General features: G+C 40.4%; 1 protein-coding gene across 1 annotated transcript; it reads left to right on the top strand.

Moving 5' to 3' along the window:
• Positions 1–31642: 31642 nt before the first annotated feature.
• On the top strand, positions 31643–68950 carry LOC131899011 (cytochrome b-245 heavy chain). The gene is made up of 13 exons (XM_059250344.1): positions 31643–31740; positions 33642–33737; positions 35462–35572; positions 45622–45706; positions 47228–47373; positions 49318–49508; positions 52560–52689; positions 55186–55278; positions 58619–58872; positions 60398–60560; positions 62483–62629; positions 65293–65417; positions 66604–68950. The coding sequence occupies exons 1-13, from the start codon at positions 31696–31698 to the stop codon at positions 66728–66730; spliced, it is 1713 nt and encodes a 570-aa protein (XP_059106327.1). The 5' UTR covers positions 31643–31695; the 3' UTR covers positions 66731–68950.
• Positions 68951–72089: the final 3139 nt, after the last annotated feature.

Below are 72089 nucleotides of genomic sequence, written 5' to 3'. Positions count from 1 at the left end.
ACCAGGTCCATTTGGTTAAAAACAGGCCTTTCTGAATGACTTCCCAGTCCTGCTTTCACTGAGAAGACAGCCACCATGAATACCGAAGACATTGTGACCACACAGCAGAGAACAACTAAATACTCTTGGGCAGGGAAGTTCAAGTTCTCCCTCCCTCCCTCCCTCTCTCTCTCACACAAATATACACACATATTTTCTCTTCCCTCCCCCTGCCCCTCCCCTTTTCCCTCTCTCTTCTCCCTCCCTCCTTCCCTCTCTCTCACACACAAATATACACACATATTTTCTCTTCCCTCCCTCCTCCTTTCCCTCTCTCTCTTTCTCTCTTACACACAAATATATACACGCATATTCCCTCTTCCTCCCCTCCCCCTGCCCCTCCCCTTTTCCCTCTCTGTTCTCCATTCCTCCTTCCTTCCCTCCCTCCAACTCCTGCTGGCAGCTGGTCCTAAAGTCAGCCACTGGTGAGGCCTCACTGATCTGCTTTCTTAGTCTTATCTCATTTGCTTTGTGTAGACCATGGTGCTGGCCATCCCCTCTTCTGGCCCATGGACTCATCTCCTCCCAGAAGAGGGTACCACAAAAGATTTTCAGCCTGCAGCGTTACATCCTATCCTCCCCAGGTAATACTGAGCTTCAGGATCCCATGTGGTCCCACCAAAGGGCTGGTTTACCTTCCTTCATGAAAATTTAGGATCTGGAGGGGGCAGAGAAGCATTTATTAGAGAGTCACTATTAGAAGGGTACAATTGGATGTCCTTCTGTATGCTATGAATGTGTGTCTCTCATTGGTTGATAATAAAGCAGTTTTTGTCAATGGCAAGGCAAGATAAGGTTTGGTGGTACAATCAAACTGAGGGCAGAGATGAAGAAGGGTGGAGTTAGGGCAGATGCAAGCGAGCCAGCCAGCCATGAGAAAGCAAGACATGTAGAAAATGAGGTAACAAGCCACGAAACACATGGCAAAGCATAGATAAGAAATATGGGTTAATTTAAATGCAAGAGTTAGCTAGTAATAAGTCTGAGCCATCAGCCAAGCATTTATAATTAATATAAGCTTCTGAGTGATTATTTAAAAGCTACTATGGGATGGAGCAGGACAGAGAAAAGCCTCCATTTACAGAAGGGGACACAAAATCCCCTAAATTAGATACTGTCTGAGTCAATTTAATAGGCCTCATCTCAAACACAGTTTTGGGAGAGGCCATTTAGACACAGAGGCCTTTCCATCAACCTTGCTATTTTAGTCTTCTTTCATTCCAAATCATTTTTCTTATTTATTTAATTAAGTTTTTAAAATGTAACATCTTGACAATTTCTTACATGCACTATGATCATATCTGCTCCCCATTCCCCCTTTTTCATCCTCTTCCTTCTACTACTGACCACCTTTTCTACTAGTCCCCTTCCTACTTCCATGACCTTATTCCACTGGGGGAACTTCATTCGAGTTCCTTGTATCAGCATGCATAGGGGGGTTATTTACAAAACCATGAATAACTTACCGGTGATGACAACATGGGAAAATGAAACCCCTTCCCTAGGCAATCACTAACTTTCAGTAGGTCCCTTAGGGAAGGGTGGCACCTCATATGCCAAACACACATGCATGCCAACCTGTCCTCCCTCACCTTCTCCTCCCTCTAGGTGGGACAGACCCCAGGTCCTAGGCCTCTGATGCTGGAAGAGAGGAGTATTCTCCCTCACTGGGAAGCATGGTGGCTTCAGTTCTAGATGGTTGACTTTTGATGGGTGAAGCCAGAGCCAAGGGAAGCTGGATAAGGGTTCTGTTCACAACAAAGCTTGAATGTCAAGATCATGACTTCTACTTGGAAAATGATGTTTTTTTCCAAGTCTGGATGGAAGGGAACATTTAACTTTCTTTTAACTATCCCAGCTCCAATTACTTCTTTTCATTCCCCAATTCCAGGTCGATGATAACTTAAGGTGACTAAGAGACAGGACCAAACAATGAAAAAAAGAAAAGTTCATTCAAGTGTATCATAAGATAGGATTATTGCCCTCAGTATAACTATATAGAAACAGGTCACTGACCCCAAGGCTCTGTTCCATAGGCATCACAGGATTCAGCCATCTTAATCCTGAATACAATGTAATGAGAAAGTAGGAACAGTGAAGTTAAGTAACTTGCCCAAAGACACACAGCTGCTAAATGCCAACCAGGGCCATCACTATAGCCTGGCTCCAGGAACTGTGCTCTAATCTACTGAGCTCCTCTCTAGTCCTTTGTACTCTAGAGTGACACAAAATGAAGAGCTGCAGGAACAATCTTTAGACATGGGAGGCTCAAGAGATTCACTCCCAATATGTTGCTTGGAAGGTAATGGAGTATCCTATTCATAAGTCAAACGCACATGTAGGGAGACTATGTTAATTGGTTATCCAGCAGTAAAGCACCTCTTCCCCATGTACTCTTTAACCTGCTATTGTGAAGTGCTAATTCTTGCCTTCAGGCCCTGTGGAATTCCAGACTCTTCCATTTACCTTGTGTTGCTTCTGGTAAAAGGCTCCACAGTCTAGAACACCAATCCTTGCTACCTGGGAACATCCTCTGCTTGTCACCTACCCTGCCCTACACAAATAACCTCATGGTTCTGTGCACTGTTATGGTGCGTTCAGATGCTACCTCAGCTGTCTGATGCCCTCGACTAGACTCAGACCTCCTGGAAGACCAGGACCATATCCTCTATCAAGTTGCAGGTCCACGTTCCCTAACCCAGTATGGAGCACACAGAGGAGCTGCTCAGTGTGGGAAGATGAAATCGTTTTCATGTGCTCTATTAATTTCTCTCATTGCCCTACCTGCTTATTCTCTTTACCTCTGATAATTGCATCCGATCTCTTGCTTCTTTTATATTTCACATACATCCTTTGTGCTTGGAACTACACTCCATGGGTTGATATTTGATACATATAGCTCCCTGCAGATTGACTTTGGCTCGGGCTAGTCATACATTCATCGTGTGTGTGTATTTGCACAAATGTAAAACGTAGTGAATAAGATATGACCAACAGTCAGACTAGTGACGCGCCCGGTGGCAATATTTACTACTTGTCATCTACTAAAAATTAGAATGTGTTTGCTGGATGCAGTGGCACATACTTGTGGCCCAAATTTCCCTCAGAAGCTGAGGTGTGAGAATCATTCTGTAAATGGAGTTTAAGGCCAGCCTGGACAAAGTAACCAGACCCAGTCTTAAACAATCACCACTACAAAAAAAATGAATGCACACTCAAAAATTATCTGTTAATCCCATTGCCTCTGCTGTATGGTTTTGGTATACAAACCACAAGTTTGCACATGCATGGTAAAACACTATGTCTTAAGTATTTTCTTCTTTTCCTCTTCATTCACCCCAGTTCTATAATGTTTTTCAAGTGTGTGGTTTTGCAAATGATCCCTTAGCGGTTGTATTTCCCATGGCCAGCAGGTGGCAGTGTTTGCTCATCCAGGCCTAGGCCCTCTCCTGGCCTTAGCGCTCTGGCCACCGGTGAGGTGATTCATGTTGTTTTGGAAGTTGCCTGGGTTCTAACGTTCTTGTCCATTTTCTTTCTCTGTGACTGGCTATTGATTTCCCTCCACTTCTCATCACCACCATTGCTTCATTTACCTCTAAAAATCCATCTAACCACACCCCAAAATGTGTACTTTCTACACTGCAGCCTTCCACAAAGGGGTTGGAGGGTGATCCACCCACCCACTAAGGTACTAACAAGAAATAAGGCTTTAATGTGAACCAGTTTGTCAAACATGAAAAGTTAAATATTATATTCTGAAAGACCAGGAAAGGTGAAGTCCCTGCTAGCCTGCCAACACTCACCCTCTGCAAATCCAGTGTAGGCTGTGGTGGTCAGAGTTGATGCTCTGTCACTACATTGGGACTTGTCCTGACTACAGGGTCCTTTTTAGCAAAGTTATCCCAGAAGCATGTGACCAGTATGCAACAAGACAAAATGTATTGGCTTGCCCAGGAAGGGCATGTCATGTGTCTGGGTTAGTGTAGTCTCAGATGGTCCGTGATGCATTTAGCTGCCCTTCAGAAGGCACTGTCTTGTTACCAGCCCCTCTCCCCAACTTTGGGAGCAATAACAATGCTTTAACAGCAGTAGCTACCATTAGAGCTCATGCTACGTGTTGGGCAGCTACACATTCATATGCATCGTTCATTTACTCCTCAGAGTAGGCCAATATTTTATATGTGGCAACCACAGTTTGGTTTAAAAACTGTCATGCACTCAAAGATCCAGGATTACATCCAGACCCTCTTTCAACATCATGCCTTTAGCCTCCCACTCCTTGGAGGTCCTCCAGGCTATCACAAGTTCTGACTTCAGATCTTCAACTACAATGATGCTATCACTGCCTTATGCCTGAACTCCCACAACTTCCAGATGCTATTACTTCTTGCCACTACAAGCTCACAGTTCTGTGGAGAAATCAGGCCTGCCTACTTGATCTGGCATCCCAGAAAGGCTGAGGTACTTTACTTCAGGTCCATCTGCAGTAACATGGAAAAGAGGCCTAACAATACCCAGACAGTCACCTCAACCCAGGGGCAAATGGCCAAAGAAATAGACACTATCTCCAAGGCAGCACGAGGCTGAGTGGTTTTGATGTACATGGAGAAACAGGAAGGGAGCTTAGTGGGCCTGGTTTCCTGGTTCGGAGCTAGGGTGTGTCTCCTCTGAGTCCTTAGTCCTTCTCTTCACTCCCAGGAAGAGACAACTCTGTGAAGGATCCATGGGGAAACACGTTGTGGTATTAATGGCTGTGGAGATGGAGAAAGGAGCTAGTGCTCCTGTAGCTGTGGAGATGGATGAGGACAAGCTTTGTCTCCAATGTGAAGTTGTTCATACGCTGGCCTTGTTTTCCTGTGGAGCGCCATAGCCAACTGTCTCCTTCCTCTTGCTCCCACTGAGCTACATTCCCAAGTTCTGAGGAAGAGACGGGAGCAGCCTGTGGGGAGAGTTCTACCTCACTGTGTGGTTGATTGCACAAGCAAGGTGGCATAACTGCTGTTAAACTGATATAATTATAATTATATAATGTAAATATAAAACAATGTAATCTCCCAGTGGCTTTGTGTTGAGTAATTACTCAATATGAAGCCAAAGCACAAGAAACAAAAGCAAAACCCGACAAATGTGACTACATCAAACAAAAACCTCTGAATACAAAAGGAAACCAAAAAATGTTAAATGGCAAACTACATGCTATAGTTTGTATCCATGCAGTCCTCCAAGGGCTCATGTGTTATGAGATTGCTCTCCAGTGTAGAGTTGTTGGGAAATGGAGAACAATTTACCTGATGGATCCTAGTGAGATATCTTATGTCAGTTAAGGGGGTATCCTCAAAAGGGATTGCGGGACCTTGGTCTCAATTCATTCTCTTCATATTCTCTTCTTCTTCTTCTTCTTCTTCTTCTTCTTCTTCTCCTCCTCCTCCTCCTCCTCCTCCTCCTCCTCCTCCTCCTTCTCCTTCTCCTCCTCTTCTCCCTCCCCCTCTTCCTTCTCCTCTTCCTCCTCCTCCTCTTCTTCCTTCCTCCTCCTTTCTTCTTTTTCTTTCTTCTTTTCTCCATCTCCATCTCCTCTGTCTCCATCATCTCTGCCTCTGTTGTCTCTGTCTCTGTCATCTCCATCATCTCTGTCATCCCCATCCCCTCTGTCATCTCTGTCTCCATCTCCGTCTCTGTCATCTCCATCATCTCCATCTCTGTCTTCATCTCTGTCTCCATCGTCTCTGTCTCCATCATCTCTGTCTTCATCTTCATCATCTCTGTCTCCATCATCTCCATTGTCTCCACCATCTCCATCTCTGTCTTCATCTCTGTCTCCATCGTCTCTGTCATCTCTGTCTCCATCATCTTTGTCTTCATCTCCATCATCTCCTTCATCTCTGTCTTCATCTCCATATCTCTGTCTCCATCATCTCTGTCTTCATCATCTCTGTCTTCATCTCTGTCTTTATCTCTGTCTCCGTCATCTGTCTCCATCATCTCATCATCTCTGTCTCCATCATCTCTGTCTCCATCATCTCTGTCTTCATCTCCATATCTCTGTCTCCATCATCACTGTCTCCATCATCTCATCATCTCTGTCTCCATCATCTCTGTCTCCATCATCTCTGTCTTCATCTGTCTTCATCTCTGTCTCTGTCATCTCTGTCTCCATCATCTCATTATCTCTGTCTCCATCATCTCTGTCTCCATCATCACTGACTCCATCATCTCTGTCTCCATCATCTCTGTCTTCATCTCATTATCTCTGTCTTCATCTCTGTCTCCATCATCTCTGTCTTCATCATCTCTGTCTCCATCTCCATCATCTCCGTCTCCATCATCTCCGTCTCCATCATCTCCGTCTCCATCTCCATCATCTCCGTCTCCATCATCTCTGTCTCCATCTCCATCATCTCCGTCTCCATCATCTCTGTCTCCATCTCCATCATCTCCGTCTCCATCATCTCCGTCTCCATCATCTCCATCTCCATCATCTCCGTCTCCATCATCTCTTGTCTCCATCTCCATCATCTCCGTCTCCATCATCTCCGTCTCCATCATCTCTGTCTCCATCATCTCTGTCTCCATCTCCATCATCTCCGTCTCCATCATCTCCGTCTCCATCATCTCTTGTCTCCATCATCTCTGTCTCCATCATCTCTGTCTCCGTCTCCATCATCTCCGTCTCCATCATCTCTTGTCTCCATCATCTCCATCATCTCCATCATCTCCGTCTCCATCTCCATCATCTCTGTCTCCATCATCTCTGTCGCCATCATCTCTGTCTTCATCTCCATCATCTCTGTCTCCATCATCTCCGTCTCCATCATCTCTGTCTCCATCATCTCCGTCTCCATCATCTCTGTCTCCATCTCCATCATCTCCGTCTCCATCATCTCTTTCTCCATCATCTCTGTCTTCATCTCCATCATCTCTGTCCCCATCATCACTGTCTCCATCATCTCATCATCTCTGTCTCCATCATCTCTGTCTTCATCTCCATCATCTCTGTCTCCATCATCACTGTCTCCATCATCTCATCATCTCTGTCTCCATCATCACTGTCTCCATCATCTCTGTCTTCATCTCCATCATCTCTGACTCCATCGTCTCTGTCTTCATCTCCATCATCTCTGTTCCATCTCTATCTCTATCATCCCTGTCTCCATCTCTATCTCCATCATCTCTGTCTCCATCATCTCCATCACCTCTGTCTTCATCATCTTGATCATCTCCATCATCTCCATCTCTGTCTCTGTCTCCATCGTCTCTGTCTCCACCGTCTCTGTCTTAATCTTCATCTCCATCATCTTCATCATCTCTGTCTCCATTGTCTCCATCTCTGTTGTCCTTGTCATCTCCATCATTCTCTTCATCTCGATCATCTCTGTCATCTCTGTCTCCATCTCCACCTCTGTCTCCATCTCTGTTGTCTCTGTCTCCCCCTCCCCCTCTCCCTCTCCTCCTCCTCCTTCTCTTCCTTCTCCTCTTTCTTCTCCTTCGTGCACTAAAGTTACCATTTCCTTTATCACACATTCCCACAATAATGTGTCATGTAACCATGTGCCAAGAAGCAATGGGACCAACCAACCAAGGGCTAACACTTCCATAATGATGAGGCAAAACAAAGTTCTCTTTTTCTGAATTGATTTTTTTGTTTCACCTTAATTACAATAATGAGAAATTGACTAACACAGACAATATGAAATGGAAGAAACTGATGAGCAGTTAATGTCTAAAATCTATAAGGAACTCCTATAAGTCAATAGCAAAAAAGTATAAGAGATGAGAGTGTGGAACACTTGCTTACCAAATGCAAGGTCCTAGATTCAATCATCCAGCACTGAAAAACATCAAACTAGTCAAGCTGTATAAATTTTACAACTCAATAGTTTAAAAAGCCCTCTGATTAAAGAATGAAAAAGAGATGACATTTCTCAAAGATGGCATTCAAACGGCCAAATAGATGAGTAGATGCTGAACACTTGTTAGAGTGGCTGTAACTGAAAAAGAAAAAAAAAAACAAATGATAATATGTGATATCGAAAATGGGGAGAATTAAGGAAATCAGTACACTGTTGATGACATGTAAAATAATATAGCCACTGTGGTAAATAGTAGCATGGCTCCTCAAAAGATTAAAATTAGAATTACAATATGGTACAATTTTACTTTAGGGTATTTATGCAAAACTATTGGCCTTGTGATCTTGAAGAGATAACTACACTCCTATGTTCACTGGATATCAGATGAGATACAGAAAAAAACCTACCAAAATATCCATTAACAGATAACAGAACAAAGAAAATATGACATACATAGACATAGCTATATAGATGTACATACACAATGGAATATTATTTGCCTTAAAATGAAGGAAATGCTGTTTGTACAATATGGTGAACCTGGAGTACATTATAGTAACTAGAGTAAGCCAGGCACAGAAGGGCAAACACTGATTTCACTTATATGAGAGACCATAAGTAATAAAAGTCACAGAAACAGAGGGTAGGCTGCTGATTGCTAGGGCCTGGGGTGAGTGGGAGAAATGACCGTTACTGTTCAACAGATACAAAGTTTTAGTGATATAAAAAAAAGGAAGCACCAGAGACATGTTACACAACATATTGCCTGGTGTTAACAATGATATATTGTGTACTTAAAAATTTCTTGAGGCTGCCTCTCATAGTAAATGTTATTACTACAATAAAAAGGTAAGACTTTAAAACCTAACTAAGCAGGCGTGTTGGAGAATGCACTTGGGAGGCTTAGGCAGGAACAGTATAAGTTTAAAGCTGCCCTGGGCTACATGGCAAGACTTTGATTAAAAACATTGAAAAGGACGAAAAGAAAAAGAAAAAGATCTCATTAAGAGTATGAGTATAAGCTGTGGAGCAAGAGAATACACATGCTCAACAATAATTTCTACTCCAAATTGGTTGAAGCCGACTTAGTATGAATTGTAAAATTCCAGCTCTCCATCTTCTTTGGCTGCTGCAAAACATCTCATCAATGAAAACCACAAAGATATGATTACACAATTTAAGGATGTCAAGATCACTTAGTTCTAGATCAATACAACTTTTAGCGATATGGCAATGTTTTATATGCATCCAGTATAGGAGCTATTATTCACGTGCAGTAACTGAGCATTTGAAATGCACCCACTGCAACTGAAGAACTAAAATTTCGATTGTATTTTGTCGTGTGTGTGTGTGTGTGTGTGTGTGTGTGTGTGTGTGTGTGTACTCATCTTTGTGTGTGAGATTGTGGGGGTGTGTACCATGGCATGACTGTGGAGGTCAGAGAAAAACATAAAGTGTTGGTTGTTGCCTTTCACCTTATTTTGAGGCTAGGATCTCTTTATTGTGCACTATAAAGCAGGATATCTGGCACTTGGCCTTCTGGAGATTTTCCAGTTGCTGTTTCTCATCTCCCCATAGGAGCACTGGATTATAGACATATCTGGCTTTACCCTGTAGTTGGGTTCCAACTCTCGTCCTCATACTTTCATGATAAATGCTTTTACCCACTGAGCAATATCCCCAGCCCAGTATTTTTATCTTGATTAATTTAAATGTAGAGAATCATTTATACCTAATGAATACCATATTGGGCAATACTGGTTGAAGACTATTTGGAATGTATAATCAAAAGTACCAAATTTAGACAAACCTAAATTTGAAGCCTGCTTCTATCTCTACTTCTCTGAAACTTTAGATGTGTTACTTGATTTTTATGAACACATTCCTCTGTAATGGGGAATGAGAGGGGATATATCTTAATCTTGAGTAAATACATATATTAAAATTAATGAACAGAAAGAAACTATCATAGCATTGACTAGTAGTTAATGTTCAAAGAACAGCTTTTCTGTTCCATATAGTAACTGTTCAACTTGAAAGTGTTTCTACTTCAAATAAGGACTGGTGAGAATTCTGATGATTTTCTGTAGTCTCTTCAACATGTCTAAGAGAACATCCATATGCATACCCGAAGGGGAGGGACCTGCAGCACCTTGTCGTACTTGAACAGAGACTTTTCCAGAAATAAAACCCCAAAATACACTTATGCTCATGTTTCCATGGGAAACACATGCTCGCAAACCATCCTAGCTCAGAAATAAAGACCATCCTCTACATTGGGGGTGTTTATTATTTTTTGTTATTTGCTTACTTATCTTCTTCTGCTCTTTAGAATCAACAGTTTGCATTTTAAAAATTAGTAAAGAGGTCGAATAGTTTACTTACCTCTACACTCAGTGAATAATCCTCAGAGATTTTTTTCCTTTGCTGTAAAGAGAGCCGATCCCTTATTATGTATTACTGGAGCACGATGTGTATTCTCTTCAGCTTCCAAACGTTTCTAATGTGTGTTACATTGTGAGAAATAGATGAGCTCTAGTCCAATATGGCTGCTGTCTTGATAAGGAAAAAAGTTTGGGACAGGAAAAATACCATGGGAAAACAAAAGATCACCATCAAACAACCAAAGAGAGAGGCCTCAGAATGGAATCACGTCTGTTAAAGCCCCGATCTTGGACTTTTACCAATGAGACCTATGAAAAACTAAGTTTCTGTATTTAAGCCCCAAAGCCTGAGATACTTTGGTATGGCATCCTGCAAAGTTAATACACTAACCCCACCATGAAGCTTTTTAATTTACATACACTTGACAAAACAGATATTTTCATCAATGACTACAACACATTGCTGTGGGTTAAATAAAAAGTTTGGTAGCTGTAGTTGATTGCACACTTCTGTATGAGCCAATCAAGTGAGGCAAGTCTTAGTATGGTAGCACAATTGGTGTGGGATTTCACCATTGACTTGTGCTTTCCACAACACAGGATGTCAAGATTTCACTTCGGTACTGACCAGTCAGATCATACCTAGAAACTTGTCTTACTTCTAAGCTTCCCATCAATCCAGGAAGGTTTACATTAACCACATTTTTCAGATAAGGAGACTAAAAGAAGGAGATGAAAAGAGGTTTGTTCAAGGTCACAGAACGGGTAAGTGCAGGGATCAGGATTCAACCAAATTCTGTGTAACGTCATATGATGGTTAAGATTGATTCTACTTGACAGGCCCTAGACTCACATAAGAAAACGAACCTCTGGGCATGACTATGATGGAGTTTTCAGATTGTATTAATTGAGAGAGGAAGATCCACTCTGACTGTGGGCACCATCATCCATCATTCCATGGGATAGGGTTCTAGAGTAAATGAGAGAGGGGGCACCAGAGCACTAGAATCCCTCCCACCTCCTTCCTGACTCTGACGCACTGCCATCAGCTGCCTTAAGCTCCTGCTGCTGTGCCTTTCCTGTTATGATGGACTGTATCTTGTGGAACTGTAAGCCAAATGTAATAATAATAATAATAATAATAACAATAAAAATACTTTTGGCCTTAAATTGATTTTTTCATGTGTTTTGCCACAGCAATGAGAAAACTAATATACTTTACCAACTTCACCACTAAAATAGGATAAACAGACCAGGAAGGCATTTGGCTATTGGAGTCATCTGGGAACACAATGCTAGCAATCTGTTCAATCTGAATAAAAAGGACAAAGATACCATGAAAATATGTTTAGGGGACTCCTGGGGTAAAGATAGAATATGGTTGAGTGTACATATCATTTCTTCTCCATCTCCTAATGCATCTGTGCAACCACCTGGGCTCCATGGCTCTCTGGCTTCCCAACCCTCCAAAGCTTTCCAAGGTATACCTATCTGGAATTCTTAGCCCATGATGCAAAATTAAGCTGGAGCTCTTTGTAAATCTCCACAGTGCAGACAGACAACTCAGCTACAGGAATGGATTCACCCACAGGCAATGGCTATAAGAGTGGAAACTGGGATTGCAATTTGCTAGGTATTGCCCTAGCAAACTCAGAAATCTGCCGCTCAGTGCTGGAATTAAAGGTGTGCACCACCACTCCCAGCTCTTGTATGTATCTTTAATTCCTTCATGCTGGGTCCTTCTGAATAACTTGTCAGGTGAAACTCAACTGGTATCTACTCATCTTTCTTCACTGACATTTGCATGTAGATACCTTTGATTTCTGATCTATAGGCTCAAGTGGGCTGTTAAGTCAGCCTGCAAATCATTTTGTGTTTCTACAGTCAAATCTCCCTTTTCTGAGCTGCAGCTATAGTATTGGAAGCTATCATCTACTTTTGGAAAGATCTCTTCACCACTTGACTTTCGACAGATGGCCCTGCCTTTTCTTTCACAAAGGAAATGGGGACCACAAAGAGGAAGAGTCTTGCTTTCCTGCCACCGGCCCTGGAAATCTGCCTGTGTCTGTACCTTCTTTCCCTGCTCTCACCAAACAGGTACCAACTACTATAGAAGACTTTCCATTTCCTTCTTTTCCTGTGCTTAGAAACATCACTCTATGCAAGCTCTTCTATGTCCAGCCTCCCCCTTTTGTCTGTGTTCCAACTACATAAAATTTACAACTTCATATTTTTTAAAAATTAAATCCTTCTGGTGTGCACACTTCTTCTTCATGCCAGCCAAGCTCTCTCTTCCCTATCACAGTCTTGGCCACCTTGAGGTGACTCAGCTCTCCACTTCCATCCATATACAACATCTTGGTCCCCTCATGCTAGCTAATGAAATCCTTACTGAGGTCTAATAACTTCCTGTTGCTAATCCCAGGTATCAGTTGCTAACCTGTTTCATACTTAACTCTTGGCATGAAATAACTGTTTTTTGAGTCTTCCATGGATGCCAGGCCCTGTAGCTCCGGGCCTATGTACTCTTTTCTGACAGCTTTCCTCTTCTTTATTTCAAAGTCTGCCCTCTTGTTCCTCAACCTCGAAAGTCCAAGAATGTTCCTTTCTGGAGATCCCTCCTTTCTTATTATGGAATTCTCCTATCTCACCATAATAAAACACTATAGACAATGTGGCTTAAAAATGTATTTCTTACAGTTCTAGAAGCTAGGAGTTCAGAATGCCAATATAAACTATAGTTCAACATTACTATGTTTTGCTAGTAGTTTCCATGACCTCTGGGATGGCTTCTCTAGGAATGTGCTTGGATGTAATTTCCTATGTAATAGGTGGATTGATTGCATTAATGATCTCAATTCTTTGCTTCTTCAGTATACGAATACCCTTTGCTATAATGACTTTATAGCTCCTCCCATCAAGTGGCAGAATATTTTTTCCTGGCCTTTGAAATTAATCCCAGCAATGTGACATGCTTTGGCTAATGGGGGGTAGGAGATACAGTGCTGGTATAGCTTGAGGGGATGCTTATGTGCGTTCCCTATTGTATGTCTTCCATCTTTGTTATAAAGATGTGCTCATATTTGTCTTCCCAGAAAGAAGGTAAAATAATGTGTAGAGCCCTTCCCAGGCAAGCCTGATCCAAATCACCGGGCTCTCAGTTTACTGTAGGTGCCTAGGAAGAAACGGTTTAGAATAATCATCTATCTTAACTACTCTACAACCCCCAGAGAAGTAATTTTTGGATGTTGTTTCAATCCACTAAGCTTTGGATCTTTTCTCAAATAATAATAATGAACTTACATATTCACCCAGATGAATTTGATCACTTCCTAGCTTTTTTTCTCATCCAACAAATCCGTCTTCAATCTATTTCTTTCTTTTTAAATGTGTGTGTGGTGCGCATATACATGTATATGTCCATATTCTCATGTGTGGGGCTGCACATTTGTGCAGGTCCACTGGGATGCAGGTATGTGTGCAGGCCCAAGGTTGACACTGGAGGTCTACTTCTGCACCTACACCTAATTCCTTGAGGCAGAGTCTCCCAGTTGAACCCAGAGCTCACTGATGCAGGCTAGTCTAGCTAGTCACCTTGCTGCACGGATTCCCATTTTTTCCCTTTCCAAGCACTGGAATTATAGGTGGGCAGCCACACCCACTTGGCACTTATGGCATTTATGTGGTTGCTTTGGGTCCAAATTCCAGTCCTCATACTTGCCCAGCAAGCATTTTATGATCTGAATTGTCCTCCCAGATCCACATAATCTATTTTTAGTGAAACACAGCACCCTTCTATGACGCAAAATTGACCGTTCCATCATTTATTTACCTTCTTAAATTACTCAAAGAACTTTATCGTTATTCTAAATGATAACTCCTACATAATCTAGCTCCTTCTTGTTCTTCTGAGCAGCTTCATTTCTTGGCATCACCTGCCTCTGTCTCTCCTGACTTCACAAATGAGTTGTTTGCTTCCTCTGATTGAGCTGTTTCTCTCTCTCTCTCTCTCTCTCTCTCTCTCTCTCTCTCTCTCTCTCTCTCTCTCTCTCTCTCTCTCTCACACACACACACACACACACACACACACACACACATTGCACAGCTCTGAACATGTTATTTTCCTCACCACAGAGGCAAAGTACTTTCTTCTGGCTCTTTCACCAAAGTATCAAAACCTGGGTGGTTTTAAATCACAGAAATTAGTGGTTCCAATTTCTAGAGGATAGAAGTCTGGACTCAAGGTGTCATCAGGGCCATATTTGCTCTGAAACAAGCACTCATCCTTCCTTCTTTCTACTTTCTAGAAATTTCTAGTAACCCTGGCTTTGTAGCAGGAACACTTCAACCACAGCCGTCTTGTGCAGTTCTCTTCTTGGGCTTTCACATCCACATCTTATAAGGACATCAAGATTAAGGCTTCTTCTGACTCCAGTGTGACATGAACTTAATGAATTACTTCTACAGCTCCATTAGTCAGAAATAAGTTCATGTTCTGAGGTATTGGTGTTTAGGACATCAACCTATCTTTCGGGGAAACACAATTCAATTCAGAGCAGCATTCATTTTTAATTGCCTGTTTCTGGCTGCTAATCCTAGTCATTTATCAGATGTCACTCTTGTTATCAATTCTCTTAGGAAGTCTTTCCTTATCTCCTAGACCTATTTAAAGGCCACTGTATCGTATAAACAAGATACTTACAGAAAAATTACTTGATAAACTTTGATTCTGTAGCTTTCAAATGAATGGGATTTGCTTTTGTGGTAAATGTAATTGTAATACACCCACCAAGATGTGATATTGCCTATCGATTTGTTGCTAAGGCCAGTTCTGAAAACACACTGGACTAAAAGTTAAAACAATTCATGACTTCCTCTCAGTTTCTCATATCTATTTCTCTCTGAACATCAGTAATATTTGTTTTTCCAGGCGCAATCAGTATTTCTTTGTTCCTTATCACTTACAAACTTATGACCATGGAATTACCTTCAAGTTTAGATATCATTGGTTCAGCCAGTCTACAAGAACAAGATATTTTTTTTCCAAATATCCAGGAGGAAATAATCTAGTTGGCACAGCTTTGGTTAGTGTTAAACTACTGACTAATTGGCCTACCATAGGGGTTCTGTATTTCAGGCATACATTTAAGGGCACGTTTCTGTGAATATGTGAATGACACTGTCTCTTGAAAGATGTAGCTTTTCCTACTAATACTAAAAATATTGAGACAAAAACCTTAAAGCTTATCAACATACTAGGGAAATATGCTTGATTATTTGCCATGTACCATATTGAGCTCTGAATCATCGTCCCAATAATACTTTAAGTAAGAGTTTCTCTCCATTCCTTCTTAGTGCATCTTCATAAGCTATATAGAAGGAATGTGTAAATAAGTACTGTAGAGTCCAAGAATAGACTAAATTAGAGTCCAAAGACTAAAATCCCATGATAGACCTGAGGCCACTAGGGACAGGAAATGTATCTTGTTTATCTTCTTCTTCTTTTGCCTTCTGAGAAAATAAAACATTCATGGTTCATATGAAGATTTCAATGAATTGCATGAAAATCATCTCGACCCGACCTTATTTTTTATTATAGACAAAGACTTGAGTTGTTTGAAGGCGATGTGTAACAAAGTGCTTTAAGTTGGTGAATATGAAACATGTGCATTGCAGCTCTATCAATTGTGGCACTGTGTATTAGCAGTATAATTTTTGTAGTGCTTCAGATTGAACTCAGGGCATGCAAGAGCTCTACCACTGAGCTCTATCACTAGTCTTTAGCATACTGTATATTAAAACAATTATACATTCTCCACTTACAGTATAAGTTCTATGAAGAATGGGAGGACCATACTTGCCATGTTCCTTTGATTTCCAAGATACCTAGTTTGGTAGCTCAACTGCATTTGTTGTACCCATTAATGCATCCTTCCATCTACATATTTTGCCTGTAACTTCATAGCACTCATTCTAAGTCACTGTCCAGGTGATTTGCTTTGCCTGATGAAATGTTAATAAATATGAAGTGAATTGAGAAGTTCTTATGTGCTTACACTTGCTATTTGGTGAGACTAGACTCTTTACCTTTGCCTAGCCAATGAATTATGACTAGGTTAGCTTGCTGGAAAGAAATTCATGGAGAAGAAATAAAAGTATTTAGATCAGCCAAGCTCCACATGTCTTTGAAAGATATAAAGGAGTTAGCCAGCATCAACTGAGCCATTCACTTTCCCCAGATGATCAATAGTACAAAAATGAGTCAATGGAAGATCAGGAAAAACACTACCAAGATAAGTCACTCATCCAAAAATTATAACATAATTAATATTTTAAGATACAATTATCTGGAGTAATTTTATGCAATATTTTATAGTAATACAAGATATAGATAGAATAGATAGACTGATAGATATCTCCACAATTTATACTGGTGTTTGTTTAAAAAAGAACCTTTTAAAATAAATTCTCTCAACTAAAATGGTGACTTCATTACTTCTGTTTATTTTCATGATATTCCCTCCCCTCACTTATTTTATGTTACATTTGTTTTGGTTTTGAGGCAGGATCTTGCCACATAGTCTAAGCTAGCCTAGAATTTGCTATGTAGCTCAGGTTGGTCTCAGACTCATGATGCTCCTGCTTCAGACTCTTGAGTAGTGATTTAACAAGCATGTACTTCCAAGATCTTTGGCCTGCCTTCTTTCTCAGAATTCCTTAGAACTGTTCAGAGTATGGGCCTTAAAATTCTGGCTGTTTAATCTTCTTTCATTCTTACTAATTTCTTAAGTGTCTCTCTTTTGCCTTTTTCAAGGTAATAAATATGCTCTTTTTTATTTTTCTTTTCACACATACCTTTTACCAGCTGTATTTGTCATCTTAAATCTTGGGCCTTATCTTGCTCTTACACATTCAGTGTTTATGCAAAATCCACCTTGCACTGGCTTTTTAATAAAAGACAATTATTAAATTTCAGAAATTTTATGAGCAGAATATTAAATATGACTGTCCTTGAAATCAGCCATGGTGGGAATATATACATCACAGAAACTGATAAATGTAGGGTGGTTTATACCTGTAATCCCAGAACTTGAGAGGCTATAGAAAGAGGATTGTCAAAAATTCATGGATAGTCGAGGCTATATGAGTTCCAGACAAGCATGAGCTATAGTGAGACCTAGTCTTAAAAACAATAAAGGGCCAGGAAAGGTGCCAAATGTCTTTAATCCCAGCACTTGAAAGTTAGAGGCAGGTGGATCTTGGATCTCTGTGAGTTCAAGGCCAGCCAGGGCTACATAATAATAGCCTCTCTCAAAAAAAAAAAACAAAAACAAAAACAAAAAACCTCAAAAAACAAGCAAACAAATAAATCAACAATAAAACCTCAAAAACAAAGAAAGAAAGAAATTGACAATGCTACAAATCGAGAGTGCATGCCCATGCACAGAGTGAGAATTGTTAAACATGTATTAGTGCCTGATTTGTCTTAGTTACTGTTCTATTGCTGTGAGGAGACACCATGACCAAGGCAACATTAATAAATGAAAGCATTTAATTGGGGGCTTGCTTATAGTTATAATCATCATGGCAAGAATCAAACAGGCATGGTGCTGGAGCAGTAGTTGAGAGCTCTACATCCTGATCCACAGGCTACTAGCAGGCAGAGTGGTGGGGGATGATTGGGCCTGGCATGGGCTTTTGAAACTTCAAACTCACCCCAATGATACACTTCCTCCAACAAGACCACACCTACTTGAACAGGAACATACCACCTAAAACTTCACACACAGTTCCACTAACTGGGGACCAAGCATTCAAGCCTATGAGCCTATTAGGGTCATTCCCATATAAACCGCCACATTCCACTCCCTGCCCCCCCCCCGAAGTTTGTAGCCATATCATAATGCAAAATGCATTTAGTCCAACTTCAAAAGTCTCCATAGCCTTTCAGTCTTTGCTTGAAAGCCCAAAGAGACTCAAGACAATCTCTTAACTGTAACTCCCCCAAAGCAGATTACATACTTCCAATATACAATGGTACAACATATACATTGCTATTCCAAAAGAGAGTTAAAAGGGGCATAGTGGGGAAATACTGGACCAATGCAAGATTAAAAACCAACTGGACAAACTCCAAACTCTGCATCTCCTTGTCTGATGTCAAAGTGCTCTTCAGATCTCCAACTCCTTTCAGCTTTGTTGAGTGCAACACACTTCTTTCTTTTGGGCTGGTTCCACTCCCTGTTAGCAGCTCTCCTTGGCAGGTATCCCACAGCTGTGGCATCTCCAACACTTTGGGGTCTCCAATACAATCCAGGCTTCACCTTCACAGCTTCACACAATGGCCTCTCTGAGCCTCCATGCAGGGACACCCCTGCCACATGCCTGGCCTCAGTGGCTTTCCTTAGTTGCAGAGGGAGAGTCCACAAGCCCTTCTTGTATCCTTCTTGACCCTAAAGCCAGAACCATGTGGCTGAAGCTGCCAAATTCTTCTGCTTGATGTGATTGGAACATAGCCCACTCCCTGAATTTCATTTGCAAAAGCTTTTGGTTATTGTTAGGCCTAGGAAATCCCTCAAGCCATGTCCTTTCATAGGTTGCAAGATTATCTGTATGGAGTCTCACCCTGAGGGCACCACTCCCTTTATTCCATTTAGCATCAGGCTTTTCTTTAAACTTCTAATATCCTTGAGCATAAGACTTGGCTCCAACATTACATTTTCTGTTGCTCCTTTCCTCCTCAAACTGTACATTTTGTGTTTCTCTTTGCTTGCTTGTGCCTTTTCACTGTAGAGCTACATAAGAGTGAACACTAACAACCAGGTGACATAGTCAATTCTGTCTCTAGAACTCTCCCCTGCCAATGACATTAATCCAAACCTCTTCAGTGTAGCCCAGGGAGAGTTTTTGGAGGGGGGAGTGAGCAGCACATTCTTTGCCAAAATATCCTACAAATGGTCTATAGACCACTTATTAATATTCTTCCAGTCTTAAGCCTCTTAAACTGGGCTTCCATGGTCCAAATTGCACTCAGCACTACTGTCTTCTATGCTCCTATTAAGATGGCCATAGTCCCTGATTAAAGCATTCAACTACTTTTCTACTACAACATCCCAGAGTCTTCCATATTCCTCCAAACAACAGCATGGTCAGGCCTATCACACTAATACTCCACTCCTAGCCTTATCTGTCATTCTATTGCTGGAAGGAGATGCCATGACCAAAGATGATAATTTAAAGCATTTAATTGGGGGCTTGCCTACAGTTTTAGAGTGTTAGTCCATGATCATCATGGTAAGAAGCAGATAGGCATGACTTCAAAAAGGCCACACCTCCTAATCCTTCCCAAATAGTTCACACTGGGGACCAAGCATTCAAACATGGGCATATGGAGGCCATTCTCATTCAAACCACCACACTATTATCTATAGTTTTTATATTTTATTACTTTATTCTCTCATTTTCTATTAGAGGAGCCAATAGTGAGGAGTTGAAGGGAGAGGGAGTGAGTAGAGTGCTAAAGTGAGTCAGAAAAACAGTGAAATCTCTGGAAATAGGAACTTTTCAATTTATTTGTGTCCTGTGGATATACAAATTTCTAAAACACTGTTTTCACAGATGGTATTCTCTTAACTTAAAATGGCATACATGGTGGATATGACCAAAACTCTGGCATTTACTCTTTCTCTCCTCATTGATATAATGGAAATATGTCATATTTTAGCCATCCAATCCACAAGCCCCATTTCTGGAGGAATAGATCATTTTATCAGTAGATGAAAAGATGAAATGTTTATTCCCTTTGATCCCTGTTAGCAGGAGCAAGAGTACAAACACAGAGATGCATGTAGGACCTACCTTGTATCTGAAAATGACGGCGAGAGGAATTCTGAGAGTGTAAAACGCATGCTACTGTCTGTGTTGGTAGCTGCTGCCCCTTTCCCAGATGTCCTTTGGCATCCATTCAGTGTAGCTTTTCTCTGTTCTTACCTTTTGTTTCACTTATCTAGCCTCCCTATCAATTCTATAAGGCATTTTATACATTTTCCGTTTACCATGTTTTGTGGTACTGAGGATCAAATCTAAGTCCTTCCTCATTCTTGGCAAGTGATCTATCACCAAGCTATGCCCTAGCATTTTTAAATTATGAGACAAGGACTCACTAAGTTTCCCACATGGATCTTGAATATAAGATCCTTCTGCCTTAGCCTTGCAAGTATTTGGGATTGCAGGCCTATTCCACCAGATCTGGCTATAAATTATGTTGTGATGAAGTTTATCAAAGTCAGTTTCTGTGAGTTGCAGCAGGGTGCCTGGCTGAAATGGGCAGTGTGCTGAGAAATGCATGAGGGTGTTTATGTCTAGACAACAGTGTGATGGAGCACATGTTAACATGCCATCCATAATGATGCCTGTGCTACCAGACATCCACTAAGGATTAATTCAGCTGAAAGGAGAGCAGCTGGCTTTCACCTTTAGTTATACTTTTTCTGTGATATTAGAGTTCTTCGTTTATGCAACTGGAGGAAAAGTAAATCATTATGTATTAAAATAGAATATATAACTTAGAGATAGTCACTAATACTAATACAGATGAGGCAGACATTTTTTTAACCTGTTTTAGACAGAGGGGTCGAGGGCACCAGGAGAACATGCCCCACTGAATCAACTAAGCAGGGTTCATGGGGGTTCACAGAGACTGAAGCAGCAAACAGGGGAGCCTGCATGGGTCTGACCTAGGCACTCTGCATGTATGTTATGGTTGTGTAGCTTGGTGGGTTTTTTTTGTTGTTTTTTTTTGTTTTTTGTTTTTTGTTTTTTCAAGACAGGGTTTCTCTGTGTAGCTTTGCGCCTTTCCTGGAACTCACTTGGTAGTCCAGGCTGGCCTCGAACTCACAGATATCCACCTGCCTCTGCCTCCCGAGTGCTGGGATTAAAGGCGTACGCCACCGCCGCCCGGCAGCTTGGTGTTTTTAATGTGACTCCTTACAGTGGGAGTTAGGGATGTCTCAGACTCTTTTGCTTGCTTTTAAAATGCTTTCCTCCTACTGGGTTGCCGCATCCAGCTTTGATATGAGGGTTTGTTCCTGGTCTTATTGTAACTTATTATGCCGTGTTGGGTTGATATCCCTGGGAGGGCTGTGGTTTTTCTGAAGGGAAATGGAGAAGGAGTGGATCTAATGGAGAGAGGAAGTGTGTGGGGGAAAGGGCGCTGGGAGTGGAAACTGAGGTTGGCATGTATTGTATGAGAGAAGAATAAGTTAAAAACAAAAAGAATTTTTGATCACAGCCTGACCTAATGTTTCCCCACCTCCCTTACTGAGTAAAAGAATAGTATTCTTTCTTCCTTCCTTCCTTTCTTTTTTCTTTCTTTCTCTCTCTCTTCCTTCCTCCTTTTTATTTTTCTTTCTTTTTTTGAGAACTTCATACATGCTCACTGCATCTACCTCCCTCCCTCTCTCCTCTCCCTCTCCCTTCAACTCCTGGGTGTTCCCCCTCCCAAATTAATGATCTTTTCTTTAATCATTATTATCATTACATGTATGTGCATGTATATGTTTATACAAAGAGAGATAAATATGTCTCTAATCCCTCATCAAAAGCTTCTTTTGTAATAGTTGGAGACTATTACAGAAATACAATTTGTCAACACGCAAAGAACAAGTTACTGTGGGTGTGCTCAACCACAAGTGTGATACATCTTGCAACACAACCTCTCTACCTAAGGCTCAGAAGACACTGAGCAAGAGGTGTTGAAAAGATTCTTAAGAGCCAATGGACTGGTACATATGCTGCTAGATACTGTCCCCTACATATGACAGGGAAAATGCATCCATGAAATCTCAGCAATACGGTTGTCTGAACAAGACTGGTATGATGGCAACCTCAGTTGGCATGTCAGTGTTGATGGGGCAAATTCCACAAAGTTCTGCCCCCTATGTGAAGAGCTACAGTTAGGCAGTGGCTGATGAGAGAGGGAGAATCAGCTTCCCTGAGGAATGAGATTTATGTTTCCTAGCTGCTCCTCGGAGTGGCTATCTTTGGTTCCTAAACTTTTAGGCAACTTTATCTAAAAAGAGCCACTGCAGTTATCCTTTGATCTAGCAAGAAAGAGTGTGATAATGACCTTATTTTCTTAATGGCCCGGCTTCTATAAGAAGACTGGCCAGATTTGGTCTCCTTGTGTCACTTAGCAGAAAATAGGTCTGTTTCCTTTTCTTGTGACAAAAGCAAATGAAACTGCGTTTGGTGGCAGGGTCTTTTGTCTGCTAATTGAAGGGAAGTTACATTATATAGATGCATTAATTTCACTTTTGAATTTTAGAGATTGTCTTCCAACTATAAATTTGTGTTGTCTGGCAATTATATAAAAGATTTCAAATTTTCCAAGTCAAATCCATAAAAAAAAGGTATGGTTAGAAAAATGAAGATTTGATTCAAATCCTTTTCTTAGATAAATGTTAACATATTTAATATGTATATGTGCATATGTAAATGTGTGTATATGTTTCTCCGTTTAACTTATAATTTTCAAAGTAATAACTAAAATGGAACTTATTTACTGATTAAAAACACAATTTTAAACAATGGAAACTTACAAAAATTAAGTAATCACTTATTGATACTTTTTCTTTCTTCATGTACCTTTAAAGTACATTTAGCAATCTTTCATTTCATCCTGAAAACGTCATTGTAGCCTTTCTTATAAGGTAGGTCTACTAGAACTCCATTCCTTCAGTTTTCCCTTATCTGTATAGCTGAAGTTTTTCTGTGTCCCACCTGGCCCTTGGTCGGGACAAATCTCTCACCCATAGTCCCGCAGCCTTTTATAAAATAATCACACAGGGGCTTATATTAATTATAACTGCTCTGCCATTAGCTCAGGCTTACTACTGACTAGCTCTTACACTTAAACTCAGCCCATTTCTGTTAATCTATATGTTGCCATGTGTTCTATGGCTTTACCTGTGTGCCATTACATGCTGCTCCCTGGACAGCAGGCTGGCATCTCCTCACTCAGCCTTCCTCTTCCCAGAATTCTCTTTGTCTGCTTATCCCGCCTATACTTCCTGCCTGGCTACTGGCCAATCAGTGTTTTATTAAACAGTGTACAAAAGCATTATCCCACAGCAATCTGTTAATGATTTTATTGCTCCATTTTAGATTTTGAGGTTTTGAGACATGGTTTTATGGAACCCAGGCTGGCCTCAAATTCACTATGGGTGTACTACAAACAGATTTTGTTTCTTTCATCACTTTAAATACATCACCCTGCTTGGGGATTGTTAAGCTGAGCATCTTCATGCCTGTTACCAAATTTGGAGAGTCCTTTTTACTATTTACACTGTTTCTTCATATATTTTTCTTCTGTGTTAGTTGTTTTTCTTTTTATATTTTTGAACTTTATTTTATTCTATAGATATGAGTCTACATCACATGTGTGCCTAGTGCCCTTGGAGTCCAGAAGAGGATACTGGATCCCCTGGAACTAGAGTGATATATGATTGTGAGTCATCATGTGAGTGTTGGAAACCAAATCTAAGTCCTGTGCAAGAGCAACAAGTGCTTTTAACCTCTGAGTAATCTCTCCTGTCCCCCAAAAGTTGCTTTTCTTGCTGTGATAAAAATATTTGACACAAACCACTTAAGGAAGAAACAGTTTATGTTGACTCACAGTTTGAGGCTAAAAGCCATCATGGTAGGAAAGTCATGGCAGCAGGAGCTTGCGGCGGCTGATCACATTATGACTACAGTCAGGAAGCAGAGAACAATGCATGTTGATACTCAGCTCCCTTTGCCCTTTCTATTCAGTTTACAACCCCAGCCCATGGAATAATACCACCCACAGTTAGACTTCAACCCAATCCAGAAACTTCCTCACAGATATGCCCAGATGTTTATCTCCCAGGTGACTCTAGATCCTGGCAAGTTAACAATGTTCCTGGTCTTGTTTCTTCTGTATTTCCCACTTTGTGTGTATTATGGTTCATGATGTACTCTCCCTCAAAGGAAATAATTTGATTTGACATATATTTTAGGGCACGGGTGGCCTTTTCTGCCTTTCTCAGATCTAGTACATCTTCATTTCAATTATTATATTTATCAGATCCAAACTTTCTATTTTTTAAATAATTTCTGTCTCTTAATTGATAGCCTATATCTGTAGAAACATCATTTTCATGATGGACATATTTTCCTTTAATTTTCTGTTCATTCTTTCTTTTAACTCCATGAGAATGTTTTAATACTGTTAATTTAGTCCAATGTCTGTGTTTTCTTGGGGACTTTTCTTTGATAATTGTTTTTTCCCTGTGAATGGACAATAGTTTATCTTTCTATATCTTGTAATTGTCTGTGGAAAACTAGGTATTTTTAATATTGCCGTGCAATTACTCAACTTCTCTCCCCTCTGCAAAAATTATGTTGCCTTCCTACTTACTTTCAATTATATTTTTTACTAACTTTCAAAACTATTTTGTAAACACCATACTGATTTTTATAAATTAAATTTATTCATTTATTTTATATATGACTGAAGTTCCCCCTCCCTCCTCTCCTCCCATTCCCTCCCCCCATCCTCTGTTTCTGTTCAGAAAGGGGCAGACCTCACATGAGTATTGACAAAGCATGACATATCAAGTTGTGGTAGGACTAAGCTCCCTCTTGGTCCTTGAAGATTGATTCTGGGTCCAGGCAGGGCACTCCTTCGACCCTCATGTAGGCAATTTCCAATTTGACGTTATCCTTTGTTATGATTAAGGGGACGTCTCCAGTTTCTTCAGGTCTTGACCCAGAAGCAGTCTTGATTCTTGTGCTTCAGATGAGATATGGTAGTAGAGTAAGCAGTTTAATTAGAGTTTAATTAATTAGCAAAGAAGCAAGAATGCATTTTTTTTTATTAATGAATGGGCTGAACCCAGCAGAAAAGCCTTGACCCTGACAAACATGGGCCTTACATTTCTTTTTCTGTGTTATTCCCTTCTTTTTGCCCTCCTCTAGGGCAGCTACTTCCAGGAAAAAGGTATACATTCCTCAGAAGCCCACTTTTACAAAAATTCAATCTAAGTAGCTATATAAGATTCAAGAATGTGCATAAGCATTTAAGTAAAAAAAAAAAAATCACTCTGGAAAGGTTAACAGCTTTCTCTATGTTTTCCTGTTAAGGAAGCTGCAGAAGCTAGTGTGAGTGGTCCATCTGGCAGCGAGAATGGACCATCACCACCTATTATTGCTCTTTATGTCCTCTTTGTGGGGTCCTGATCTGGCCTGTCTGGAATTACCACCACTACTTAATGTTCTATATGTCCTGTTTTGGGGGTCCCATTGATCAATCCTTCCCAGAGCTGGTGCCCTACCTAACATCTTCATTTTTCTGCTTGATCTGGGCCTAGAAATCAGTCAGAAGTGAGCCCTTGTGATCTTCTTAGGTCTTTCCTGGACATGCATCCAGTCCCAGACTTATGTGGGGCTTTTTTGATTTTCTATTTCACCTAGCTGTTAGCTTTGGCTGTCATAATAAAGTTACATAGACTGGATGACTTGAGAACCAAAAGTTTGTATACTCAGAGTGCTGGATGCTCGAAGTTCTGGATCAAGGAGCTGTCAGCATTGGATTCTTTCTTTTTGGTTAGGGACAGCTCCGTTGTCAGTTTCTGTGTGCTCACTTAAGCTTTGAGCATGCATATGGAGACTTCTTTTAGTGTCTTCTTCCTCTGTGTATCAGGGAACTCGAGGCTGAACCACGACTCTACACTCTACAAGCTTTTTCAAAGCTAAGCATGAAAGGGCTTATCAGGAAGCATAATTCTGCCAGGTGAGCAAGATGAGCCTAGACAACAACTATTCAGAAAGAACAACACTGGTGTACTTAAACAACAATTCTGGCAAGATCTTTCTTTGTAAATCTCCCATCCACCCAAGTGACCAGATTTGCAGTCTCCTGTCTCTGTTCAAATTGTTCAAAGCGTAGCTGGGACCTGAAAGAGATTTAAAGATGACAGTGCTTATGTTAAACTCATAAGCCGAAGGTGTATATAAGCTAGGGGCATCTATTTAAGGTTGACTGTTCTTTGGGAATTAGCCCCAGTGAGCCAGGCACTTCAGTAGAGAGCTTTTCCTTCATCTGTAAGCATGCAGAGTGATTTCTCGTGAACAAGGCATATTATTTCTATCACACTATAAACACCTACAGAGATTGTCTCTGATAAAACCATCTTTTCCAGGTGTGGTGTCCCATGTTGGGCATCTCAGCACTCAGAAGGCTGAAACAAGGGAAGCACTGTGAGTTTCAGGCTTGCTTGGCTATAGTTACAAAACTATAACTATAAACCAAACCAAACAACTAAAATCCAGAGTCATCTTCCCCAAGGTTACTCAGAGTCACTCCAGTTTCACATCTCCCCACAAGATTGCGGGGTTGCTGCATGATAATTCATTTTCTTTTTGGCACACTCCTGTTTTATTATCTTTTCTTTCCTTTCTTAGATACTTACCTGCAAGAAATCTCCCCAATAATGTTGCACACTAATCTCTACCTTAGAGACCGTTTCCTAGGAAACCCACTCTTTACGAATAATTGAAATGCCTAAATGTCTAGGCAGATAAAACTAAGAATTCAAACATTGTCAGCATCTCTCTCTTCAAATCTCCTCGCCCTGTCTTCATTACTAGTTCAGGTTTTATTTATGTCGGTATAATTTCCTGTATATGCCCTCTTTGTTTTTTAGTTTTCAATTTTAAATTCTTTTGAGAATTTCACGAGTACTATATTTACATCATTTCCACCTCTTTCTTCTGCCCCTCGCATGCCTGTTCCCTCTCAAACACATGACCTCTCATTCTATAATTGTTGCTGTTACATAGATACATGTATTATGTAAAACCTACTGAGTCCATTTAGTGTTGCTCACCTGTATACATGTTTAAGGTTGACAGCTTGGGATTGGATAACCTATCAAGATGCTTATCACCAGAAAAAAAAAGTGATTTTCCCTCCCTCTACAGCCACTGATTGCTTATAGCTCTTCATCTAGGAGCAGGGCCTTGTGAGATTTTCTCCATTAGCAATGGTACGTTGACTGGGATTATCCTATGCAAGTCTTATTTAGGCAACCATATTGTTGAGCTTTTATGGGTACGGCGTCCTTGTCAAGGCTAGAAGACACTATCTAGCAGCAGCAGGCATCTCAGTCTTGTTTCTTGCAATCTTTGTGCCCCTTCTTCCTCTATGTTCCCTGAGCTTTAGGTGTAGGGGTTACATGGTAGATATAATCATTGGGACAGGTCACCTTTGATGGTGGGGTTTTGTCAACTCAATAGAAACTAGAGTCATCTGGAAGAGGGAACCTCAATTGAGGAATTGCCTCTATCAGATTGTCCTGGGACTTGTCTGTGAGACATTTTCTTGATTAATGGCTGATGAATGAGGGTTTAGACTACTTTGAGTGGTGCCATCCCTGGGTTGTATAAGAAAGCAGGTTGATTAAGCAAGCCAGTAAGCAGCACTCCTCCACAGCCTCTACTTCAATTCCTGCCTCCAGGTTCCTGCTTTAGATTTCAGCGCTGATTTCCTTCAGTGATAGAGTGTGACCTGGGAGTTGTAAGATGCAATAAACCTATGTTGCTTTTGGTCACAGTGTTTATCACGGGAACAGAAAGCAAAGTGGAAGAGCACCCCACAGTCACTTATTCTCTACGCTTTGACCAGTTGTGGATCTCTGTAGTAGCCGCTGCTGCAAAAAGAAGCTTTTCTGGTGGGGGAAGAGATAAGCTTCTTTGGTGTGGGTGGAAGGATAAGTGATTAGAATACAGTTAGTTATAAATTGTACTGGGTCAGGAAAACAGCAGTATCATGTTTCCCCTCTAGGGTCTGTGACTGCCTCAGTCACTAGTAGTTGGCTAGGTTCGTTGTACCAGGCATGAATTCCCTCCTAATGGGGGGTGCCTTTAGTCCATTTAGACAGCTGCACCACAATTGCACTGTGGAGGATATCTTGTCTGGCCAGTCATTGTTGTGGTGTGTAGGCTTGACATCTGGGTAGGACTTATGATTGTTCTTCTCCCTCGGTGGCTTCATAGCACCTTCTGATACTGTGAGAGCTAGTCCTCAGGGAGGAGGCTTCCCTGTCAATTCCAGCTCATTCCTCCATGTCCTGGTATAATTCTTACTCAGATTTTTTTAGCACATGATAGTAGTGACAGACTGTAGTCACACAAGACATACATCATTGACAAAGAGGAAGAGAAAAACAGTTTTAATTTTGTTCCTCTAGAGGATGCAAAAACACTGATCGCTCTTGTTTATATCAAGGACCCAACCTAAGAAAATCACTGTGTCCAAGGGAACTTCTCCGTAGTAAACCTTAGGCAAATTTTGCAGATTTTGACAAACATGACAATTCTGGAAAGTCCAGTGAACACAAGCTAGCTACAAAAGAAAGAAAACACAGTTTCCTCAGCACTAGGAACAAAATGCATCAGGACTTTTGATGTAGTTACATCTCTCCCTTTCTATAGCAATTTTCCTCCTTGAAATTGTGGGAAATCTAATTTGCAAATTGAGCTATCAAGACAGAAAAGACAGAATCACATTCAGGGAGTAAAATCAGGGAATATTCTGAAACTTGGGACTGCCTCTCTCCTGTGTCTCAAGGGCTTGTGAGTTTGTGCTTAAGTTTTCCACAATCTTACTGAATGCCACCAGTTCAAGAGCCAGTGGAAGCTGAAGGGATCGGGACAAGATGAGCCCTAAGCTAATACCCATTAGCTAATCCAGAGGTTTAAGTTTTGTTATTCTCCTTGTGTAATCAGTGCTAATCCCGCTGCCCCTTTACCACCCTGTCCACCTGTGTTTCCGAGGGCAGCACACACTGCAGATTTCTTAGTCTTCTCAAAAGGGAAGTTAGATTCAATGGAAGAAAGATTTTACTTTTCATCGCAAGTGATCTTCTCCAGCTGTGAAACTGATTGAGGCTCTTAAGACTCAGGAAAATGCAACTCGGAGTGTCGTGATTAGTTTCATGAGGGGGGCCAATCAACAGAAGGGAATGGTTGCTTACCCATGGCAAAATGCTTCCTTCTCTAAATTTTCTTCTGAACTTTTAGAGGGAAGGAAAAGGAGGGGTTAACGTCCACCAAGCATGTTTATAAGAAACAGAAAATAGTGCTTCTTAGTCTGTGAATGTGCATGGCACTCTCAGTTCTTCCGCAGTAGAGCACAGGCTTCAGAACACACATGAAAAACAGTAGAGGAAACGTGAAGAGGGACAAGGAGGATGACCCATTAGGTAGGCAAGAGAAAAGAGGGGAAAGATACAGAAGAGCTTGTTGAATTTTGAAAAGCTTGAAAGACTAGGAGTCATCCTTAAAAGGGAGTTTGTGAGTGGAGAAGATAAAGAGAATTCATGATTATGGTGTTTTATTGTTCCTTAGGCATATAGGACTCACTTCTTCAGCTACATGAAAAAGAAACAGTACTCATTTGAATTATTTTGTTTCAAAATCCAAGTAAAAAACAGAAACCACCTATTTCGACAGAGACTTTTACACCAGAAAAGTGTTACATGGGTGATGGAAAAGTGGAGAATCCCAACAGGGGACAAGAGGCAACATAAAAAAAAAGAATAACTACAGGAAGTGGTTAGCTCTCAGTCAGAGGGGAATTGGGAGGGGTTGTCTAACCTCCCGCCCCCGCACAGCAGCCAGGGCCATCTGGCAACTTGGAGCCCTACAATGCTCCTGACTAGCAGGTGCTCACACACTGAAGGGAAGGGCTGAAGGGGAAGCTGGAGACATAGTAGCAATTCACCCACCTGGTGAATGCCTCTTGAAGCAAAATTCTGTGGTGAGAAACACTGTGGCTTCTCTACTCCAGTTTAGCTGGGCCAACCGGAAGCCGTCAGTCTAAGCTGGCTGACAAATGTCGTTCTCTGTGAAATACAGCAGTACTCGGAGAGGGTAGGCAAACAGATCAGCAAACAAAGAAGCATGTAACTTGCTAATGTTCCGATCGTCTAGTGATTCTTTGAATTTATCTGTTTTGGGGAATGAACCTAGGAGGTGGGTTTGCTTTGTGTGGGTTATACATGTTCTAATTACCATGGGGAAGTCAAACTACCTTTCTTTAAATATCACGCAATGAAAAAAACATACTGATTTACTAATTGGCACAATCCCAGAGGTTGTCCATGTGTTTTGTAGACAACAACTGAGGGAGTTTGTGCCTCGGTTCTTTCGCTCTTTTGTCCTCTTCCAGGGCTCTGCTTTGTTTCTTGAACTTCTCTATTAGCTGTAAGTACTGTACAGCCACCTTTGTACAATCAACGTTCACCACACAGACAGGTCACCATCCACCTGTTTCACGTCTTGAAGACAGAGTAGCAGCCAGCAGGTAGTTATGCTACATCTAGCTTTAGCATCTACCGTACACTGGTATACCTTTGATGTATGTTTACACACAGCATATAGAATGTCTGCCTGGAAACGTGATTGTCATCTAAACATTTGGGTCTTTTTGGTACATTCCCTTTTCTGTAGTCCTGTGTGGAGTGATTTAAGGTGGAGCTGACAAATTTAAACTTTTTTCCTCTGGTATCTTACTTGCAGGTAATGTTGGTTGTTTAGACTTCAAATGAACACCTACACTATTCCTTGGCATTGTTACTGGGTTGAAATAAGTTCACTGCTCTGGATCTTGGCTTCCTCATCTGTAAATGTAATCATAAAATAGAATCGACTCTATAGGAGCAGAGTCATGAGAATCAACTGAACTGATGTATATGTGGGCACAAGTATGTTTCTGTGTACGCATACATATGTATTTATATATATATGTTTCAATTTACAAATGTATATACACAATATAGACCTATATCCATTTTAGGATATAAAATTGGCACATGGTTAATACTCTATAAACATCATCTATCACTCTTCTTACTTCATCCAGTGAGAATAAATACTGTTGTAAGAGCCCGTCAGAAGATGTCACATGTGTTTAATGTTTTACCCAGCACCTATACATTTTATCTATGCTTAGGTGAATAACTTGAAATTTGCAAGTAGACAACTGTTAGCTAAAAAAAAAAAAAAATTCACTGAGTATAATACATTCATAAACTGCACAAATAATCTGATAAATAATAGAACAAATTTAAAAACTTGGCAAATAGTCTCTCAGTTGTAGCAATTGATTTCATTTTCCAGTGTGATTGAATCACGAGATCTTTTTTCTTTCTGGAGTTTTTATGTGGTTTAAAGATTTAAATTTGTTATGGAAACAGGCCTTCAGTTGACCAATGATTAGCTAATTTCTGATAATAGAAAAGGAAACATATTGCCCCAAGGCTGCTGTTTTCATTTCCTCATACAAAGAAGAAGCACAGTGGAGGAGAGAGGCAGACCCAGCACACTCAACCTTTGCTACCATGGGGAACTGGGCTGTGAATGAGGGACTCTCCATCTTTGTCATTGTAAGTACCAACGACAGAGAAATTCTAAACTCTTTAACATGCTGGAGTTCTCTTGGGAGCCAAAATAGAGCAGTGGGTTTTCTTATCGTTGTTTGCTTAACAAATGTACTTACTCTGTGAACAAACATCTATTTAAATGTCATTAAAACTATGCATCAATGGCTCTCATTTCTCCTAGTTTATTTCTGAGTTACTAAGACTATGAAATTAGCCAGCATTTAACAGAGAGAATAAAAGACAGTTAGTACTAAAGATCTCGAATTCTGAGTTTTTTTAAATTACTCAGAGGTAAAATTTTCCACTTTTTATGTGATCTACTTAAAATGGTCAATTAAAACTTTACTGTTTCCTAAATAATATTTATTTATAGATTTCTTGGATGGGAAGGGACCTACCTTTATTTCAGTAATAACACCAAAATGACCAAAGTTCTCAAATTTCTTTTTAAAACAAGCACTTTTTTCCCCCCTATGAGGTCTGAACTGTAGTTACTTGTGAATTTTGCAACAAATCGAGATGAAAAACTTGAAATAAATTTAGACTCATACATATGCTGTATGTCTATTATATGTATTTATGTACATATAAAGTATGTCTATAATATGCAATTATATATAAACCTACTTATCTGGAGAAACAATTCTGGAAATAAGGTTGTGGCTAATTTTCAATTACACATTGATTTCTGTTCTGTACTCTTAAGTTAGTGTTCTCAGCAAAGCAATTAAGGATGAATTTGGAAGAAATGTGGTATCTAAATATCCTTGCCAAACAGCTAATGCAGCATGATATCAAAAATCGCTTATGAATGGAAGTTTGGTAAAAAAAATTTACCATGTAATGCATGGACTCTTTGAGTTCTGGAGATATAAATAAATTAATAGCACGAATAAAATTAAAACAACAAATATTTGATTGAAACATGGCTCATGCCAAACCAACATTCTAATGCAACATAGAACATGGGGATTTGAAACTGTAGTCCTGAGTACTTGCTACCATTTTAAGGGCATGTGACTCACCTAAGAAACGAGGTGAAATACAACTTTTATTCTAATTACAGTTTCCCCAGAAAGTAATCTTTGAAATTATGTATGCATAAAGATGAAAGTAAAGACATGGCTTAGAAATCTAGAGTTAAGGGGAGTGGCAGGGTAAGAAATGAAGTTTCTGTAGCACCTTCTTCGTAAAGAGAGACTGTTAGGAAGCATCCATGGGTATTTCATAGCTAGTATTAATAATAACTAATAATTTAATATTGAAAGAAAATCACTATGGAACTGAAGGTAGAAGACTGGGCAGTATCACCCCTTCATAAGGTTGTTGACATCAAATGCGAACTTAAAATCTAGAATGTTTACTTTTGTAAATTTCATGACCTTGACCCCCTTGCCCATGTTCAATATCCCCTCCTTTAAAAGTGAAGGAAAACTTACCAAATAGAATGGTAAGCTGTATGTGCTGCAAGTAGATGACTGACATCTGCGAGAGTGGAGCTCAGCTTCTACAGGTTGAGCCACCAACAATACCGTATTTCCATCTCTTCTCACTTTACTTCTCCATCATTGTTACCTCTCTGTCTGAGCTTAAGATGAAAAGAGGAGGAGAGAGAAGGAGATGAGACAGACTGTTATTAATTTAATATGTTGACCAAGTAGTGGAGTAATGATGCAAAACGATGAAGAAAGATAAAGTCAGCTACTGAAAAGTGGAGTGGCACTGGAATAGGAAAGAGCTGCCTCTAAGCTGATTGTGCTCAGCTCTGTAACCACCAATGTCAAAGTCTGAACTTGAGGGAAGTCCTGTCCTTCACTTGACTCCAGTGTCATATGGGATTTTTTTTTAATCATCTCTACCCATTTAGATTTATAAACCTCATCTGACTTTTTCTGTTTGTGCAGCTGGTGTGGTTGGGGTTGAATGTCTTCCTCTTTGTCCATTACTACAAGGTTTATGATGATGGACCTAAGTACTATTATACTCGAAAACTCCTTGGGGTAAGTAAACTTCTTCTTCTTCTTCTTTTTTTTTTTTTTTTTTTTTTTTTTTTTGAGACAGGGTTTCTCTGTGTAGCTTTGCGCCTGTCCTGGAACTCACTTGGTAGCCCAGGCTGGCCTCGAACTCACAGAGTTCCACCTGGCTCTGCTCCCTAGTGCAGCTTTTGTGGGGGGAGTAAGTAAACTACCTCATGCAAAATTGGCCAGTTCACACTTCTAGGCACATGTGCTCATATTTATTCCTTTCAAGATTTAAAAGAAATATTCTGACCAACCAAGACAACGTCATCAGTTTCATCCCCAATTGCAAATTCTTTGTCAAGAGTCTCTTAAGGCCTACCAGTGTAACAAACAAGTATGGCAGAGGGTCTAAGCTGCATCCCTGTCTAGCAATATGTACCAGGCTTAGCATAGGAATCTGTAGAATGGAAAGCCTACTGGGAGCCATCCATTCATCACACCATACAGTTGGTGTGACAACTGAAATTTTCTGTAATTTTTCCAAGGTAGATGGTTCATACCTTTTTTTTTGCATGGAGAAGCCCTCCTCCTAATGACACATGAAATGATCTTGAGAAAACCAACTTCAAGTTACATCTGGAGACTGGCAGGAACTTGTTTGTGTACTACAGCATTTCAGTAGGCCAGCAGAGTGGAGGTCCTTGAGTTTCTTTGAGTCTTTAAGTAATCTATTTCCTTGAATTGTCAGGTATCTATATCACAAATGAAAACAATTAGAACTGCAGCCACTCCCAGAGCACATAATTTGTTATATAATGCTGAAAATATTAATTGCTTACACTAATAATATGTTATAATCATATGTATAAGTATTATCAAACAATCATATGACATTATTAAAATTGTCTCTAATGTATTCATGCTGACCCTGTAGGTTGTAGAACAGGCAACTTCTTTAGATATGGCAAAACCAATTTTGCCCAAGTATTACACTATATCAACTTAAGTTACAGTTAAGGTCTGAATGCTAAGGGGACTTTGTTTAAAATCAAAGATCTAGTTTTGATACTGACCTCATGTTAATGGTACGCATGCTCAAAGATTTAGGAGGATGTAAACTTATGCATGCAACTTACCATGTACCAACTGTGTAAGGGGGGTGCTCAAAGGATAGGAGTGCTTGCTGCACAAGCATGAGGACGAGAGTTCAGTTCCCCAGCACCCATGTACAAAGGCAAGTGTGGCCACAGGCACCCAGAACCCCACTACTGGAAGGATAAGGCGGTAGTGGAGACAGTAGGATCCCTGGAGCATGCTGAACACCAGACTAGAGAAAAGACGGTGAGATCCTGGTTCAAGCTGAGACCTTGTCTCAATGGGATAAAGCAGAGAGCAACAGAAATATAGGAGGACACCTGATACTCTCCTCAAATGGAGAAAGGGGTGGAAAGGTCGATAAAGCACGCATACTAAAATTTAAAAGGTTTCGTCTGGGAGGTGGATAAACACAACTCAAAGTACATTCATTTCAACTTCTCTTCAGGTTTGAAACTTTAAAATGTTCAGTTGAGGTTAAAAGGCAGTTTCAGGTTAAAAGAAAGCACATCAGTGGACCCTAAGGAAGAAATCCTCTGCTCTGAAGGAAATTCTTTCCAGATGTCTTGAAGGAGCGTTTTTGGGGTCCCATGATAGACCTCCAGGGAAGAGGAATGTGGGTATTCTGCTCACGCAAGTCTCTCTACTCCCTATCCTCTCTCTTCTAGTCAGCACTGGCTCTGGCCAGGGCACCTGCAGCCTGCCTGAATTTCAACTGCATGCTGATCCTGCTGCCAGTGTGTCGAAATCTGCTCTCCTTCCTCAGGGGTTCCAGTGCGGTAAGACCAAATATTCTGTGGAGTGCCTCAAAGTTTCAATCCATCATGCCAAATGCTCTTTCTAAGGAAAAGCAAATAATGCTTTGTGAAGCTTCTCTTATGTAGAATATTTATGGGCTACACCATGTCCTATGCTGTAATATACATCATATACATATACCTATACACATATGAATATATATATATATATATATATATACACACACACACACACACACAATAGTATATATCAAATAATATATATTATACTATTTGAGGGTAGAGTTTCCTGGAGCAATCATTTAACTTGGAAATTTTAAGAAGCAGCTAAACAAACTATATATCAACAATAGTAATGAAGTAAACATACATGTATTAGGAGTATATGAGCCAGTGATATTTTGGAACTAACTGTTCAAGAATATTTTTTAAATTTTATCAGAAAAAAAAAACCATTTTCTGTGTAGCATCTCAAGCAAATTCAATCGATGCACAAAACAACATACTATAAGAAAATAAGAGCTGGGCGGTGGTGGCACACGCCTTTAATCCCAGCACTTGCGAGGCAGAGGCAGGAAGATCTCTCTGAGTTCGAGGCCCACCTGGGCTACAGAGTGAGTTCCAGGAAAGGCGCAAAGCTACACAGAAAAACCCTGTCTCAAAACAAAAACAAAAACAAAACAAAACGAAAAGAAAAGAAAAGAAAATAAAAGAAAAGAAAAGAAAAGAAAAGAAAAGAAAAAAGAAAACATGAGTAGGAATAGCTGATTCCTATGATGGCACAAGTCTATAATCCCAGCAATGAGGAGCCTGAGACAGACATATCTTAAGTTTGAGGCCATCCCATGCTATATAGTGAGTTCTAGGCCAGCATCAGCTACATAGTGAGATCCTTTTAAAAATAAAACAAAAATAAAGAAAAGCAAGCTAAGGAAATTTTAGCTCCATGGGATTGGAAGTTTCCGAGCTTTCTAAACGCCCAGAGCCCTCTTTGCCCTCACATCAAGATTTTAATGAGCACCTTGATATAGAAAGAGTATTTTTAACCTATAAGACTTTATATACACTTTTTTTTTTTTTGGTTTTTCGAGACAGGGTTTCTCTGTGTAGCTTTGCACCTTTCCTGGAACTCACTTGGTAGCCCAGGCTGACCTCAAACTCACAGAGATCCTCCTGGCTCTGCCTCCCGAGTGCTGGGATTAAAGGCGTGCGCCACCACCGCCCGGCAAGACTTTATATACACTTTTTTACTGGTAGTATTATATGAAGATGAAAATTAAGTCATTGTTATTTATTTATTTATTTATTTATTTATTTATTTGGTTTTTTGAGACAGAGTTTCTCTGTGTAGCTTTGTGCCTTTCCTGGAACTCGCTTTGAAGACCAGGCTGGCCTCGAACTCACAGAGATCCGCCTGGCTCTGTCTCCCAAGTGCTGGGATTAAAGGTGTGTGCCACCACTGCCCGGCTAAGTCATTGTTACTTATTTAGCACGTGTTCAAATAAATGTTTATGGTAGGTCCCATAAAACATTAAAATAAAGAGCCATGGAGGATCAAATAAGACAGAAATGACATTAGATGGGTCAGGGAATGCCAGGAAGGTTTCAGAAAGTAGCCTGAGAATGGGCATATGAGGCTATATCAACATCTAGAATTTATTGATGAAACAGAAAAATTTTCTATGTGGAGAAAATAGCATGGGCATACAAAAAAGCATAGAAAATGGTGAGAAAATCTGATTCTCAAAAATGAGAAATTTTATAATACTTTTTATTATTACCTTTTATTGTGTTCTATTTAAATGTATTTGTTGGGCAGGGTATGCAGCTCAGTGGTACAGTACTTGCCAACCATGCATGACACTGTAGGGTCAATTGCCAGTACCAAAAGAAACGCCAAGGTTGATATTTACCCAATGTATGAACTGATGGCTACATTGTTTTCCTTCGATGAATGTTGGTGTACTTGGAGAATGAAGATGAATATAAGTCAGGTTCTATCTGGCTTGGGAGAAAGAGGGATAGTATATTCTTTCATAAGAAGAAATGGGGAAATAGTGCACAGAATTGGGTAGGTTGAACATGTCACTCTCGCCAAGGACAGGCAGCATCATGAGCTTGATTGGGGGATATTTCTGTGGAACTAGCCTTTAAAACCTAATTATCAGCAAGACACTGCTTCACTTTGGAATTTTTTTAACTATTCCTGACCACATTGAAAGAATTTCTGAGAAATATTAGGGGTTAGTGCCCTCCTGGGACCTGGAGTTCAACAGCCAGTTCATCCTGCAGTATTGGTGTGCTCCAGATTCAGTGAGAAATTTTGCCTCAAAAATAAAATGGAAAATAGAGGGAGATACTTGCTATCGACCTCTGGCTAACACACAAACATGCCTACCCCATCCTCCCTCCCTCTCTCTCTCCTAAAATCTTAAAATATTTAAGTTAAAATCAATTTTAAAGGAAAACAGCAAGCAAACTCTTGTTTATGAGAGTACAGTAATTGTAATGGGTAAGTGTCTAAGACAGTGATTCTCACCCTTCCTAATGCTGAAGTCCTTTAATACAGTTCCTTATGTTGTGATGACCCAAACCATACAATTACTTTGTTGCTACTTTATAACTGTAATTTTGCTACTGTTATGAATCGTAACGTAAACATCCTGTGAAATGGGTCATGACCCACAGGTTGAGAACTACTGCTCTAAGCTAAGACTAGGGTAGAAAGCAGGGATTTTGCTGGGAAACTACAAGCTTAAATGTATAGCTAAAGGACTAATATTTCATCCGACAATTGCTGAATATATGAACTAGATTGTGAATTACAGGTACAACTTGCATTTCACTTTGCCTCCCTTTTCCTACTCATACAAAATTCATATTAGCCTAATGAAGAGTTTTTGTTTAAAAACATACAGCCCGCAAATTTGCTAAAATGAGATGAACAGACAAACTTTGATACTATCCACCTCTTTACAAAATACCATTTCATCTTAGACATATTCGCTAAACTCCACTCTAAGGGGTCTAATTTTACGTGAGGAGTCGGGAAAAGGGTGTGGCTCAGTAGCACAGCATTAACCTAACATGCAGGAGGCCCCGAGTCCCAGCTCCAGCACTGCAAATCCATATGCAGTTGAGCAAAATGACAGCAAACCAACAAATCAGACAGACAGACATAAATGAAGAATGTCAGCAAGTCCTTTGAAGTTCTCTGGAAAAGGGTCAGGTCCTTTAGCTCTGGAAAATACTGTGACAAAGCTCCTTTATCTAAGTCATTAATTCGATATGTCACAATTCTGCCTTGCAAACTGAGAGAACCCAGGACAAAAGGTAACAACAGCCCCTAGTGTTAGACATTGACCATCAGGCTTTCCGAATAATCTCCTGAATGGAAGACTCAGCGGAGATGAGATCTCACTGGATCGCAAGGCTGGTAGCCAAGCTATCCGCCCATCTTTTAAACAGTACAGGAGCCAGATGAAGACTTGCTGGATGAAGCCATTGCACAACAGCCTTTTGTTTTTATGGAGACATGATTTGGGTGCTTAAGAAAAATTCTCCTTGTCCCCATTTGAATGCTTTCTATTTAGAGGAAGTAAAGCCTGAGAAACAGGCAGTGTTTCACCAAGGCGGTCAGTTAAGAAATCCTGGTTACCCCACAACCCAAAGTTGCATTGCTTTGAGTGTCCGTGTCCCATGAGTAGCACATATAAAATGTCAATTTTGGGGCGTCTTGTGGCCCGCAGGTGAAGACCTTCATGAGGATCTTTAATAGCAGTGAGTGACAAGTTGGAGAAAAGCCCAACCCTGTAACTAGCTAGATCCTCCCACAAAAGAACAATTTCCCCCAGCCCTTTGTTATTTATTTACATTAGCATACAAAGTAATGGTTCTCCTTAGGGCATTTTCGTACATCCTTGGTTCTGGTTGATCGCGTCTCCACTACCCCCTCTCCCCATCTCTCTGCCATGCATCCCCATTCATACTCTTCCTTCCTAGAACTGCTCTTCATGCTTTCGTACCACTAGTCTGTTACCCTTCCCCCTCCCCCTCCCCCGGAAGCAATGGCCTGCTCCAGGTATGGCATGCCCTTCTCTCTGAGATTGGCAGTCTGAAATGTGAACTTTGAAAAACGACGAAACTGCTTTTCTGATTGAGATTTAAATGAATGAATATGCTGTGATTCATGTCGGAAATTGTAACCGCCACAGCTCACTGAAGCTCCATAGAACTCATGTCAGGGGAGTGAGATGGGAACACAATTAAATGGGAGTATTGGGTTGAAAGCCAGGTAATTGTGATCCTTTTGATTTTCAATGTGTCAACTAAACATCTGTAACTGTCCCTGCGGCTCTGTTTAAAATGAGTATTTGAACCTGCTAAATAACCTCCTCTAGAAATGATAAGGATATAACAATTTCAAGAACTTGTTAATGGGACACTGTGCTAACTAAACATCCACAGAATTTCTGATCAGTTTTAGAGGTCTGAATCATTCAGACTTGGGTTTCTGATTACCCAGGGGAAAAAGCTCTCTGGCTGTGTATCCTTACCCCTCTCCAAAAAAAAAAAAAAGAAAGAAAGAAAAAGGGTAAAGGTTCTCAGCTAGCTTTGTTGAGGGAGATGGGAAAAAGATAGGCCTAAACATACGGAAGTCCTTGGTGAACTTTTAATAACCTCACTTGGATGTGTAGAAACACATTTCTGACTTGTGACCCATCCTAATCTTCAGGTCAGAATGAAACAGGAAGGTTAAAAGGTAAGGTCTTTTGCCTTGTACAGGCTCAGAGTCAGAGGGCCTCATCATGGCTGTCTCGAACCGTGTGGCCTCCTAGAGGGACTCCCTTGTGCTTTCTGCCTCAGGAACAATTTAGCAGGAAAGCAGGTCATAGGATGCAAATTTACACGTCAATACGCCCTGCTAGGAAGGGCTGTAGTTCAGTGGTGAGGAACATGCCAAGGAGGAAAGGCCGCACATTCCATCTCCAGTGTTGGAAAACAGAAGAACAATGAATGACCACACTTTTATTAAACATCTACTGGTTGAGTTTGTCAATGTTGAGTTGACACCCCAGTGGAGGTCTTTCTATACATTAATAACTGGAGACACGGAGTGAGGAAGGGCAGATGGCCACAAGCGTAAGGAGCTTAGAGTCGTGTGGAAGCGATATAGAATAGCCATGGGATTTCAAAAGTATAAGGAGTACCATAAAAAGTGTTATCATTCATAGTTATCACATATTTTTCCTGCCGCATGTATGCCATGGCTGACTGTTTCTTCACCTGAGATCTGTAGGTGGATGTAAGGACAGCTCTTGACATTTTACCTAAAGTGCTTGTAAATATGTAATGCAAACACAATCAGACCAAGTATACATAAACTAGAGCTACAAAAGCTCACAATATACCCTATTCAATATTGACTTCATTTTAGTTCCACTTTTCATTATTTTGAAATTCAGTTTCAATAGAGCATAGAAATTTGCCAGGATGTCCCAACAATTGCCCTTGCATTAAAATGAGAATTTGTTGAAATTGGGCAAGGCCCTCTGTGACAGTAACAGAGAAACTTCCCTTTAGAAGTCAGTGGACAAAGGCAAAGAGGTGGTTCCCTGAGGAAGCTGTGAGGCGTGATGACAGCTTGTCTGTTTGGGAGACGGCTGGTAACAATTCAAAGCACAGAAATGGTATCTGTAGGGTGAGGAGGAAGAGAAAGGACCCAGACAATCAAAGACAGTAAAGCTCTTCTTCCAACTTCACCAGCTTATCATCGTGCCTCGTTTTCAGGAAGTGGTGAGGAGATCATTCTCTTGAAAGCTCAGCATCAGCATGACTTGTGGCTTTCTTTAGGGTGGCTTGCCATTCCTGAGCACACTGACGACTGCGGTTAGGAAAAATGAAGGATTGCCGCTGCCCTGATGGGACCTGTTCCATTGACTCACCCGTTACTCTGTTTGAATAAACTCTTCTTTGCGTTAACTAGATGTTAGGATAGAATGCTTATCTTTGAATAGACACTCTATTACCAAATCATAGCTCTCCATTGTTCTGACACTGCATTTATCTTTTCTAAGTGTTTGTGTCAAAGGTTGGTTAGGGACATCAACATCTATTATTTCTCAAATTTTATTGATGCTAATGAGAGTGATAAAGACAGAGCTATGGAGATGACGTAGAAAGCTCAACAAAGCCATATTATTTCTCTTCAGATTTGTTATGATATGGGAGGAGCTAGTGAATTTTTTTTCAATCTCCCTTCAAGACAATAGAAAATAAGCAGTGGCAAATGTAGATAGGCTTAATGATCTTATTGTCAAGGCAATAAAAAGTGTGCTCCATTTGGGTGACCAAGTAATTATTAAAGAAAAATTGGCAAGTACATAGCATGGTCATCTTTGTACAGGATACTTGCCCTGTAGCTGGAGAGCCGGGGTACATTAGATGAGAAGTTCGTTACACAATGATGCAAAATAACATCAAATTCTAATGAAACATCTCTCAATGAATACATGCCTCCTAGAGAAGAACTTCGATGTTTATCTAGGTGAGAAAATTGTCCTACAGCTAAGTGGTAGGTCTGTGACTCACCATAGACACACGTGGAGGCAAAACTTACTTTCAAATGTAATTCATTACTGCTTTCAACTATGCTAATTCCCATCCTGTGATTCTTTATTTGGTTTTGGTTTTTTGAGAGAGTTTCTCTGTGTAACAGCCCTGGCTGTTCTGGAACTCACTTTTCAAACTAGGTTGGCCTCGAACTCACAGAGGTCTGCCTGCCTCTGCCTCCCGAGTGCTCAGATTAAAGGCCCATGCCACCACTGCCCAAGAGTCCAATCCAGTTTACCACTCCAGGAAGGATGCTATTAGTTATCTACTCCTGTGCAATAAATCACAAATGCAATAGTTTTAAACAACCCTCATTTACAAGCTGCAAGTTGTGGCAAGCAGAGGTCCAGCACCCTGTGATTGACTTTTCTACTCGGCATTCTATGAAACTGAGATTCAAAAAATGTTTGCTGGACTGAGAGGAAATGAGTGTACCTTGAAAATGGATTAGAATATTCTTCTGAAAGTCTGAGCTCAGAGATAGAGTATGTTTCCAGCATGCATAAGGCCCTCGGTTCCATCCTCAGCTCTGTACAACAAAATAAAATACAACAAACCAAAAACCCCTTTCTGAGCTCCTTCTTAGCAAACTTCCATTCATTACAGTTGCTGGTCTGTGGTCCCTGTTTCCCTGCTAGCAGTTATCCCATGGCCACTTTTGGACCCCACAGGTCCCACCACCTCCCTGCCATGTACCTGTCTCCATCCTCCAGGCAGCAACAGTACCTTACATCTTTCTGGTATTTCAAATCCCTGACTTCCTCCACTTGGGACATCTAAGACCTAGATTTCAAGTTTATGTAATAGTGTCAGATACCTGGAAAAAATCTCCCTCTTTAGGTCAATTTTGAACTTTACATCTGCAGAGTCCATTTTATCATATAGTCTAACAAAATCACACATCCTAGTCACAGGTCCCATCCAAAGTCAAGGGAGAAGATTGTTCAAGATGATTACAAATCATTCCAGAATTCTGCCTACCAGAAGTACTCTTAAAAACTGAAGGAATGTGGCAGTTAAGAAACAGGAGGTTGGGCTAGAGCGAAGGTTCAGCGGTTAAGAGCACTAGCCCTTCTTCCAACGAACCCAGGTTCAATTCCCAGCACCCACATGGCAGTTCACAACTGTCTGTAATTCCAATTCCAGGGGATCTGGCAGCCTTATTGGGCAAAACCCCGATGGACATAAAAAACAAACAGGAGGCTGTTTCCTTAAAACTATAAAGGAGTTCCCTGGTCTGAATGAAGCCACCGTTAAAGCACAGTGGTAGCTGAATGATAATATGCCCTTTATTGGTTTCTTTCCATTCTAGTCTTCATTTTTCTATTAATTTTTTAAATTAATTTTACATACCAACCACAGATCCCCCTCTCATCCCTCCTCCAGCTCCCCACGACTCACCCCTCATCCCCTCCTCCAACAAGGTAAGTTCTCCCATAGGGGGACAGCTAAGCCTGGCACATTCAGTTGAGGCAGGACCAAGCCCCTTCCCGCTGCATCAAGGGTGAGCAAGGTGTCTGACCATAGGTAATGAGATCTAGAAAGCTAGCTCATGCGCCAGGGATAGATCCCAATCCCACTGCCAGGGGCCTCTCAAACACACCTGTCTACACAACTGTCTCGATTAAGCAGAAGGTCTAGTCCAGTCCCACGCAAGTTTCACAGCTGTTCGTCTAAAGTTCGTGAGTTCCTTTGAGCTTGGTTCAGTTGTCTCTGTAGATTTTTCCATCATGATCTTGATGTCCTAGCTCATAGAATCCCTCTTTTGTTTCTTCGACTGGACTCCCGGAGCTCGGCCTGGTGCATGGTTGTGGATCTCTGCATCTGCTTCCATCAGTTACTGGATAAAGGCTCTATGATGACAGAGTATTCACCAATCTGATTACAGGAGTAGGCCAGTTCAGGCACCCTCTCCACTAGTAGTCTGGGGTCATCCTTGTGGATTCCTGGGAACTTCCCTACCACCAGGTTTCTCCTTTGCCCCGTAATGTCTCTCTCTATCAAGATATCTCTTTCCTTGCTCTCCCACTCTTCTCCTGTTCCAGCTCAACCATCTTGTTCCCTCATGTTCTCATTCACCATCCCCTACCCTCTTTTGCCCCCACCATATACAGCTTACTCAGTGGGATCTCCCTTCCCAAGGCAATCCTCTTAGGGTCCTCCTTGTTTCCTAGCTTCTCTGGAGTTGTGGGTTGCAGTCTGATTATCCTTTGCTTTATATCTAGTATCCACTTATGCATGAGTACATGCCATGTTTGTCTTTCTGAGTCTGGGTTACCTCACTCAGGATGATATTTTCTACTTCCATTCATTTGTCTGCGAATTTCATGATGCTATTGTTTTTTATGGCTGTGTAATACTCCATTGTGTAGATACACCACATTTTCTTCATCCATTCTTCGGTTGAGGGGCATCTAGGTTGTTTCCAGGTTCTGGCTATTATAAATAATGGGAATCAATCCACCTCAAGATCCAGCTATACCACTCTTGAGCATATACCCAAGACATATACACAAGGACACATGCTCAACTATGTTCACAGCAGCATTATTTGATTATGTGAGGATAAAACTCTATTTTAACCATCAGCTAGGGTTTGCTTTCTCTGCTTTGAGCACTGACTTGACTCCAGATTCAAATCCATGCACTCTGACATATGGAGGTGAGCCAAATACACTGGACCCACTTCTAGTCTGAATGTTAAGGTATCATATAAATTACTGCACTGTTGATACAGTTCTAAGATGGTCTGGGTTGAACTCCCATCTCTGTCACTTACTGGCTGTATCACATAAGGCAGGAACATCATCTTTGTTTCCTCGGCTGTAGGTAATGGTCCCTTTTTAATAAAACTGACATAAGAGTGAGAATGAAGTGAGCCAATATATGTAAAAGGCTTAAAGAAGCTCTTCCATGAGCTTTCAGTACTGTTACTATAATTATTATTAAGTACTATTATTATTATTATTATTATATGACAATGATCTTCCTTGTAATGTCTCTGACTAACCCACTTCCCTCCTTCTATAGTGTATATGAGCAATTGGGTTGAAGACCTATTCACTTGTTCTAGAATTGTTCACTCATCTTTGTCCCCACCAGACTCCTAGGAATGCAACTGTAGGCCAACACTTTATGAATTTCTAGATCCCTTGTTTATTAAATAAATTAATCATGACTAGAAATATGTTTGTCAAAATTCAAAACTTTATACAATGACAAAGGTATTTGAGAGAGGGCTTCATGTCATCAGTATGAGAACAGGAGACATATTACTTAAGCTTGCTGTTTGAACTGGGCGAAATGACTACCTCTATCAGTTTTCTAATCAACCAAATGGATGGAAATATATCCTTGTAGAGTGGTGATGAGAATTACATGAAATGATGCATGGAGAGTGTCTGGGACATAGAAAGCTTTCACATTAACTATTTCTACCATTCTCTTTTCATCCAAAGTGTTGCTCAACAAGAATTCGAAGACAACTGGATCGGAACCTCACTTTCCATAAAATGGTAGCATGGATGATAGCACTTCACACTGGTAAGTTTTGAAAGACATTTGAAATGCAAACAAGTTGTAACAGAAGCCCCCTCTATTCTTGGATACATGTGTGTATCAGACTCTACAACTCCATTATGTTGTGGTCAGATGAGTTCAGTTCAAAAGCATTCAAATTCAATTTCCTGATTTTAGGATTCACACCTATGGTGGTTTTTTTTTTAAACCATAAGATATTCCTATATAAATAAAATAACAACATGTCATAGAATCTGCCCTCATATCCTCACCATTTCCTATTATATTAGTATAAAAATGTTTGTTAGTGAACACACAAAACTTTTTATTCCTTCTCCTGAATCGCTTTGCTACAAGTGTGGACTTTGTGGATTTTTGCAGTAAACCTACAGAAATATGAGCTATACATTGAAAATCTCTAAGAAACTCCTTAAGATACTTTAGTGATTATTCTTATCTCATCATATATTGTAGACAATGTGTTTTACATGTAATGTGTTCTGTTATCACTGTTGGGTTGTAGGTGTTGTTGCAACAAAGAATGTGCCTAAAACTTAGGCACTCTTCATGGATTCACTTAAATAATTTATTTTGCCAGAAAGTAGACACAAACAGTAATGAACAAAAAAGGCTTTTAGTCTGCCTGTGAGGAGGCTGTCTCTTACCTGATGAAAATGAGCTCAGTTTAGAGGTGTTTAACTGGGTTCCTCCTCTACCAGATTGTGTAGGACTTTGAGTTGTGGTAAATGAAATGGTTGGTATGTAAAATTAAAAAAAAAAAACTTCTAATAAAAAATGCTTCAAAAGGAATGACTGATGCTATCCTGTTAGAAAGTAGCATACTCTACTAGGAAGAATGCAGATACAGGGGCCACACAGCTTGGATGTAATTCCTAAGTCAGCTGCTTCTTGGCTAGGTGACCTTGAGCAAGGTCTTAAAGCAGTCTATGCCCTAATGAGCTGATATGAAATGTACTTAGATCATTGGTTTAATATGTGGACTGAGTAATTGTAAAGCACTTATAACAGTGTCAGGCCCCTAGGAAGCTCTAGGCAAGTGATAATGAAATCATCAGTGCAGTTTCTTTTTAACTTAAGAGATTCATGCTGTTGACCATCAGCTTGTATTAATTTGATTACGTTTGTCTCTGTTCTCTGGAGGTGATTTAGCAGCCATCACATGAGTTCTTTCCTCACTTAAGCACAAATCCGTTAGGGAAAAAGAGTGGATGTGGATACATCAAATGTATAATCTTTAGAAATTGGTTGGATCTTCAGAACTGTTAGTTCAACACCTTCATTTTACAAATGATGGAACCAATACCAGAGAGGCTGTATGATTTTCCCATAGTCACACAGGCAGAAAGAAGCTGGCCTATTAGAAGTGTCTTGCTTCACTGGTTATTGGGACCCAGTTCTAGTTTACAGCATCCTAGACCACATCCCGTTGTTTCGCTTGAGAGTCAGAGGATGTGGCCAGGAACCTAGATTCTAATAATGTTCATACTTCTCCTCCTCTTTGTTTCTCTTCTCTGCCCTCTTCAGCGATCCACACCATTGCACATCTGTTCAATGTGGAGTGGTGTGTGAATGCCAGAGTCAACAATTCTGACCCATATTCAGTTGCACTCTCTGAAATTGGTGACAAGGACCATGAAGAGTATCTCAATTTTGCTAGAGAAAAAATCAAGGTAAGCCTCCCCTTCTCTGATCCAGATGTTTGCTGGGCTATGAAAGCAGAGAACAATGAAAAGCTATAATTTGTCCCTTAAAGTCAACAATGAAAGTTTGCTAATGGCTTAGAATGTGAGTGTAAAGAAAATGTCTCCTACCTTCTTGGTCCCATGCGCACAGACTGCTCAGGTATTTCCTGAATCCTTGGGCTCTCTTGGAGACATTTTGTATGCAGATCCTGTAGTAACTCATACTCACCCATGATTGTGCACACCAATAAAATAAAGCAAGAGATTCATGTCCAATCAAAGTTGGGCTTACAATGAAAGAGATCTCATACCTTAAAGAAGTCCGAGTGAATACCTGCAGATAATGTTATGAGGGATTTGCTAGGCAACTTAGGCTTGCATTAGATGATTTGAGAGAGGATTTAAGAAAGCTAGTATTTGTTTAAATTGTATATGATCAGGAATTTGGGGTAGTTCTGGGATTACTATCTTACTTATTTTTCTGGGAGGCAGAAAGAACAGGGCTATCTGTAATAGGCAAAGAACCCATGTTTTGTCTAGATGCAAGTATGGTTTCAGAACAGTCTTGTTTTTTATTTTTAAAGATTTATTTATTTAATTATTTTTGTGAGCAAAAAATACCTCATGGTTATTCATAAGCTCTCATTCTATGAGTTCCTGAACCTTCTTCCACACAGAAAGGAGCTCAGGTCATTTTTATGAACCTCATGGCTTAGGAAGATAGTTAAATTTCCCATTGAATTTCAAACACATTTTCTGAGTTTAGAAAAACTGCTACAAGACAAAAAAAAAAACCTTTAATTTTCCCATATCAAACTGAAATAAGAAAAATTGGAATGGTCCATAAATTCTTTTTCTGTGATACCATGGATAATTTTTCTTTCCGTTGTTCATTGTTTGCCCAATGATGTATAAGGATGACAATTTGGACGCATTAGTTGAACTGGGTCACTTTGTTTTGGATCTGTGCTTACTCCAGAGTATCTTCCTTTTCAGTCACTTAAGCCTGTCTCCTCTTCTAAGGACTGCCTTGAGGCCGCCAGTATTCTCTGCCTAAGGATGAGATCTGAAGGGATCTGCAGTTACTTCTCCCTGAGAAGCCTTTGACAAATAACTGATGAATGCAGGCCGTGAAGTGCAGCTTTTTCCCCTTTAGTCAGTACAAATGCTGAGGTATAGGTCACTCTCAGACTGCTTTGTCTATGTCTGAGCATATGAAATTGTCTCATCCTTATTCAATAGAATTCAGTGATACTGGAGACAAAACAAACAAAATGAAAGAAAGCAGGAACCGTGTCACAGGGCATAGCTTCAGCCTGACCCTGTGCATCTCTGTGTACCACAGCCTGCTCTTTCCAACTGAGAAGAGATCTGGCCTAGACCTTTTACCATTTTTTTATTTTTCATTTCCTGAAAAGTGGACAAAATGAGAGAACATCTATAAGGCCAAGTTAAAGCTAGCCCCGTGAGATGTTGTCTTTCTTTCTCCTTGACTGACTTTCTCTTTTTCTCTGACCCATTCCTTCTTTGCTGAGAAGCTTCTCTTGGAACGCCTCGTTTCTAAGTGCCTTGCCCATGAACTCTCATCTCAGGGTACACTCATGGTGAGCCCAGCCTCAGATAGCAGGTATTCTCAGACTTCGTTGACCAACTAAGTACTGTGACATTTCCAAATCAAAGAGATAGAGAACCTAGGACGCTTTGAGGACATCTTTTACTAGGTCAGTCCTTTATAGCTGAACTCCATTAGAATCATCTGAATGTAACTATGACTCCTCAACAATGTAAGACTGTTTAAATTTGGAAACCTCAACACAATATCTCTCTGAGAGATATGATGAGACTAGCCAAGGGACAAGAAATGCCTTTTTCTAAATAGCTTGAAAATGGACACTCCTTCAGTTACGAACCTACATGTTTCTATTTTTCCAGAACCCTGAAGGGGGCCTGTATGTGGCCGTGACTCGGTTGGCTGGCATCACAGGAATTGTCATCACACTGTGTCTCATATTAATTATCACATCCTCTACCAAAACCATCCGGAGGTCTTACTTTGAAGTGTTCTGGTATACACACCATCTCTTTGTGATCTTCTTCATCGGCCTTGCCATCCATGGAGCTGAGTGAGTTTTCTAAGTCCATTGCCAAAGACTTTGGGTTTCACTTTCTAGATATATTGCCCAGTGAGAGACACAGTTACTTCCTTGCTTTTGTGTGGTCAGCTTTTCTGCTGAGGGAATGGAATATGACAGCAGAGGTCAGTCAAAAGAAACAGCAACATTTTTGCTTTCGTGGTTTACCTATCTAATTCCTGATGCAGTTACTTCAAATAAGCTTGAAACATACACCCAGTGTGTAAAATATACTGGCTATGGTTAGTTTCAAGGCCACTGTGTATGATTGTGTAGATTGTCCACTACAAATTGCTGCCTAAAGAGGAGGAAGCTAGTCTACCCTCTGTTGGTCATACCTTATTGAAAGCATTGATAGGCTCTTGGATGCCCACCACATTGTTTCTCTGGGTAAATCACAAGTAGGTTAGGCAAAAATCCCAAAGTAAAAGAGCTAGTGATTAATCAGTTGAAGAGATTTTCTGTCGTCCAGCTGATTTTGGTTTAAGCAAATAATCATTACTGATTGCCTACTGGGTATGAGGATCTATCTCAGGAACTGTGGAGGAATGCTAGCTAGAAAAATACATGGGCATTGCCTTCAAACTTTTGGATATGATAAAAGTAATAACTTCTACCTAGCTCTGTATCAGGTGCTAAGAACTTGACATTCAACGTTTTTTTTTAACCCTTCTAATGTATAGATGTGGAACCCCAAAGTAAAAATGGTAAAATATGTGGGCCAAGCCACCCCCAGCTAGCGTGTAGCCTAGAGAACAGGTGGTCTAGAGTGGGCTGTGGTGAACACTCCCATAAAGACACACAGTGCTTGATTATATGCTTGGAAAAACATCTGCTTTACTATCAAGTTTCATTTTCCTACTCTTTCACACCACCTGCACATAAAAGCCAAGCCCAGGGAAGTTCCATGGTGTGTATAGAGTTCCAGGAATGTAAGGGCGGGGAAAGTAAATATGCAAAACTCAAGCCAAGTAACCTAGGGGTGACCAAGTCTTGAGAGTGAAAAGAGGAAGGATGAGAAGAAGCAACTGTGGCCAACTTCTGTGCGCATTCTTAACCTCCTTCCCGATTTCAGCCCCTGATAAACTCTTTCTAAGCACTGAGAAATCTGTGGGGATGAGCAGTCAGTCTCCTGAGTCTCCTGAGTCTCCTAAAGCTACAGAGTGTCTTTAAGTGAAACTTGCACACATTTCAGCTATCTCAGAGAATCCTACAAAAGCGAAGCATTTCTTCCCCTCCCTCCTTTACTAACCCCGCCACTTCCTGCTTCTATAGTGGCACCAATAGCTGTCTGCCTTTGGATCAGACAGGGATTTATTTGCCTTATTCTCTAGCTAAGTCACACTGCTTAAGGGATTGCTCAGGATCTCGTGCCCAGGTAACAGCTGAACTGGAATTAAAATTCCGATTTGCAGACTTTGGGTCCTATTACTTAGAGCATGAGGAGAAAAATCATATTTTTTCTATTATTTATTCCCCATGTGAAGTAGGGAATCAAGACCTTTTGTAATTACTATTCCTTGGACTCCTGCTTTGTACCTGACGTTTTTCAGATGCCATGTCCATTGATCACTGAATTCAATGTTTAATGAGGAAATGTACCTGTTCTACAGATGGAGTGACTGATACTCAACAGAAGTTAATTTTACCAAAGTATGAATGGGTAGAATTGAGATTTGAGGTCAAGGCTATCTGGGTCAAAAACAGAATTATTTTTAATAAATCATTCTGCTTTAGTACCCCCACGTAAAAACTGCAAAAATAATACTTGCTTCTCAAGCTTATTCCACAAATTAACTGAGACAATTGGTGAATAGTACTTTTCCTCAAGCCTGCCCATAATAAGTGCTCACACAGGAAAGTCTCTTCACCAAGACCTAGGAATAGGAAGGGGTTAGTCTACACAGTAAGTTCCAGGCCAGCCAGAGCCACCTAATGAGACCCTGTTTCACAAAAGGGTAGAGGATGGTTAATGGCCTTGAATTAAACTATTCTCAGAAATATGCTAAATTTTAGGCATCCCAAACAAAGTTTACAAATGAACTTCCATGTCTCTTCTATGAATATATTCTGAAGACCATGGCATTTGCATTCTTTGAAATAACTTACTCCATTCTGTGCCTCCCTCTTTCCATCACCACTAACCCTGAATTGCCTAATATTCTAATATTTGTTTACTTAATAATTATTGGGTTGAACTGAATAGGCTTTAAGCACCTTGGGAACACAGTACTGGTGCTTGTATCTGTGAGGATGGTTAAATCCTTTCAGAAAGATATAATTTTTTAAACATTTTCCAGATGTAGTCTCACTACATAGACTACGCTGGCCTGGAATCCTCAAAGTCACACTCTTCCTGCCTTAACATGTAGAATTCAGGGATTACAGGTGTGTACCATGCCTGGTCTAGACAAGTTAGCAATCTACAAATAAAGCAGCACTTCTGCTAGCCTCAAGGCCATTGTGTATGGTTGTGTGGGTTGTCTAGAATATAAAAAGGCCTGTCTAAAAGATGAAAGGTAGTCTGCTTTCTGCTGGCCACACGTTGGCTTGTAGGAGTGTCTTCACAGATGACTGTTTTCGAATCTGCACAAAGGCACCCCATGGGTTAACAATCAGCCTGTTAGAACTATCGTTTTTCTGGGTTCTGTTTGTCTATACACAAAAATGATACTTGAAAAGAAGCACGTTCTCCTTAAAAAAAAAAAAAGCACATATTGGTAATCCAAGACTCACAATCCATAATGTTACTCGTTGATGTTCTTTGTACCACCACACAGAGTTGGTTTCTATTGTTCAAGATCACACATTTTCATTTCCTTGCCTGACTTATTCAGAAAGGGTGACATTAAGAAGTTCAGGTCCCCCAATCAAAATACTTGCAATATGTCCACAATCAGTGTTAAGAGTATATATATATAGCTCATTGTTAGAGTGCTTGCCTAGCGTATATGAGGCCCTGGGTTCCAAGAGTCTAAAACACTCAAGCAGGTTGCTGTCTTGTTATAAAGTAATGTGGACTTACATTTTTGTATTCACCAGACGAATTGTACGTGGACAGACTAAAGAGAGTTTGGAAGAGCATAAAATAAATGTCTGTGAGAAACAAATCTCACAGTGGGGAAAAAGACCGGACTGCCCAGTCCCAAAGTTCTCTGGAAACCCTCCCATGGTATGTATTTGTATTGCTTCTTTTACAGTGCTGTTACTGGTAGGCTTAAGAAACAAGTACAAATGTTGTGAGTTGGCTAGAACTTTTTCTCGAAAAACAAACTTTGCCTTGATCTGTTGTCGATGTCCTAGAATGAAGTTGAAAAGCAATGCTTTTAAATTGCTCTTTGGGGTTGAGAGCCACCACTACCACCACCACTACCACCTCCTCCTCCTCCTCCTCCTCCTCCTCCTCCTCCTCCTCCTCCTCTTCTGGGTATGAAGATCACAATAATAGCAGTTAATGGTTTTCAGAGGTGCACGTAGGGATTCTATCCTCCTCTAAGTTGTATGGCTCAAATAAATCACCTATAAGGAGCTGTGGGTCTCTTTGATTACCAGGAAGCCTATATGGCATTCCATATGGCTTTCCGAACTGTTAAGAAAATAAATGAAGTGGCACATTGTGCTACCTTTAGGATCAGGAGATCTCATCTATCAGGATGACAAAGGTTGCATAGCCAGAATCATACCAATCCCAAGGGTAGTCACCTTGTGATAGAGTAAGGGTGAGACAAGGGCAAACGGGCAAACAAGGTGAAATATTTGCTTTTTTCATAGGGAATTCTTAGGAGCTCTGTTCTGCGCAGTCTCTATATCTCTGCCTCGTAAAGCAAGCTCTATAATCTTCATGTGGTCTTTCTTTCCTTTGGCAGACACTATACTGGTTGCTGTGCTAGCCACTGGTGTAAAGTGAACAAAACTCAAAATTTGTCTGGGGCTTCTGACTAGTATTATAACTATTTTCTTAAGCATTGTATAATATAAAGACAAATCTCCTATCTTGTTTTCTCCCTGTTTTGGCATGGGAATATTCTTTTGCTATGCCTATTACTCTACAATGGCTTAATGCCTTTGAGTATCCTTGTTCATAAATGACATCAAGCTGACTCAGCAGTGACTTGCTCCTACGATATTCAGCCATTGATAGAAAGGGTACAAAACAAACCTTATTATTAGTTCTTTTATGGGCAGAGTTCCTTGATGACAGCTGCAGTGAGTTCTACTACCTTTACAGGCAACAGCCACAAAACTACTTCTAGGTTTCTGAGGATATCAAAGGAAATGTCCAAATCTGATGCCATTCAATGTCACTCTACGGTATCGCACAGGAAATAGAAGAGAGACTTTCAAAGCATCTATCTTCTAAAGATGAAGTAGAGCAAAATAATACTCCTCACCTCTGTCACAGATATTCTTCAGATTGGGCTAGTGATGTGGAGAACCCGAGTACTTTCAATTTCCAACAATATGTCAAAAATATAGTTTAGTATACTCTTGAAACTATAATGTCCTAGCTATTGTTTCTAATACTGAGATCAAACACCATGACAAAGAGCAAGTTGAGGAGGAACTGGCTTATTTCAGCTTATAACTCTCAGGTCACACTCCATCACTGAAAGAAGTTAGAGCAAGAACCCAAGGCAGGAACCTGGACTCAGGAGCTAATGCAGAGGCCATGAAGGGATGCAGTTTACTGGATTGTTCCACATGGCTCGCTCAGTCTTCTTTCTTATAGAAACCAGTACCACCAGCCCAAGTTTTGCACTGTCCACAGTGAGCTGGGCCCTTTCACATCAATCATCAATCAAGAAAATGCCCAGCAGACCTGCCTATGGGAAATCTGGATGGAAGCATTTCTCAATTGAGATTCCTCTTCCAAGATAACTCTAGCTTGTGTCAGGTTGACAAGAAAAAAAACAAACCAAAAAACAAAAAAACAAAACCAACCAGGACATACGCAAAATATGCTCTTATTTTCTACTTCAGATTCCATTATAGAAAATCAAATTTTAGATTTTTTAAAACTTTTTGGTACTTCAAATATTAGATTAGGAATCCAACTGGTAGGTCTGTTGGGTCTAAATGTTTATATAGAGCCTAAAAATCTATGAAGACCAGAGACCTAGATAGAAGCCTTAGAATCTTCATATGTGTCCCTTCATCAAGAACATTGTATAGCTCCTAGAGTTTACAGGAATATTGAAGAAGACAGCTGAAGTCTTGCACAAAATGTGTCATCTTGCAAAAGATTAATTTCAGACTCAATCGCTGGGAGAAAACCATGCAATGTTGCATTAAAAATCTCATGTTCCTGAAACGAGACAGGTTTGTTCTGATACCATCTGTGCTCTGTTGTAGGCTAGTCCAGCTTCAGCTGTGATGCTGAAAGGAAACCTCACCCTTGTAGGAAGTTCCTCTTTTGAAAGTCTCACACTACAGATACAGATCGTATAACATATAACCCCAATGTGGCTATTTTACTGGCTTGCCAGTTTATCTTAACTTTTGATATTTTCATAATTCGGTTTTATGAAAAATTGCTTATCAGTAATAAATACTTAAACAAGCTTACGAAGGTTAGCCTGGCTTGTAAAATGTTTTCGTCTTCTGAATGTTTCACTAGCTGTTACCACTCCCTTGGCACATCTCAAGTTTGTATTTGATGTGATTACAGACTTGGAAATGGATAGTGGGCCCCATGTTCCTGTATCTCTGTGAGAGGCTGGTCCGGTTTTGGCGATCTCAACAGAAGGTGGTCATCACCAAGGTATTTGCTGATGTGGGAATTCTTAGTAGCTAAGTATCACATGGGCAAGTCTCCTCACATTCTCTGTATTGTTGGTCAAAAAGGCCTCAGCCACGTTTCTTTTATTAAACTGAAAATAGAAAGCTTACAGGTTATTTTATTGAATTTAACTTAGTGATGAAGTGGATTGGCCTTTAAGTGGGGACAATATAAGGTCTCACTTTCTGTGATTACCCCCACACACACACACACACAGTATGTGTTAGTGAGACAAACAATTTTAGGTACTAAAAAACAACAAGAAGCAAACAAAGGAAGTTGAAAGATTTTTCTAGTTCCTTCTTCTATTCTTTACAAGTAATCACAGTATATTAGAGCTGCAGTGTCCAATGTGCCAACTGGATTAATACATAAGCTTCACCTTGCATTTGGTCTCCAACCTCCAAGTCTGGAGTGCTCTTTCTCTATTTTTCTATGTTTTATTTTCATTACTAAATAAGAGACAGGTACAATTAGATAGACTAACAGATAGACTATCAGATGATAGATAGATAGATAGATAGATAGATAGATAGATAGATAGATAGATGGATGGATAGATAGCCAGATAGAAAAGTTCTTTGTTGCAGTTTCAGTAAACACCCAACAAGACTGTTTTGTCAAATAAAATTGAATTCTGATCAATTCACTTCAAAAAGGATTTACAAAAAGCCTATTATGGGTTCTTTCTTGAAAGACACTAAAATTCCTTCTGTCTTCCCAGTCGCTTTTTCCAGTTGATACCTGTGGAGAGTCATAGAAGAACTAGTCGTGCTGGCACTGGGAGGTCTGCAATGTAGGGGCATGCAGCCGCTTACCTTTTATGCTATTTATATCGTGTTATTTTTAAAAGTCTAGCAATCGACAAAGGGGCCTGCCATAGTTTTTCCCTTCATAAATAAGACATGACCAAACCAAACAAACATTTCTCCTAAACATACTTCTAGGGTAAATTTGTTATCTTGTGAAGAAAATAAATGTTCACTTTCTTTTCACGAAAATACAAGAAACAGGTTATCCAAAAATATTCCAGTGAGAGTGCTGTCTACTAGCATATTTTATTTAGTTAAATCCTCTTTGTGCTCATAGTAATAAAATTGCAACAAGAAAAACTTATTTTTAACACACAAAATTACAACATGGTAAACAATTTTCAACGTAATTTTCTCTATGCAAAATGATGCTTTCCAATTGCTTATTGCAGTGCAGGGGAAGTTGTTTGCAGCCTTGTCGTATGAGATACATTTAAATACCAAGTTTTGAACATGTTGTAGAATGTTTTGGTGGTGCTAGGTGTCGAACCCAGGCATCACACATGCTAAGCATATACTTTGCCACTTAGCTGCATCTTTTATTAGTAGTAATTCCCACACGTCCGCAACTCACTCATGGACAGAAAAGCCGAGAAATACCACTGAGCATTGCAAAGCTGTTGTTTCTGTTCTCCAGAACTTTCCCTCCTCTGATGCCCTTTGATGTGTCTGAACATGAACCTCTGAAATTCTTCTAGGTATCGTAGGCGTCTTCGAAAGAACAGTATATTACCTTTCCGGTTCTTTTTTGCTTTGATTTCATTTTCAGTTAGCTCATAATTGAACATATCTATAAGCTACAATGTAGTGTTCCCCCTATGTTATACCTGTATAATCAAATAAAGTAGTAGCATAGTGTTCAACTCAAACATATATGATTTCACTGTTATAAAAATATCTGAAGTCCGGATGCCTTGCTCAGCTTTGATGCAGGGGGAGGGGCTTGGACCTGCCTCAACTGAATGTACCAGGCTCTGCTGACTCCCCATGGGAGGCCTTACCCTTTTGGAGGAGGGGATGGGGATAGGCTGGGGATGGGAAAAAGCTAGGGTGGGGAGCAGGAGGATGGATGAGAAGGGGATCTGTGGTTGCTATGTATAATGAATAAAAAATTTCTTAAATAAAAAAATATCCAAAGTCTTCTAGAAGACTTGACATATGCAACATATGAGCACCACAACAGCAGAACCTACTCATCCTACCTGACTGTAATTCAGTACCTAAGAACTCCTGTGTCTTCTTCCACCCCACTCTTCTTATCCTTTGGTAACTACCCTTTTATATTCAATTTCTATGAGCTGAACTCTTTCGGATTCATCATATGAGTGAGATTATGCTGCATCTGTGTCTGGCTTATTTCCTTTATGTCATACAGGTTTGTGTTGCATGTGGCAAGATGTGTCACCCTTTTGAAGCTGAATAGCCGTCTACTGTGTAAATGCACCACATTTTCTTCATCTAGTCATTATTTGCACAATTAGGGTGGGTCTAGAGCATAGCTGTAGTGCTAAAAAAACTTGGGAGTGGAGGTATCTTTCTGATAAGAAAGAGTATCTACTTTTTGTTTCCCTTATTCTGTTCTGTTTTAGAATTATCTATGCATTTGCTCAATTTGGATCATTCGAACAGACCTTCTGTGGACAGTTGTGTATATGGAGAATAAATATGGTACCTGGCTTGGGATAGCATCCTCCCTAAGTGAGGAGAAATGTAGAAACAGCCCATGGAACTGGGCACATTAAGATGTGATTCAGGACAAGAACAGACAACATGGTTAGCTTCATTTGGGGGCTGCTGCAATATAACTCTATATTCTAGCTGCCAATGTCCTTTCTCGTGACCAGGGAAGACAGAAAGAATGAACAGGAAACTTTTTTTTTCTATTTTTGTACCTTCTTTAGCTTCTGAGAGAGAGAGAAAAATCACAACAGACTGATTTCCTGTAAAGACTGTGAAACAGAGAACTGTTTACCAAACCCTTATTAGGAGTGTGTTCTCAGGGGCTGTACTCACAATGAAAGTAAAACAAGATGTGGCAGCACATTCCCATGATCCCAGTAATCGGGAAGTTGAGGTAGGAGAGCATGAGCTCAAGGCTAGCTTGGGCTACATCACGAGTTTCAGGCTACCCTGGTGTACATGCAGGAACCATGTTTCAAAACAAACAATAACAAACATTAAAATAATAAGACAGAATGAGGAAGAGAGAAGGGCTGACTGGGCTCACGTTGTGGTTGCAGCTGCAATGTCAGCTGGTCCTGCAAGGGAGTGTTGGAGTTGTCTCAGGCTGAAGAGAGAAGACTCAGACTTTGTGTCCATACTTCAGTTCATCATTAGCCAGTGGCTACAATTGAGGGCAAATCCTAATGACAGATATATCTGCTTCTGTGTTGGTCCTTAGATAAGAAACACAGACAGGGCATCTTAACTAAGTATTTTATCCATGTAAACCCTGAAAATGCAAATGTTTGGGTGACATGTAATTTTCAGGGTTATGTTTTATTCTATAGGTGGTCACTCACCCTTTTAAAACCATTGAGCTTCAAATGAAGAAGAAGGGATTCAAGATGGAGGTAGGACAGTACATTTTTGTCAAGTGCCCCAAGGTATCCAAGCTGGAATGGCACCCATTCACCCTGACCTCTGCTCCTGAGGAAGACTTTTTTAGCATCCATATCCGTATTGTGGGAGACTGGACAGAAGGACTATTCAATGCCTGTGGCTGTGATAAGCAAGAGTTCCAAGATGCCTGGAAACTACCTAAGTGAGTACAGAACACATACTGCAAATGTGTACGAGTTTGGGAGAAATGGTGCTAAGTAGTTGTGATTCCCTGTCTCACCACATGATCTGAGTGACAAAGCACAGTGGTTCAAAGAATATAGTTGTGTCTGTTTTCCGTTGCATGTGGTGTATTTATGCATATGCTTAGGTATCTTAGGTAAACTATAAAGCATTGAGATCAAATATTAGTAACACCCTCAACTTTCTTTAAATATGTAAAGGTCAAGGCCAAGTTATATTAACTTTTTCTGACCAGCAAAAATCATATCAGAGATATTCTTAAATTTTAAATGCCATCATTTGTTTGACAGTAATTTTTGCTTTGCCTCCTTCGCTCCACTTGTCTAACACAGTACTGGGGACTCAGTAGAAGCTAAAGAACGGGTTTTTGAATTGTTTAATGAATAAACAAATGGAAAGTAATGCTATCAACTCAACACTATGTTATTATGTAAAAATTCTTACTTAAATGTATAATGCAATTAGGAATTTCAAATTTGGATTGTCTGACCAGGCATGGGTTCCATGCCTATAATCCCAGTACTTGGGAAGTAGAAGCAGGAGGATCAGTAGTTCAGGGTTCTCCCTGACAACATAGCAACTTTGAGTCCAGCCTGGGCTACATGAGATTGTTTCCAAAAAAAAAACAAAAAAAACAAAAAAAAAACAAAAAAAACAAAAAAAACAAAACCAACCAAACAAACTAAAAACCAAAACCAAAAACCAAGGGGCTTCCTATATGGTTTGTTGGGTAAGAGAGCTTGCTGTGCAGACCAGATATCCTGAGTTCAATCCCTGTCCCCCAGGATCACATGGTTGAAGAAGATAAACTCCTGAAAGTTGCCCTCTGACCTCATGTGTGCTTTGGCATATGCACACGCAATAATAATAATAATAATAATAATAATAATAATAATAATAATATACAAAAAATCAAATATACTTTAAAATATACTTTTCTATAACAAAAGACAAATGTGATGAGCTGGAGAGACGGCTCAGCCATCAAGAGCACTGGCTGTTCTTCCAGAAGACCTGGGTTTGATTCTAAGCACTCACAACTATCTAATTCCAGTTCCAGGGGACCCACCATCCTTTTCTAGACTCTGTGAGCACCAGGAATACACCTGGTACACAGACATACATGCAGGCAAGACATCCATACACAAACAATAAAAATAAATCTAGAGGCGTGCGTGCGTGCGTGCGTGCGTGCGTGCGTGTGTGTGTGTGTGTGTTATGTGGAGAGGGAAAAAAGAGCAAGAAAATGAAAAATGCTCATGGTAAGCTAGCAATGGTTTTCAGTTGGATAATCATTCATATTTTTACTTTCAGCCCCGTTGGTGGCATTAGATGACTTAACATGAAAGCCATTTTATAGAGGTCCCCCCATACATACACTACCTCGGCAGACTCAACCTAGTGCACATCTCCAACAACAACATGCATCTACTTCCTGTGCAGATGAAGAAACACCCACAACTATCCCCTTCCCTTCCATCCAGGATAGCAGTCGATGGGCCCTTTGGCACAGCCAGTGAAGATGTCTTCAGCTATGAAGTGGTAATGCTAGTGGGAGCAGGGATTGGAGTCACGCCTTTCGCCTCCATTCTCAAGTCTGTCTGGTACAAATATTGCAACAATGCCACAAATCTGAGGCTCAAAAAGGTAAGTTCCTCTTGTTTCCTGGAAGGCCTGGATTAGATAGCATGCTGAAAAGCAAGGCTTTCAGACATCAGGGGAAGGGCAGCGAGGGAAAGAGTTGAGTGATAGCAGAGAGGCAGGCTTCTCCCTGGTGGGTTATCAGGTAAGCTGATGTGCTTGTGTATAAACAGACCGGTTAGCAAGAGCAGTATGCTGTATTTGTGTAGCAGTATTATAAATTCAGCAAATTTGAGAAAACAGCTTTTCTATCATCCTTCATTATATAATGATACAAGATTATATAATGATATTGACTCGATTTTCAGCTCTTCAATACTGCTTTTTAGCAGGACAGGGCAGGAGACATGGAACTTTTTATTTGCCTATGGATGTCTCTTGGGAATAAATTCCCAGGGGATTGTTACAAGTCAATTACTTGATGAAAGACGTCTTTGTGAACCTCAAATTGTTCTAGTACCTGTCAAGCCTGGTTCTGATAGGGACACTGAAGCTAGCTTCACTTTCATTCTTCTATTTTACTTCTTTTCTACGTGACAATGGTATGAGGAAAACTAATTTTTTTCCCTAGGAGCTTGGGAGGGTCTGGCAGTCCCAGGCAGGGAAGATGTCCTATAGGAGCCACTGTTGATTCCTTGGGCCATTCTCAGAGCAGATACATAGGAAGCCGTGGATTCCGGGAGAGAAACAGCAGCTGGCAGAGGGAAGCTAGAGAGCCACAGATGAGGGTTAGCTATGTTAGCTAAACCATCAATTTATTGATTTACTTTTAAATATTTATTTTTATTTATGTGAGTGTGCTTGTGCTTGTGTGTGTGTGTGTGTGTGTGTGTGTGTGTGTGTTGTTAGACCCCAAAAATCTAGGGTCTCAAGTGGGCACCCCAAGAACCCAGACTCCAGTCCAGTTGATGCAACAGCACGAGGTTTTTATTGAAGAAGCGACTGTAAAGACGGGCAAACTCTGCTCCTAAGAGCAGGAGTCGCATCTTATTGCAGCCATATGAGTGCTTTTAAAGGAAAAACCCACAAAAGCCATAAGATTACAATTCCCATACAATTTCGTTTCACAAGATCATGGTCTGATCACAGAGTGGGTACAGACACGTCCGCATGTACATTCTTCCTGAAACCTCAAGGGGGGTATCAGGGTGGGAGTGGAGTTTACACAAAGGTCACAGTGGTCCTTCCTGGAACACTTGCAACTATCCCAGTCACAGTTGAGCACAGCTCTTAACAGAAATCTTTTAGAAATCTTTTTACATTGTTATGTTGTTACAGGAGTGGTTGAACAATGATTGAGTCAGCTTGCCCTGGGAACTAGTTTTCTTTTTAGTTCCTTATTTCCTGGGGCTTGGGGGGTGTAAGCCTGAAGGGTTAGGGTCTTTCAGTGTGTGTGTGTGTGTGTGTGTGTGTGTGTGTGTGTGTGTGTGTTCATGTGCCACATATGTAGAGATGCCGCTAGAGGCTAGAAGAATGCAGATGCCCTTGACCAGGAGTGGCAGGCAGTTGTGAGCCACTTGACATGGGTGCTGGGAACAGAACTTTCATCCCCTGGAAGAGCAGAAAGTACTCTTACCCACTGAGCCAACTCTCCAGCAGCTTCCCAAACTATTTATTTCCTGATCTACATGCTTGACGTTAAGAGAAGGTTTATATAAATCAGCCTATGAAGTCTCCACAGTGTGGTAATACACACCTGCAATCCCATCACTTGAGAGGCAGAAACAGGAGAATCCTGAGTTTGGAACCAACCTGGGCTATATTAAAGACCCTGTCTTGAAACAATGACGAATATCACCAGATTTCTGAAAACCTGTTTCTAGGCCTTCCGGGCATCATGGAAAAGTTTAGAGCATTAGAAACCCATTTGTTGATGCTGATAAAGACTGTCCCCTATATGATCTGATTTGTGGCCCCTCCTTCTTCAGATCTACTTCTACTGGCTGTGCAGGGACACACATGCCTTTGAGTGGTTTGCAGACCTGCTGCAGCTGCTGGAGACCCAGATGCAGGAAAGGAACAATGCCGACTTCCTCAGCTACAACATCTACCTTACTGGCTGGGATGAGTCTCAGGTGAGGACAAGAATCCAGTTCTCGGGTCCTTCTTGGTGTCCAGAGCTCGCTGGCTTCCTTTTACATATTGATAGGTTCCGTGCATGGCTTTTTTTCCTCAAGGACAGCTGATGGATTCAAGTGACCCAGCTTGCTCACACTCACACAGTATCACCATCAGATATTTAGACCATTGAGATTCTGTTCCTAAGGAGCCTGTGTTGACACTGGAGCACTGTTCCCACCAAGGAGCAGGAATCTCAAAGCAGATGGATAAATGCCATCAAATGGTGATGGGGAGAAAAATCTATGCTTCTCTCTTGTACATATTCCTTAATTTATATGTTATGCATGTTTTCTGATATATTCAATAAATTTATATGCAGTCAGCTCACCATATACTTGAGGTTTTGCTCTATATATTCCATCAACCTAATCAAAATATTTGGGAGAAAAGTAACCATACTGAACATATGCAGTCTTTTTCTTGTAATTGCTCCCTAAACAATACAGTGTAACAACTAGTTACATAGGATTTACATTGTCTGAAGTGTCATGAGTAATCTAAAGATTTAAAGTATGTAAGAGACTTGAGCATTCATGGATTTGGGGTCCTACAACAAATCCTTTGCCGAGTCTGAATTCTGTTCCAGGCATTTGTTGTTGTTTGTTTATTTATTTTTATTTTTATTTTGAGACAGGGTTTCTCTGTGTAGTTTTGGTGCCTGTCCTGGATCTCACTCTGTAGACCAGGCTGGCCTCGAACTCACAGAGCTCCTCCTGGCTCTGCCTCCTGAGTGCTAGGTTTAAAGGTGTGTGCCACTACTGCCTGGCCCCCAGGCATTGGTTTTAGTGTTTATATGGACTACCTAATTTTATTTGTCAAATTTATTGTCTAATTAGAATCAAAAGCCTAGAACTGAGTAGGTTATTTGCATAAAGGCATCAACAAGTAAATGGCAGTCTGACTGTTCCAGAGCCTGCACACAGCAACTCCCAGCAGTTTGTGCTTTTTAATAATAAACAAATCAACATATATGTAAAATGAAGACATTTGAATATATTATATATGCACATGAATATGTGTGATGAAAAACATTTGGAAACTACTAAAATACAACGAGTCAGTTGTCTCCAACTGAATGCAATATAGCCTCCCACAAGGAACATTTAGCAATATAAGCATTTTGTAATTGACAAAGTTACGAAACGCTGTGTGAAGCCTCATTAAGGCCTATAATAGTTAGTTTTAAATATCAATCTGGGAAGGTAATATCAGTTGAGTAAATATTTCGATCAAATTGGCCTAGAGGCATATCTGTGGGAGATTGTGTCAGTTGCTAATTGGTATGGGAAGATGCAGCCATTGTAGGTGATACCATTCCCTGGGCAGGGGGGCCGACCCTGAACTACATAGGACAGGAGAAAGCGAGGTAGAAGCAGAAAGTGAGCAGCATGGGAGCATTTATTGCTTTCTGCTCTTGACTGTGGATATGGATAGCTGTTTCCAGTTCCTTCCACCTTGCCTTCTCCACAATAGTGGACTGGAATCTGGAGTTATGAGCCAAATAAACCTTTTCTCTCCTAAGTAGATTTTAGCATACTTTGTGACAGCAACAAGAACGGAATCGAGGGTAGGTTCCCTGTAGTATGAATTTGTTTTTCTTAGAGGGCAATATGGTCCTTAAGGGCAAAAGCAGAACTGTGGAGTCAACCAAGGAGGAAATAGTTAACTTTAGTATTATTTGGTTCAGCCTTACAGTCAGCCAAAACTTGCTCTATGTGACCTTGAGGTCAGGATGTGTCTAAGACAGGAGTAACAGCTAACGGTATTTATTGTCTTCAGTTTTCCTTTCAGCCTTGTTAGCTTAGCACCAGAAAAGAAGGAGATAATGGTGTTATCATCATCAGTTTCTCTCCGGCTCCATCGCCGTTCAAAGTCACGGCCATTGGTTCATCTTGAACCCTGCCATGAGTCACAGGCAGCTGCAGGTCTAGATCACTTACTGATAGGCTGGGGCTGATTTCTCTTGATCCAACAATGGAACTCACTTGAAAATGAGTTATGAGCAGCTGGCAGATTTCCTGTCATAGCGTTTGAAATTCATCTTTCAAATTTTCTACTCCCCACCAGCACTAACTGGGCCAGCGGTGAAGGTCAGTAGGCAGCTGCCTCTAGGGGCAGGGCTTCTGTAATGTATAAAGACCTCATCTCATTCAGGGACAGTTCCTCTTCTCATTCTATGTTATCTCATCTTTGTGTTCTATTTCCTTTTCTCTTTTACCTTCAAATTTAGGTTGGCCTTTTAGGATTGCAAAAGAGGATTTTTCTCTTTAATGCAGGGGGAGTCTTGCTTCAAATAATGTCTCCCTTACACCTGAGCTTTTACAAAGGCAACTTCTGTAAAGGGAGTTACTGACCATTGACTATGCCATTGTCTCATAAAGAACTGACTTATTGATATCCATATGTCCAGCATAGTATCTGGATAACAGATGGGTATAGAGGACACCTTCATTCCCTTTCTTCCTGAATAGCACCCCTTCTCATCCTGACCAATGTGTGTGTGTGTGTGTGTGTGTGTGTGTGTGTGTGTGTGTGTACAATGAGTGGTAAGAGCTTGATTTGTGAAATGTCTGTTATACCATGCTTCTTTTTTCTGAATGTATATCCTTTGTTACAGGCCAATCACTTTGCTGTACACCACGATGAGGAGAAAGATGTGATCACAGGCCTAAAACAAAAGACTCTGTATGGACGGCCCAACTGGGATAATGAATTCAAGACAATTGCAAGTCAACACCCTAAGTAAGGAGTCCTCCACTAAAGTGTTCTTGAAGCTTGTGGTCTGCCAGGGGCAGCAGCTCCTGAGCACTGACTGTACTTTATAGTTTAAAAGTTAGCATTAACATTTCCATAATACCGTAATGGGGTTGAGTTCTTCTCCAACAGATGTCTCATGTCTCCGAATTTAAGAAACAATCTTTAAATCACAGCAAAATTACATGGAGAGTAATTCTCTCAACATCCTAACCCAAGCTGCACCATAGCATTTCTTTATTTTAGTTGCCCAAATTTCACTAGTGTATGTGTTTAAGTAGTGAGTACAGCTTATGCTTGTTATTAAGAATATTATCCCTTCAGTTTCAGTTCAAGTGTCTGAGTCAAATCATCAGTTGACAGATGACACAAGTTTCTTTCTTTTGTCACTACAGTTCATCCATCATGAAACCTTGAGAAAATTCCCCTGTCTCCTAGAACACATGGAAAACTCACGAGCTTATCATAAATATATCTGTTTGAATAGATGTGGCAAACGCTTTGACTTGCCATTGAGACATGATGTTGTATCTACGAATGTGTTGGGCTGCAGGCATAGCTATTCTGATATGCATGTGGCCCATTGGCCCCAGGTTCGATACACCTGTTTTATGGTCCACATTGTTTCTTACACTTGGAGGGGCACATAAATTACCTTGGAATGTTTTTACATACAGACTCTGATTTATTAGGTGTGAAGTGGGGCCCAGAAACCTGCATAATTAAAAACATGATGCTTTTTAAAATGGCATCGGAACACATTTTGAAAAGCAAGGATTTCAACTATAAGACTTCAAGGGATGAATCTGCTGTCAGAGCTGGGGTACCCAATGAGGGTTTGTTATTGATTTTAAAATACTAGAAAGATTTGGAGGGGTGGCTAGAGTCTTACAGGAAAGTACACTGTAGCTTCACATATTAGCCATGATATCCTTGTGGTAAAAATTTCCGAAAATTCTGCTTGGATTTCATTTTCTGGGGGTGTCAACCACTTTTGGGTTTTCCAGCTGTCCCCACAATCAGATTAAGCCCCATCCTTGTGAGTAATATGAACATTTGTGTCATCTGTGGAAAAAATAAGAATGGAAGGGGCTCTACTTAATAGGAAATGTACCCACCTACTTCGTTGTCCAACTCACGCCAAAGCCTGAAACTTTCTCTTCTTTCTCTAAAGCACCAGAATAGGAGTTTTCCTTTGTGGCCCTGAAGCCTTGGCTAACACCCTCAACAAACAGAGCATCTCCAACTCTGAGTCCGGCCCTCGTGGAGTTCATTTTATTTTCAACAAGGAAAACTTCTAACTCACTCTGTCATGAAGAAACAAGTGTATGCTGCCGAATGCCCCGGTATGCTGGTTGACTGTATGCGTTCCATCCTCTGAAGAAAGGAGGAAACTATAATGGCATAGTCCTCTAAAAAGAATTCTGAAGATTGCTTGCTAGTGATAGGTCACATTTGCGTGGAGCTTCATGGCTTTCATGGCACTTTTACAAACATTGTTATGTTGCTTTATTTCATATTTCCTTCTGCCATGCCAGAAGAGGGGAAGACAAGAATTGTCTGGGACTCATTTTAGGATCAACAATGGGAGCTCCAATAATTTCAGCACCATCCTTCAGATGCAGAAGCGGAAGCCAGATCTATGCCATCTTACTCCAAGTGTGGTAATCTTCTCCTATTTAATACCAGGCTGTCTCAAGAATCAGTTTTTATACCCTCCCCTAACAAGAGAGCAATCGAAGAGTAGCTCATCATTCTTCAGTTTTGTTTCATCTTTAACATTAGCATTATGTAAAAGGACAGTGTTTTTTTTTATGGAGGAGATAATGATGCTGACAGTGACTTAATACTTACTAGTGACAGTATTGGCATGGAAGTGTATTCCAGTTTATCAGCAGAACAGCCTAAGGAGGTCAGAGATTATTCCTACAAAGGAACATTAGGCTGATTAGAGTTGGGGTAGCACTCTGCATTGAGCGCGGTGCTTGGCAGAGTGGGTGTTCAAGATCAGTTTACTGAATGAATAGACAAATGAATGCAAACATTTAGAACTATGCAATGTCACAGTGGAATTAGTTTAAGGCCAGAGACAAAATTACTCTGCTGCTTCTTTTACAGACCAGAGGATCCTGATTGCCCTGGGGATGGAGAGCAGGATATGAACCAATAGGGATAGTCTGGCCTAGTGTATTCATCCCATTGTTATTTGGAAGCAGGAGGGATGACTTCAGAGACCTAAACCTCTATGATGATGCTGGATAACACTGCTAGTCCTAGTCCATAAAAGGGGAAAGAAAAACATCTATTTACTGCCAGAAATGGTCTGCTCTAGCCAACCCTTGTGAATTTTGAACTGAATTGTAGCAAATATGTATCTGATAATACATATCCTGCTTAGAGTCCATATATTCTTTTTGCTTAAATGCACACACAAATAGATCTTATGTGTATAGACAATAGCTTGTTTTTAACTACAGCATTTTCCTCACCACCATTACCAGCATTACCATATTCCTGAAATATAAATCCCAGAAATTGTAATCCCCAAATAGTGTAATCACACTCAATATTTTATGGGTAGTCAGCAGTGCAAGACAGAGTCTAAATCACTGCTAGAGTAGTCACAGGTTCTTAAAAAAGCCACAAAAACTATTCCCATTGCTGGGAACTCAAAACAACTATGATTGCCCCATCACCGGGGATACAAATATTTCTAACTATTAACCTTTGGTAATGAGGAAGAAAGAGCAGAGGGAAGGGCAGAGGCCCTGTTGCAGAGAAGGGAAAGTGTGGAGACAACAGAAGAGAAAATAAAGTACAGTACTCAAAAGGGCAAAGGCAGGGGAAGAGTCTCACAGTGGTCATGTTCCACCCTCCAGTTCTGGTTTGTGTGTATTGCATGGAATTGAAGGAGACATGCAGACTCATCTTGTTTTGACTTCATCTAGTGTTGAATCTTTTCAATTCTGGTCACAAATTTTGATGTTATGTGGGCAGTTTGATGGGACTAGATGCAATGAGAGCTCAGATGTCCCTTACATTACTTCTATGCCCTTATTCTGCCAAGATCCTTAGAGCACTGAAGGTTGGTTCTGGCAAATAAGGCCTTCTTAGATGCACACATGGTACCACAAGTCAAGTTTCCCCTGGAGAAAGGTCCAGCCTCTTCATGCTGCACCCTAGGCATTAGTCCATTCATTCAACATGCATTTTTTTGTATAATTAACATGAGCAAGATACTGTGTGCATAGTTTTAATTATTTGTAGCAAAGTTTGAACTAGAGGGAGACCTCAGTTATATTGAATTTGAACATATGTTTCTAACAAAGTGGTATTAAGTAATGTCTCTCTGTTGCTCCAAGAATGTTTCTCCAGTTTTCTATAGATACCAACATAGTTCCCAAAATAGAGATCTACCCTGTGTTATTCTGGCTATGAGATGGAAAACGAGTGCAATGTGCTTCCTGGTTGAGAACTTCCTTCTCTTTCCTCCCCAGCCCCCAGCTCCCAGCCTCCAGCCCTCAGCCCCCAGCCCCCAGCTCCCAGCTGCCAGCTGCCAGCATAGCTCTTTCAGCATTTATTTCTTAGAATTTAGTAACAGATATCGAGATCTGTCTTTAGTAACAAATGTCAGATGAGAAAATAAGGCTACACATGCTTTTCTTAGATTTTCTTGCTTTTGCAATATCATGTTTATGGAATTTGAATACTTACAGCTATTGTATATGAATAGTTTGGGGGAGAAGATGATCTGGGGATAACTTGTAGAAATAGTTATTAAAACTTGCTTCGATGTTGAAATCAGTATGCTTTCCCTGTGTCTGTGTTATTGAACTTGTTATTAAAGGGTGAATCAAGCTAGCAGATAGCCTGTCTGTTTCCAAGAGGGTTGTTCCAATGAGTCCATCAGTTCCAGCCCTCACTGTCTAGGTAATGCATCGAGCTGTGATTTGTGATGCATGTGTTTTGGGGTGAGTCAGCTGATGTCATCATGGATGGGAAGAACATCACCTAAGGCAAACGATAATAATAGAAATAGCAAACATTTATTGAGCACCTACTACTATGCTAAACATTTTACATGTACCTCAGGTACTCCCTCAGCAACATCACAATGTAGCCATTTTAATCTCGATCTTGTTGATAACAAAACTATCCAAGGAAGGATAATTGATAAACTAGGATCCTACAGTTAATGGAGAAGTATGTCAGCAATAAATCCACATTCTCTAGCAATAGGGTATATGTTCTTCCCAATAGCAGATTAGACAAGGTTCATGGAACCAAAACATGCACTGAGAATGGTTGGGTCATGGCAACAGTAAAGACCAAGCATCTTGGTATGTCAATGAAAAAGTGGGTCCATGTTGATTTTCACTTTTAAAATAAGTAGGATGCCAGAGGGAGGAAAGGGAGCATAGAGGTGATGTCATTTTATTTAAAATATATAAAAGTGTATTTTAAAAAGAAGTGAAGAGCCAGGTGTTCTGATGCGCACATGTAATTCCAGCACTCAGGATGCTGAGTCAGAATTATGAATTCCAGGCCAGTTTGGTCTATATATCCAGATCCTCTACAAAGAAACAGTTACTTTTCTTGAAGAAAGGAAAGCTCTAGTGACTCAGTTTAAATTTACTTTATATATATTTTTATTTTATGTCTTTGAGAGAAGGGCCATCCATGGGGGGGGGGGGAATGCGCGCGCGCGCACACACACACACACACACACACACACACACACACACACACACTAAATGTTTATGAGGAAGAAGAAAAATTATAAAATGACAGGATTGCTCAACTTTAGGAGCTGTTCTGCAGAACAAAAAATGCTGACAGTGGTTGGGCAGTCTGACCACTGGTGATTTCTGAAATGTGGAAAAATGGTCAACAAGTTAAGCATGGCTTGAGATTGTTGTAGTCCTTTGCTTATTCTGTTGCTGAATGAGGACTGAAGAGTCTACACAAACTGAATGGTCCAGCTAAGAATTACTGCAAATAGATTATCAATAACCAAGAAAATATAATATTTCAAATTGTACAAAAAAATCCCCTCAATCCCCATGTAACTGTTCTGTGGCTAAAGGGAAGTATGAGAAAAAGCCATTGGGAGTTAATTTGGGGGATTTTACCCTGAGAATTAACAACAAATAGTTGTGCTTGTCTAATCTTTGGGAAAAGCCCCAAACATTATATTCTGAAACTTGATCCTTCAGAGAAGATTTTACATGTCAGGAAACCTGATTTATATTAAAACATCAAGTTGAAAACATTGCATTTGGATATTAAATAATCACCAGGTTTTTTTCCATTCGGTTAGATCATTTGACTGCTAAGCATCACTTCCTCCTTTCAGTTAGGCAATTCCCCCTTGAGTAACTTCAATTGCTAGCAAAAAAGCTAACCATCACTCTTTAGAGTCATATGGGGACAAGCCAAAGTACAAGAGTAAATCACCCATCTTTCCCAAAGATTGTAGACCAAATTTCAGCTTGTGTTGGTTGATAAGAAAAAAATACTATCTAAACATCTCTCATTGTTTGTGGATTGTATCTCTGTTGGCTGAAAACCACCATGGTACTCCGTTGACATGGAAGTTAATCCACAGCTGGTGTGTAAAGGTCAGCAGAGCTAGCTGATCCTCCTGCTTTTCAGTGGCAAGCTCTGCATCAGCCATGGCTAAAACATCACACTCCAACATCTGTGTTGTCAACTACCTGCCGCATGCATTACTCTATTCTGCTGGAGTACCTGTGGATTTTCTGAGATCAAAGGCAACAGCAAGCTTAACCATGAACAAATTACAAAGGAAGCTGGCTTTAAAGCCTTTTAGAACATGAGTATGTTTTTCCTTTATAAAAAATAATCAGCAAACTTTACTGTCTATTTGGTACATATGAGATGCATTTAAAAAACCCTCTATGATATATCAAAAGGTAGGAGATGGGAATAAAAAGAAAAAATGAGACAAGTAGATGGTATCATCATTAACTAGAGAGAAAAGTGGAATATAAATAGATCATTTTATCAGCTTTTAAAGAAGTGAATAATTATTAGATTAATTACAGTTTATCCCATTCCCATTTATCTCTGTATTCACATAATCTGTCTGCAATGTAACTTTGTGTTTCTTTCCAGCAATAGAAACATTCCCTGTAAGTAGTATATTTAATACATTGGATATGTAGATCTATACCTTTCCATCAATAGAAGAAATATTCCCTTAGTAATGCACTTAGTACATTAGATCTTTAGATCTATAATGGTTGCAACACACAGCTCAAAGCAAAAAAGTCATAATAATGTGAACACTTGCTGATTTTTTCTATTAATAGGCAAATTATACAAGACCTAACTATGGTTAAAATGAAATACAAAGTTGTTAACTGTGATACTATATAGCTAAGTGCATAATAGAGGAGGTGGAGGATTGGCAAAAGTTAAGGGAGAAAAATGGTCCATATGGAGACTGAAGAGGTAGTTCAGTGGTTAAGATGCCTATCGCTCTAGCAGAGGACCTGGTTTCAGTTCCCAGCACAACAGCAGACAGCTCACAACCTATAACTCCAGTTCCAGCAAGTCTGATGTCCTCTGACCTCCGAGGACCCAGCAAGCCAGTGGTACACATGAACTCATGCAGGCACATACATACACATAAAT

The sequence above is a fragment of the Peromyscus eremicus genome, chromosome X (assembly GCF_949786415.1).
Source record: "Peromyscus eremicus chromosome X, PerEre_H2_v1, whole genome shotgun sequence".
Classification (NCBI taxonomy): domain Eukaryota; kingdom Metazoa; phylum Chordata; class Mammalia; order Rodentia; family Cricetidae; genus Peromyscus; species Peromyscus eremicus.
The sequence above is the reverse complement of the archived record's forward strand: the minus strand, read 5'-3'. Positions and strand labels throughout refer to the sequence as shown.

What these genes read in the sequence shown, in the direction of transcription:
- LOC131899011 (XM_059250344.1), top strand. Translation starts at nt 31,696, where the DNA reads ATGGGGAACTGGGCTGTGAATGAGGGACTCTCCATCTTTGTCATT. An exon ending in GATGCCTGGAAACTACCTAA is followed by an intron (nt 58,873 to 60,397) that starts GTGAGTACAGAA and finishes CCTTCCATCCAG; the next exon opens with GATAGCAGTCGATGGGCCCT. An exon ending in CAAATCTGAGGCTCAAAAAG is followed by an intron (nt 60,561 to 62,482) that starts GTAAGTTCCTCT and finishes CTCCTTCTTCAG; the next exon opens with ATCTACTTCTACTGGCTGTG.